General features: G+C 38.3%; 5 protein-coding genes and 1 long non-coding RNA gene across 37 annotated transcripts; 2 read left to right on the top strand and 4 right to left on the bottom strand.

Moving 5' to 3' along the window:
* Positions 1-4791: 4791 nt before the first annotated feature.
* On the top strand, positions 4792-9143 carry LOC112289752 (uncharacterized). Of its 2 annotated transcripts, XM_024535263.3 has the most exons (5): positions 4792-7034; positions 7198-7295; positions 7458-7872; positions 8075-8204; positions 8480-9143. In XM_024535263.3, the coding sequence occupies exons 1-4, from the start codon at positions 5544-5546 to the stop codon at positions 8198-8200; spliced, it is 2130 nt and encodes a 709-aa protein (XP_024391031.1). In that variant the 5' UTR covers positions 4792-5543; the 3' UTR covers positions 8201-8204; positions 8480-9143. The 2 variants fall into 2 exon arrangements, with proteins under 2 accessions (XP_024391031.1, XP_024391030.1); XM_024535262.3 differs by lacking the exon at positions 8075-8204 and having other exon boundaries at positions 4972-7034.
* Positions 9144-11864: 2721 nt separating this feature from the next.
* On the bottom strand, positions 11865-17651 carry LOC112289165 (protein REVEILLE 3). 28 transcript variants are annotated; one of them, XM_090254889.1, is made up of 10 exons: positions 17396-17651; positions 16030-16400; positions 15302-15359; positions 14835-14958; positions 14341-14511; positions 13737-13874; positions 13407-13516; positions 13055-13114; positions 12731-12832; positions 11865-12603 (listed from the first exon to the last, which is right to left on the bottom strand). In XM_090254889.1, exons 2-10 carry the CDS (start codon positions 16209-16211, stop codon positions 12193-12195), a joined length of 1356 nt encoding a protein of 451 aa, XP_090111015.1. In that variant the 5' UTR covers positions 16212-16400; positions 17396-17651; the 3' UTR covers positions 11865-12192. The 28 variants fall into 28 exon arrangements, with proteins under 28 accessions (XP_090111015.1, XP_090111018.1, XP_024389907.1 ...); XM_090254892.1 differs by having other exon boundaries at positions 11865-12600; positions 17396-17615; XM_024534139.3 differs by having other exon boundaries at positions 11865-12600; positions 16030-16352; positions 17396-17615.
* Positions 17652-22243: 4592 nt separating this feature from the next.
* Positions 22244-26192, bottom strand: LOC112289164 (protein RTF1 homolog). The gene is made up of 7 exons (XM_024534133.2): positions 25625-26192; positions 24754-25203; positions 24205-24611; positions 23666-24020; positions 23364-23533; positions 22747-22976; positions 22244-22443 (listed from the first exon to the last, which is right to left on the bottom strand). The coding sequence occupies exons 1-7, from the start codon at positions 25861-25863 to the stop codon at positions 22366-22368; spliced, it is 1929 nt and encodes a 642-aa protein (XP_024389901.1). The 5' UTR covers positions 25864-26192; the 3' UTR covers positions 22244-22365.
* A 7251-nt stretch (positions 26193-33443) lies between these two features.
* Positions 33444-33843, bottom strand: LOC149988035 (uncharacterized). Its single transcript, XR_016505808.1, has 2 exons — positions 33716-33843; positions 33444-33611 (listed from the first exon to the last, which is right to left on the bottom strand). It is a non-coding gene; the product is annotated as an uncharacterized LOC149988035 (long non-coding RNA).
* Positions 33844-33929: 86 nt separating this feature from the next.
* LOC112289784 (F-box/LRR-repeat protein 15) lies at positions 33930-43587 on the bottom strand. 4 transcript variants are annotated; one of them, XM_090254887.1, is made up of 20 exons: positions 43333-43587; positions 42568-42753; positions 42051-42204; positions 41494-41774; positions 41100-41299; positions 40528-40792; positions 40228-40360; positions 39928-40030; positions 39399-39599; positions 38986-39256; positions 38639-38737; positions 38172-38260; positions 37548-37647; positions 37188-37358; positions 36603-36814; positions 36267-36465; positions 35511-36049; positions 35229-35292; positions 34850-34936; positions 33930-34499 (listed from the first exon to the last, which is right to left on the bottom strand). In XM_090254887.1, the coding sequence occupies exons 3-20, from the start codon at positions 42124-42126 to the stop codon at positions 34419-34421; spliced, it is 3171 nt and encodes a 1056-aa protein (XP_090111013.1). In that variant the 5' UTR covers positions 42127-42204; positions 42568-42753; positions 43333-43587; the 3' UTR covers positions 33930-34418. The 4 variants fall into 4 exon arrangements, with proteins under 4 accessions (XP_090111013.1, XP_090111012.1, XP_024391131.1 ...); XM_090254886.1 differs by having other exon boundaries at positions 36603-36916; positions 43333-43551; XM_024535363.3 differs by lacking the exon at positions 43333-43587 and having other exon boundaries at positions 36603-36916; positions 42568-43249.
* A 4401-nt stretch (positions 43588-47988) lies between these two features.
* On the top strand, positions 47989-51069 carry LOC112290064 (uncharacterized). Its single transcript, XM_024536018.3, has 6 exons — positions 47989-48996; positions 49185-49312; positions 49476-49611; positions 49780-49840; positions 50002-50080; positions 50259-51069. Exons 1-6 carry the CDS (start codon positions 48682-48684, stop codon positions 50491-50493), a joined length of 954 nt encoding a protein of 317 aa, XP_024391786.1. The 5' UTR covers positions 47989-48681; the 3' UTR covers positions 50494-51069.
* Positions 51070-52699: the final 1630 nt, after the last annotated feature.

Here is a 52699-nt window from a genome sequence, read left to right as displayed (position 1 = left end):
TTGCAAAAGATAAATGGTCTTTTATTAAAATTATATTCAAAATTAATGACTATTTTTTAAGACAAATCCACAAAAAGCATTTAAGTAGAAAATACAAGAAGATGTAAGAATATTGGTTACATTAGATAGATTATATATAAACCTATATCCATCTACTTAAGAAAATTATAATATTTAGAGAATAAAATTTAATATGATATCTTTTAACATCTACTAATAAAATTTATAAATTTTATACATCACACTTTCATATATATTGAAATGATTCTATTTTATATAAAGAACTGAAAATATATATTGAAAGAGTCAAAAGTATTTAAAATAAGAAATTTAGAAGAAAAAACTTTTTTTAGATTAATAATTTTTATTTAATTATATAAAATGATAATACAAAGATTAAATAAGCTATAAAAATGGTAGAAATATAAGATCTTTAAAAGTTAGTTAGGCTCACTATTAATTTAAAAGATAAGAATAAATAACTAAATAAATAACAAATATTAAAAACTTTTTGAGCATATCTACTACAAATAGATAGTGAGGAGCAAGAAAGATAAAGACTTAAATTAAAGCTTAGATAGAAGATGGATGGAATAAGAATTTATAGTAAAAATAGAAAAATAAAGACATCTATATTCATAATTTTTGATATTAATTCATAAATAAAAGAATTTTATTAAAAGTACAGTACTTAAAAATAATATTGATTAATTATTTATTTTGAATTAATTTTCAAAGTTACAGAGTATTTATTAGAGAATATGATAAGAATATATATTAGAAACAATGAATAAAATCCTGTTATTCTTATTGAGCCAATAAATGATTGTTTTTGGTTGTACATAAAAGAATCAATTGGATAAAAAAGATTCAAATAAATCTTTTTATTTTTAAATGTATATATTTCTCTTAAGCATATGATATTTTCTTGGAACTTTACTATTTGAATTAAAGATGAATTAATTTTATGAAAAATAAATAAATAAATATTTTTAATATATTAAAAGAGTAAAAAGTCCATCAATTTTTAAATTAACATATAGGTTTGTGAATTCATACCATCTAAAGTGACGAAGATTCAATTAACAATATTATTAACATCGTGCATAAAATTAATTAATCATCAAGTCTAAATATTAATTGGGCCAATGAGACTAAGTTTAATAAAAATTTAGATATTTTGTTTGGCATGTTTTTAGAAACAAATAAATTATTTAAAATATTAAATTATATTATAGACAAATAGATTTATTATTATTATTATTATTATTATTATTTCTTCATGTATGAATGGTAGTATAAAAGAAAAAGATGATATCAACATGATAAACTAATAAAATCTCTTTGAGATCATTACATCAATAATGGAAAGCATTATTGAAATATTTGAAGTACTTGAAATACTTGAAACATTGAAATAAATTTTTTAAAATATGAGAAAAATTAAACTTTTATTATAAGGATTTTTCGGTTGAAAGTTGGAATTCTACAAATAGAAAACATGTTAATTTCATTTATTAGGTGTACTGCAGTAGCAATGAATGAATGGAGGACAAAATTTAATAATAGCTTACAAAAACATTGCCTGTTTCATTTTTATAATGCAATTGAAATAATGGTGCAAAATTTTATAAATATCCTAAAGCCAATAGAATCTATAGTTTGGGCTAGTAAAATTCTAAACAAACTAGTAACCTCTAAAAAGTATGGGAGGATGCAGAGTGTACTTTTGTGCAAATAAGTTTTAATTTCAAAAAAGTTTTTTTTTTACATTTTAAAAGATTTTCAATTATATAATCACTACCAAGGGACATTTGTATATAGACCATTTAAATCTCACAACATACCAAAGTTTTTAAAGATAAAATTTAGATAAATACTCACACGAAAACTAATATGGTCAAATCTTAATGAAAATAGAAGAATATTACAGGAAGACAAAAAAAAAAAACACCAAAGAACTGGAAATTAATTCATCAATAGTATATGGGATAAGTTGTGAATAACTAGAAACATTGTAAAATAAAACATGATGGATATGCGACAGATAGAAAAATAGAGTTCACAAAATAGTTTAATTATACACACAGTCGACAGGAACCAACCAGATAATTAAGATATACAATAGTTGTTAAATAGGTCCTCTCACGGTTGCTTTGCAATAAGAATATTAGGACATAAAATGACTTCTTATCTCTCAATGCTTAAATCAATGCAATAAATATACCCTATTTTTTTATCATAATAATAATGTTATTAATGTTAATAATAGCCACTATGTCATTAGTTGAAGTGTAAAGTTCCACATTTACCTCCACACATAAGATTGTGAAGCACAATTTTTATCCAAATTTTTTTCTTTTAGTTTATGCAAAATGAATTATTCTCTTACCATTGCATCAAAATCTACATTTTATTTTTTACAAGCATAACCATTCAATGTTTTTTATTTGTATTTTAAAATATTATTATTTTATGTACATATATATATATATATATATATATATACATATAATACGATTTATTATTCTAGGAAGATTTTCCATGGTGGGCTCGTCCAAACTAGAGTTCCAGGTGTCTCCAATATCTCCATTCCGGAGCTTATTTTAGCACATTCACATTGAACTCTAAACCGGGGGCAGAAAAGTTTCAAACCGGGCAGGCGAATCCCATGTTGGGCAGCAGCAGGGGGGAGTGCAACATCTGCCCAAGACCTTCAAGGAAGCATCTAGAATCCAACGAAAGGTCAGGCAAGTTAAAGATAGAGAGAGGATAAAGGATAGAGAATCGGGATCTCTTTTGGGACCTGGGACTAGTCCCGTTCCATGTGCCGTGGCCCACGGTACAGCTGGCGTCATCAATTGGGCCCTTTCCTTTCACGGTAATAGGTAACTGTGCTCCTTTACCGCGGAAATGGGTGCTGTAGAAGGCTCTCCTTTCGCGTGCACACTCAAGACCACAAAATTCTTGACACAATTGGAATTCTTCTCGTTTTAAAATTCCATGGAGGTCTCAAATACGTAAAGATGATCTACCACACTTATCACCACGGTGTGCTTTTTTCTAGCTTTTTGCGGTGATTTGTTTGATTATCATTAGTGTAACCCAATCAATGAAGAATTAATGGGGATGAGTCTAAGTTCACCACAGTTGTCCACAATCCGTAGAAATACATTATCTGGACAGTGGTACCGCTTTATTCTGTCTGTGATGCACTGCAATGAGCTGGTGTCATGGGGTGTCAGCGGCAGCGGCGGCATTTGAGTTGTGCGTCAGGCATCCAATGCTGCGTTACAGACAGTTAGGCAGGAGGAGCTCCATAATCTGGTGTGTGTGCCTTGAGGGAGTAAGCTGCCACAATTGTGCACATTAAACTATCGTTTAGTTTTTTTTATGTCATGAAAACGAAGGGCTCATTCTGATGGTGTGAGCCTTTTTCCTCCAGGACCATGGACGATGTCTAATTGTCTAAAGTATGGTCACGTAACACAACACCAGGAAGCTGGCCGTTGCTGCTGAAGAATGGTACCATTGTTTCAGGGTAGAAGCTCATTGAAGGAGGGAGAAGGGCATGATGTGCGCTCACCCACCCAGAGATCCGATCTGCTTCGGGTCTGATCCAATGCTGCAAGTGTCGGATTGTATTGAAAAGCATGCCATGCTCGTGGATCGCCGCTCATCTGCGATCGGGTACGTCGGCTTCCCCAGAGAAGAAGGGCTTTTGCTTCCCCCATTCAAATCCCTTATGTGGAAGAATCTGGAACAGAGGGAACCTGATCTCCAGTGGGTGCTGGCCTCCCCGTACTTCCGTAAATCCTTTGTCCCTGAGTACAGGTCGACGTATTAGCAGTTCCCTTCGGTTAACTTCGGACAGTGCAAGAAAGGTAACAGGGAAGTAACTTGCCGCTTCTGGAAAATGACGCTAGTCCAACTGACGATGACGACGACGACGACCGCCGTAATGGAATCTATAATGGGGCGGAACCCTCATAAACCATGCTTCGAAAGAGACAGGCCTCATTGTTATAGGAGAAAGAAAAGCTGCACACGCAAATGGGCGTTAATTTCTGTATTGTGATTTCCCCCCTCGTTTGTGTCCAAAAAAGAGGAAAAGCTGATCACGCTTCCGGTGTTTGCGTACCCCCATCTCTCTCATAATGGGCCATGATAATAAAGTTGGTGAGCGGCTCAGCCCCTCCGCACTCCCCTTCATACCGCCCACACCAACCAGAGCTTTCATTCATTGACAGGAATAAACCGCCACGTTGGGCTTCCTTTTACTCTCAATCGTCGTCGTCTTCTACTTCTTCTTGTTCGTCATCATCTTTTTCCTCCTTCCTTGATTTAATTTACTTTTGCCGCCGTTCCCTAGTGAAAATACTGGATCTACAGCGCAGTGACTCGAAAGTTCGTTCGGCGTAGGTGGCGGTAACCTATATTAGGACTATGACAGCGTAATTGGAACACCAGAAGCTACTCTCTCTCCCCTCATGTCTCCCACACCATCCACAGAGCAGATGGAGCTGAGTCATTGTCCAAAATTTCTACGAATAACTTTTTCCGGCATTCGCCAGCCTTGTTTATCATTTCACCACGTCCAAACGTTTACGATATGGCATTCCGTGTTGGAACGAAAGGAGCGGTTAAATTGCAGAGATAGTACATGCTGAGAATAGAATTCATCCTGGACTTAACCTTTAGACCAGCAAGGCTATGCTTTGACCCTCTCCCCCCCACCCACAGGCTCTAAATTCGATAAATCTAGATTCCGCGCGATCGTGGTCGTTGGGAATGCAAATGTGTGCTAGAAAGAGAGATCACTCCTTGACCTGTTACCGCTACCCTCCAGTAAATCGATCCGCCCATCCCGAGTCTAGATTGGGCTGGGTAGGGGCAGCGATTCCGGGTGGGGGCTTGCCGCATGCCTTGTCTATTCGCCCGCCAGACATGATTCTTTCCTAGTCGTGGTGTCCCGCTGCATGTGTTTGCAGGAGCGAAGGCGTTGGTTCAGTTCAGTCGAGTCGAGTCGAGCAGCAGGCAGGACTGGTTGTTGATTGATCTAGCAGCTTGGGAGTAGTTTGTAGCGAGCGAACCTTTGCACGGAGTTCTTAAATGGGAGCTGTGAATGACTGTGATGATCGATAATCCGCCTCGTACGGTGTCCGAGTTCTCAATCATCTGAGAATCTCTTGATCAGAGATTGAGCTTATGAGCATGTTGGATAGTATCGATTCGTAGATTCTTATTAGTGCAATCAATTCTGGCGACTTCGTCAATTAGGCTCCAGAGCGCGCTAACTCAGTGCAGGGAAAAGAAAAAAAACAATGGCTGTTGTGGCTTGCACTTGAGGGTGAGTTGTGGGGAAGAAAGGGAAGGGGGAGGGAGTAGCCGTCGTTTTGATGCACTACTTGTGGGGGTTATGGGCTAAGCCAGTCCATCCTCACTGGAAACGAACAGGGAAGAAGATTTATACGAGATTTAAGCTTCTGGTGCTTGGAGTGCTGGAATAGGGGATCCCAATGATGCTCTGAGTATTGCATGCAATGGGGAGAATCAGGGTTGAGAGTGGACGTCGCGAAGTGGTTGTGACAGAGATGCTGCGGAGCTCAGTGTGCGGATGGAAGGACTTGATATTGATGCCAGTGAAGAAATTTGTGACTACAGAAGCATTGCGCACATGGGTTTGGACGTTGTTGTTTGCGGCCTCGATGGCTATGGCACATGTGAACGGAGAGGCGACATTGAACAGCCGTGATACTGGCATGGACTCCAACTACTCACCGGTGTGGCCGCAACCGCACAAGCTGGAAGCGGAGGGTTTTCTTGCGAGTCAGTGGCGTGGTATGGGGGCGGAGGTCGTGGGGAGTTTGTTCTCTTTGCTTTGCATCTTCATCGTGGGTGTTACGACAGGCTTGTGTTGGAAGGCAAACCAGAGAGGGGTGCCGGATGGTAGCATGGGGAGGGAGATTGTGGTTGTGGACCCTCCGAAGCCACTTACCCCCGCGCTCATGTCATGTACCAGCAACAGCCCGCGGTTGCTTCGAACTTCGACCGTAGGCGTCGTGAGGAAGTATACCGTGACTGACATCGAGGTCATGACAAATAATTTTCGGCAGGAGCTTGGGAAAGGTGGCCAAGGGGTAGTCTACTTTGCGAGGTCGCTCCCGGACGAGCCAATCGAGCGGCCGCTGGCAGTGAAGCGGCTGCAAAAGGGCACCAATGTGTTGCTTCAGAACTTGGACAATCCCACCCAGGAGGAAATAGAGAAGGAGTTCTGGGCGGAGCTGAACGTGATCTCCCGCCTGCACCATCGCAACCTTGTGGCGCTCCTTGGTTTCTGTATCGAGGGAGATGATTTGTTTCTGGTATATGAGTATATGGCGAATGGCTCCCTCGATCAGCACCTGCACAAAAGCCCTGACCGTGAAGATGGGTCAACTGCGTTTAATTGGAGAGCTCGCATGCGCTGCGCGGCTGAGGTAGCGCAAGGACTAGACTACCTTCACAGCCATGCGAACCCGTCGCTGGTGCACAGAGACATCAAGTCAGGGAACATTTTGTTCGATGACGAGATGCAAGCGAAGATTGCAGATTTCGGGCTGAGTAAGCCGCTCCTGCCTGACCATCCAGTGACGGTGTCAACGCGTGTGCGGGGCACTCATGGCTATGTCGACCCTGTGTATTTGATCAATGGTACGCCGTGCGACAAGAATGACGTTTACAGCTTCGGGGTCGTGCTTTTGGAGCTCATTACTGGCCGGCGTGCCATCCAACAACGAGTCAGCGTGGTCACTTGGTGCAAGGACTTTCTTAACATTGAGGAGACCGTGATGAGGCATTTGCTCCCCCGCATGGTTGACAGCCGAATTAGCCCTCTCGACGTCTCCTATGACCAGCTCTACGAAGTGGTGAAAGTTGCTCAAATGTGCGTCGACGAGCGGCAAGAGAATCGCCCTAGCATGAAAGACGTGGTCGTGTGGTTGCATAACGCCCATTGCAAGGAGTACTCCAGCTCTGAATGCAGCAGCCTCGATGTAATAAATCCTTGCACTTCACTTCTGGTGCATCGAGTTCGTTTCGATGTATTCGCTCCTCTGTTTCCTCCCAATCCTCGCACAGTCGCTCTGACGGAACGTTAAGTCCCAATTTAATTGCTGATTTGGATTCTTGGTTTTTGTTTTTGTTTTTGTTTTGTAGACTTCGTTGGATTCTACTTTCAGCAATGGCTCCACTTTCAGCTCCTTCAACGATCGTCCAAGACTCCATCAATCTATTTTCGCCCGGAATAGCAGCGGGTAGGCTTCTTTTCCTGTCCTCTCGACATACCCTTTCCATTTCTCCTCGTCGCGTGCCTTGCAAATGTGTACTGTGATAATAGGAAGGCATTCCTCGTGAAGGAACCTTAACTAGTGACAGTTTGAATCTCCGCCTGAACCTCTTTGGTGGCTTTTGTGTAGGTTGCCTTCGTATGAGATCCGAGATAATACGATCATTGTAAAGTGCACTGTGGGAAATAACCAGAGGATCTCGTTACGGTGTAAAATCTGGCCGACACAGAAAAACTTCGGGTTGAATAAGATCGAGGCAACCCTAAACGGCGCTTTCCTGTGGAAGAAGGGCCTATGGTTTTACAATGCGAAGAGCAGCCGCGAATTCACAATAGATGATGAGATAAAACTGATCGCTGAGTGGCACGTTACGCTGAGAACTCCTCCCATACTCAGTAAACACCCTCTTCCTTCGCACGATCCTCGGAGAAGCCAAGGTCCATTTTGTGTAGAATATCTTGCACTCAAGGATGAGAACGGGAGAGTTCTTATAGAGTATGAGGGTGACAAGTCGCCCCTTCCAGAAGATTCGAACTCCAATTCGGTATGCATTTGTGGCTCCCATCTCGCTGCCTCTCATGTCTGCTGATTCCTGACCTCTCGGTCGATTTGTGGTTGCTTGAAAAATGTGTGACAGCTACGCATACTGCTAGATCATGTAGGCAGTGAGAATCAACAATTCGACATCCTCCGCCACGAGAGATCTCTAGAATAATAATTCACTGAATGCATGGACATTTGCGTAGGCTTCGAGAAGGAAGAGCTCTTTCAGGGGTGGACACAGGAGAGAGACGTGGGAACCCAATGCAGATGGTCTTACTGCATCAAACCAGACCGGTGCAATAGTGTGTTGTGCCGCGCCTTGGGCTTAGCAATGTAAGTCGCTAGGAGACCCTTTTCCACCCTTCGCAAGATAAACTATTTGTCATGTCCCCGCTTTCATTGCATCGCACTGAAAGTCACGTTCGAACGAGCCATGTACTGAGGCGACAAGTGAGATCACGCTAGAGCGTTTCCCAAGGCTGATTGCATACTCTTGCATTTTCCACTTAGCACGTCTCAATGGGGTATTGCGGGAATTATCTGACGAAGCAAAGATTCAGTATCTATCTACTGCATGATGCTTAAGGTAATCTCCGTGTTTGTTTCAGAGGACGAGCTCTGTGCCTAGGCACACCAGAACGAGGTCGGGATCGGGGTCGGGTTCAGCAGGACGCCGAAGCATGAGCAACCGCAAGCAAATGGTCGCAAGGCGGAATTCAACCGGCATGCCCCAGTTCTTCTGAGACATTTTCAACTAGTTTCTTCCAAGATTTTAACCGTAAACTAGTCGGAAATATGATGAAAGTTGCCACCACCTGAGCACGCCCCTGCAAACGGCCTGTCTGCTATGTCGTCATGCCTGCTACCGGAGAACCATGAAGAACCAAATCTCCGAACCAGTGTTTTTTTTCTTAACACTCTCGATCGGAATTTTCCCAGAACAGGCCAACACATCCCATTCGGTGCGAACAATAAACAAGCACAAGCACTAGCTTGATCACGCATTGACATAGCAAGGTTTGCATGGGCATGAAAACTGCTACTGATGCTGGTGCATATTCTCAGGAAATGGATGTAGAGTTCATCGCAGCCACCTCACGCTTCATTGATAGTTTCTCAGAGATAGTAAGTGTACAGTCGGTTCGTGTCCTAGTATCATCGAAGTTGTACATATGAGAAGGCCTCAGCAAGTAGAGGCGATCTCGAGGCATCCATTTTTACACACCCGCAGATTACTCGAAAGTAAATGTACTGCGTTGAACTGTTCTCGAATTTTGCTCCATTGCTCAACATCCCCTGCTTTCGAGTTGCTCCTATAATAACGCATTCAGAATTCAAGGTCGTTGTATTCATAAATCCACATATCCAGCCATCACTAACATTTTCAGTGTATCCCACCCTAGTTTTGAACGCGTTCAACTAACAGTAAAGCGTAATTACTTCAATCTATACATCTTAGACCGCTTCAAGGAAATTACGAAGGAGACGCAGTCATATAGCGTTATTATTAGAGATGACATTCTTCGACGACTCTATCCTCGCAACAGTGAAAATTTCTCCTGTCCATTCCTTACGTGCACACAGGGATCCCTGGAATCATGTGCAGTTGAAGCGATGACGCAGAGAGCTAGATCTGATGGGGATTGATGCAAGCGGTGTCTTGGTCACGGAAGACGCAGCACACCAAACACAGAATCGAAGCTGTGAAATGCCGATTCCATCGCTGAGCTGCGATTGTACCCAGTAGTTGTCTCACCCAGCATCTGTGGGGGCGGGAAGACGTGCGCAACTTCATCGATACAAGCATCAATCTGAGACCTCGGCGATGACGACGATGAGGAGGAAAGAGAAGAAATGTGATTGTCTTCGATCCTCTTTCGTACTTCGGTGGGTGGCAATGGACCTGTAATATTTCCCACCATTTTTTCTTTATTTTGGTTCAATATATATATAATGGAATGTTAATTAGCCCCATGCTTTTACTAAATAGACCCACACTTGATGAAGAATAGGATAATCATGATGAATGTTGTTGGTTTTTATTGGTTGCAGATCCAATAGTGGAGAAATAAATCTATAGGTTATTTTTTCAAGATGGGTGAGTCGATTTAGTAAAAACTTTTGTCTATTTAACATTCCCTTTTATTTATTTATATATATACATGAATGTACATGAATGCACATGTACATGAAAAGGTCTTTCGATAACCCCACTTTTTGGTCCAGAATAAACTTGAATCACCAATTACCAAAGAATGACAGATTGCATTAAAAAGTATCTCTCCAAGTTTAGTGGATTGTATACCAACGGTGAAATTCCAATTCCAATCCTTCCGGATCAATTCTAGCATCTTGTTTTGCCAAAATTAAAAGAACTCAGAAATGATACTCTTTTTCTAAGTAAGCAAGAGAATACTTTTCTTCAATTCTAATTTGACTTTTTCTTTTTTTAATTTAATTAATGGAATTTAATTTTATGATATTTATTTATTAAGGAATTTTTGTCTAATTTATCTTTTACTTGAAATTTTATATCCAAACTTAATTGTCTACAAAGAAATAACTAATACATATCATAATTCATCACGTAAATAAATATCACATATATGAACTACTAGTATTTTTTTAAATAATTATATTCTTAACAAGAACAATATAAACCAAGAAATTATAAGTGGTTCAATTGAAAGAAGTAAAATGTGATTTTTATGAGGTTAGTGGAATTGATAAATATTATAATTTGTTGCAAGAGAATAATTATAATATTTAGAATGATAAAATAAAAAAATTGCACATACACACAAAATATTTCTTATGTCTAAAATATTTTATTTTATTTTTCTAAAATTATAAATTATAAATTTACCTCTAAGTGTTTTTGCTTTCTTATAAATGCATTATTTTTCATATTAGAGTACATAAATCTTAATTCAAATTAGAAATGATCATTAGATCTTTTTTTTATATTTTGTGAATGTCAATTGGAAGACATTGTAATCTATTTCTAAACAAAAAGAATCATGACAATCATAATAGAAATAAAATAAACATTAGAAACATTAGAAACAATCTATGAAACTATTAGAATAAAAAAAACAAGAAAGGTAGCTCTAAATTTTTTTTTGTGGTAGTTGGGTGAGTAGTCCAAATTGTACCAAGTTGCAATTCTTGTAGAAAGAGTAGAGATTGTTAAATTGTATTGTTAGAAACTTGCACATTAGAAGTTAAGTTTAGATTCAGATTTGTGACAGTCTTATGCATCTTGTGTGAGGAGGATTGATTGGGCGATAAGACAAATATGAAACAATATATATATATATATATACACACAATAGGACATGATCAAGATTAAATCAATTTTACTTTATGATATGTTGGCCACTCTGTTCTTCGTTTACGAAGTTTTAAGAACAAAATTTAGAAGTAGAATAAACTACCAAAATAGAAAAATAATATATCACATGCAATGGCCAGAATGCTTTTATACTCTACAATACACTTTAGGTTTTAACCGCTTTATATTTTCATCCTTATTGATTCCTTTAACTTTCTCCAAAAAGTAGACAAATGACCCATTTAGATTCATAGAAGTTCATTCACCAATCCGTTCTTTTCCTTTGATGCCCACATAATCCATACTTTCCCTTCGATCTCCAATAAAGATAACTCGGAAAAAATAAGTGAAGGTGACGATTTAGCACGTAAAGGTGCTTCTTGTTCAGTGTCAAATCTCAGAGACATTCTCCACTTAATGTTGCGAAGAATATATTCACAAGCATCTGAATTTGTCGATTAATCAGGATACTAGTCTCAAACGTCCACAGAAGAGTATCAGCTATGCTCTGTGACCAACTGCAGAACTGGTTGGGTTTTGTACAAATTTACTTATAAACCCAACTCTGATTCAAGCTCTTGTATCAACAGGTGGGAAAAATTCCAATCTCATGACTATTAATATTTCTCTAGAATTGATAGACGAAGCAACCATGAATCTCCGAACAATCAAAACATCGTGTATTTATTCACTATTGAGAGATTGCTAGAAAATGTACACGCAAGATTCTCAGAAACTCAGAGGTCCAACCTCCAGCTAGAAAATAAAAGGGGGAAAAATACCGCAGGCTATTACACACTCTTCATACCGGTCAGACAAAATCTGATCAACCTATCAAACACTCTACAAACTCAAACTCTCCGCGAGGCCAATAAGCTGGTCTACGTTTGACACAAACTAGATCCTATTCACAGTTGACCCAAAAACTGAACCTCGCGGTAACACTGCTATTGATACAAATTTTCGATCGTAAAGCGACTATTCTTTTCAAGTCCACCAAGTATCTACACTCCCATCAACTAAGCCTGCAGGCAAACTGGGTAAACTAGTCAAACTGGGCAAACTAGGTGCAGAGTACACCCTCTCCGGTTTCATTGTCAGGACAGGGATCTGGGGCTGCAATGCTGCAGAGGGTGGCCCTAATGACACCGGCTCAAGGTCCCCAGGAGAAGGAGAAACGCCAGAGCTAGTATAAGAAGCTGAAATAGCTCCGCCTCCATCATATGAATGCCTTCGAGGCGTCCCTGCATCTGCGGTGTTGTCTGAATATGCTAGCAATAGTGATGCTCTTTGTTGGGTATGATCTGCATCCCCACTTCTTGGACTAACCAATAAGGCGTTGGATTGAGGAGTTCCAGCTTGACCAGAAACCGAGGAGGTATCTTCGCCAGTATCCTGCTACAAAACAGGAAATTCATGATTAAGCTTACTTCGAGGAAGGTACACAATCGGGATAGTTGTATAAAAAAGACTAAACCTCTTGAAAAATCAATCGGCTCAAAATAACCAAGAATCATTAACATACCGAACTAGATTGAGCAGCAGCGCTTGGAGCACTTGTCAAATCCTGTGTCCCAGTGGACTTTCCTTTTATTTCTTTATTAACATAAACTGAGAGATATAGTTTCTGTTCAACAAAAAAAGAGGGGAACAATAACTTCTGAGATGAATCATGCAACAATATTTTCCACCTTCCATCATAAGGTTCTGACATATAAATATGTTCCAAGAACAATAAGTTAGGCAATTTGCCAAAAGGATTTCAAAAAGCTGCAACCTTTCAGAATGATTCAACATGTGAAGTTACCGGGAATATTTCTATTAAAGCTACGTTAAGACTGGTACTTACATGTTCTTCAAAGTCAGGGCTGGCCAGGTTGATGGAGAGGTTACGCATCAAAAGTAGAACCTGCGGAACACAAAGGGCACAATATTAGGGGAAAATAGTTGCCAGTCATTTAGCATTCCATCTAGTCACCGACTTTATCCTAACCAGCTATTCCCACGCACTTCATCAATTCATGTGCAATTCTACAAACATTAATGAACTTAGAGGCATGTACTACAGAAAAAGAAAACTTTCCTGTCCTTAATTGGGTGATCACTTGTTACAAAACTCTCTAATATTAGAACACCAGTCCTCGGTGACGTAAATTTCCTGTTCCTTCAGCAGTTAAAAATTAAAATCACAGAACACTAACCGTTTCGCGATCAATAGGAGACATCTCCTTGAGCTTCCGAAGGTGGCCGGAAACACCTGGGTCGAAGACACTGCCGATAAACTTGTAAACTTCCGTAAAATCAGGAGCAGCTGGTGGATAGGGAGGAAACGATTTCATGTGTCAATTTAGCCAATGAAAGGGACCAATAGCGTTACTATACACCTAGAATTCAACTTTGCGAAAAGTGAACATAAGAATAAGAATAAGCATACAAAGAATTGATTGATTCTCATACATTTAAACGATTTACAATATTCGACAGATTCAACTAACGAACAACAAAAAAACAATAGGAACTAATCAACTTACCTCGTATACAAGACTCAGGTGCAATTTGACTTGCGGGAAGAACATGTTGTGGCCACCCTCCAGGAGAACTTCCACTAATGCTGTTACTAGATGCGCGAACTGCAGTCAAACTCACGCCCTCAACTTCTGATTTGATACCTGTATGAGATGAAAGGTCAGTAGAAAAAAAAAGTATCGGTGAAGAAAATTACCGTAACAAATAAGTTGCACCCAGTGAATTTTCTTCTGGCAATGTTTCTGACAGTATTTCAGGGGAAAAAAATTTCAGAAAACTATAAATCCTTAAAACCAAAGGAAACTTTCGAACGTAGTAATGGTATGGAGTGTACACCAAAATGCAATCGTCATTTTAGTGTGCTTGACAAACGAACTTTGTCAAAATAACCAAACAACCAGAACTGTATCCGTTCCTAATCACAAAAAAGAGTCGGCTGAGAGGGGAAAAAAGTTGAGGATAATTCTCCGTCCCGCGACCAGATTCAAATTGTTATATGATTAGTCTTCTAGAATCCACTAGTAAAGGAAGAATGGGATCGATTTAAGCAGGGCAATATCAGTTTGAGAAACAGCTCGGAGTCGACGCAGTCGATGACCAAGGACTCACCAGGAGCATCATATGAAATACTCGGATTAGGAGACACTGAATGTTGAACCCAGGCTGATACAGACGGACTAGCAGAGGACATGGGAGGTACATGAGAACCTGTACCATAGCTAGACTCTGCCTGCACAGCTTGAGCATTTAAACCATCTGAAACTTGTACTTGTGCTGGTACTTCACACCCCAACAAAGTATATGCTCATGTTAGTGTTAAATCAAGAATTCACAAGTTAATAAGTGTTAGTTATGTTCTAAAACGGGATCACGCATATTCGTGAATTGTACAGAAGTGACCCTGCCGCAGAACGAGAAACTGATACAGTAATAACCTGACCGGCGGCGAAACTGTCAAGTATACAAGATCTTCCAGTGATTACGACACACTGACTTACCGAAGACTTCCTTGCGACAGTGTAGCTTACAATCCACAACTAATCATCTGTACATGGTGGCACATAATCACATTTCAACGTAGGAATAGATGAAAAAGACTGTACCACATTTTGGTGCCTTCTGTGGATATGGTTGAGCTGACTTGCGTTTCGGTCGTGGCGGAGGAACATGTTCCCCAGTTCCATTCTTCTGTACTTTTAAAAAATATTTTTGAGCGTGACTTCGGATCTGCATAAAAATGGATTTTAAAGATAAATAACACCGACAATAAGAAAATGAATTCACTTCTATAGGCCAAGTTTGTTTTGGTCGCATAAACTGACCTTGGACTTTTAGCAATCGTAAACGATAAAAACTAGACAGACTGCAAACAACCAAACTAAATATCAGTTCAAACTAGCAGGGCAAATGCATACTGGAATGAAAGCAATTCACAAAAGGCAGCTTGTCCAAGGAAAATATCAATGCTCATCTTCCCATGGCTACTAATATTCTGCAGTGATTAGATTATAAGAGGATACAGTGAGAATGAAAACGATGATTGAAAAAACCAATGAAGACAATGCTGTACCTGTATTACTGTCTTAGACCCCACGAAAGCTTCGATTTTTTTCCAGTCGCGATCGAATCTGTAAAGGCGAGACACACATTAGTGTCATTGATCCTGCGTATTAAAATTCCCACGAGAGGACGCTCGTAACATTGAAGAGGTGAAAAGAGATGAAAAAGGTGACAACATTCCGTATGCATTGAAGACAAACACACTCCTATCTTGTGGTAGATACATAGATTACCGAAAAGAAGTTTGTGTGAAATGTAACATAACTAAAAGCTGGTCTACCCATTCAAGTATTATCGCTCATCTTTTCAGAAAAGTTTTACAGTGAACGAGACAGAACAACGCCTGACGACCGCTTCAATTTACGCAAGTAATCCACTTTGGACATCAACCTTCGACAGATCATTTTATTACCTAGGCTTGGAAAATCTAATGGCAAAGTTACTCCCCAACCAATAACAAGGAGAAGGGTGCTAGAAACTGTCAATATTCCAAATGCACACTGTAACTAAACTACTGAATGCCATCTTCATGGTAGTTGAACAAATTTTTAACTTTGAAGACACTGAGGGGAATGCAAGGCTTCTACATGTCCAATCATGCACCCAAACATTAAACGAGTGGAAGGCAAAAATTCTATACTTCGAAGATCTAGAAGGTAGGAAGTTAAGATGTTATAGACTCGGCTAGTCCGTTGGTAACAGACTGAAATAACTGGTATCGAGGTAAGAAACGCTCACAGTTGTAAGGCCTCAAGAAATTTATCGTGCTCCTGCTCAGTCCAGCTTTCCCTCGACTTGGTGATGGTGTAAGGCTTTCTAATCTTTTTAGAGCCCTCTTCTGACACAGACACTGAAGGGATGCCAGGTACTGTGGAGCCTGCTACCATAACACCTAGCATCTCAACACTCGCAGCATTCATGTGCGGCTTGTTCAAGGTCCTCGTGCTCAACTCCAATTTTTATTTATTTATTTATTTTCTGTTTACTTATTCCAGCTGTGTGGTATAAACTTGTGCGCAATCCTAAGCGCACATCTTCGACAGCTCTGTAGCACGATGATTCTGAATTCAAACACAGTATTTATTTGCAATAGTCAAGTCCTGTGAAACCTGGAACATGATGGGGGAAGTTAGCAACATCGAACACTGGCAATTTCCAGCAGCACAGCCAATCACACATTTCCCAACAAACTACCTAGAATACCAGATCTAAGATATATCCACAGGGTCCTGACACAGGTAGAGCACCATGAAACGGAGTGATTTAAAGGACTATCCAATAACCACACCACTCTAGCTAATACATAAGTACGCGGAATTCGAGAAGACCTAAACTTATTCAAACCAGATAACATACGACAAGGTGCAAACTCAAAGCTCAACCAGCAAAATGGAAGAAACTAGTATAAACTTAACAGCAGCAAAACTAAGCATCTCTATCTATGGGATACCACCAAAAAAAAAAAAAAAAAAAAAAAAAAAAGAGAAAAGACTGGAAGTGATCGTTTCCTCTGCAAAGCATTGCTACGAATCAGAAAAGCTGCAGAGCTACCCGCACATCGTTTGTCTCGAACCTAAGGAAAAAGCCCAAAACAAGAAGCTAGCAAACGGGCACAGACGGTGAGTGGGCAGAGAAATGCACAGACCTCTGCTCATCTGTCAGAAAACCCTCAAAAAACTAAGAAACGAGCTCCAAGCGCAAAAACCGCTACAAAACGGACAGAGGATCTTATGCCGCTCCAAATTTCACGGCCGGACGACAACTCCGTAACCACCAGATTCAACCACAATCCACAGAAATAAGACCTAATCTCCAAAGTATTCCCGCAAACCAGTCACCACAACGGCAACCAAACCTCAAAGCGAAACTCAAATCACTCCGAAAATCTAAAGCCACCAACACTACTACTACTACCACCATCCGTTCACCACTACTTGCATTCCTCTCCCAAAACTCCACAAGCCAAATATTAGCCATCTACCCATGGCACTGCCTCGATTTCCAGCCAAAAAAAATGATGTACAACATTTTCAAGGAAAGACCACGCACCCTCGGATAGCCAAGCATAGTGCAAAGGGAGAAAAATATATATATGTCCACTCACTACTACGCGCAAGGGAGCGACGCCGAATGATCCGATTGTAAAACAGATTTTGCTGGTAGGAGCGATTGTGACAAAGAATAGAAGGGAAAGGAGTGAAGAAGGATTGATCAGGGCGGGGCGGCAAAGAAGGAGGGGTGCAAGATGAGGCGCAACAGGGTTGGGCAGGAAGGAAGGGGGAGACCGAGCGATACTGAAGATCGGCCTTGCCCATAGCCTGGCTTTGGCCATAGCCATAGCTCCCTCGCTCTCACCTCCCTCTTCCTCACTGTCTGGGTGGGCAGCGCCTGGTCCCACCGCCTCCAACGAGAGAGACGCGGTAACTTCTAAGTTCCCATGTCCCCCTTTCTCCACTGGACTGTGAAAATTTCCTGTTTACCTGGATAGCTTTGTGGCCACATGTTTATCCAGCGGCCACGGTCGTCATGACTTGGCACATCCACCTTGGATGGATGAATGACCAGATGAATGAATGAGTTGATGAGTGGATGGAGAGCTCTGAACCCGTTCACACCGAGCGGCGAGATCCGGTCAGTGGATGGGGGAACTGGCAGGGGCAGACTGAGCCAATAGTGGCTGTTCTGGTGTGAAGGATGTTCTTGCGGTGTCCATCTCGGTTTGTTTTGCTTGGTTAACTCCAATGGGTCGTTAGTGTTTTATTTTTTTATTTTTTTTACCCCAATTTTTAGGAATTCCACAATGTGCTTTTCTTGATTGATTGAGATTCAAGCAATCCCAAAGTATTAAGAGAATAACATGTAAGCATGTATGTATGTAAGTCAAAGTTGTTTTCCCTTCTAAGAAAGAAGAATGATAATATATTTTGATTATTATTGCAGGAAAAAAGAAAAAAGAAAAAAGAAACAAAGGAAACAAACCCATGTAAGAAAACTACCCATGTGGGCCTGGGAACATCGGTGTGCACAATAGTGATTGTGCATATTCAGATCTTAAAGAGTAAGGTCAACCCCTTGAAGATTTTGAGTCATCATACATGTATATGTCCACATGTACTGTTTCCTTTACAAAAAATGATAACTAATACTGGTTATACTTATTTGCACAAATTTAACATGATCAAAATATTAAACTTGTGTAATGCTCACAGTCAATAGTTTGTGTAGGCATTCAAGTAAAAAATGAACAAGATTCAGTCATTGGAGACTTGAGCATTTCTTGAACAAGGCTACACAACAAGGTTTCAACACATAAAAAATCAAAATCAAAATCATAACAAAAAATGTAAAAACACATTATTAAAATAATACATATGTATGTAAGTCAAAACCCACATTGAATGTTGATGGTCTTATGAATCTGACTCTAAGAAAAGAAAAATGAACTAACAAAACCATGATGGTCTCCCACCATTCATGAAGGTGGGTGCATGAAAATGAGTTCCTGTCCAAGCCTGTGCATAACAGAAGTGAAACACATGGCAAAATAGACACTTAGTACCCACAATCAAGACAGATTGTTGATGTAGTGAAGGTCCATTATCTACACAGAACTGGACAAAATTAAAAAGAAGATGAAAACCTCCAATCAAACAAATCAACGAGAAGCAAAAAAGAGGAAGAAAGACGAAGAAGAAAAAGAAAAAGAGAAACAATGAACGAACGAAAACTAAACGAAAGCACGTGCCGACGGACGAAGAGTAAGAATAAGTGGCAGAAAAGGACGAAAACTGTGTCCATCTCTGTCGTTAAGAAGGAACCCATCTCTGCCCCGATCCAACGACCCTCAATCACCCCCAAAATCCGGGAGCCAACTCGTATTATGAAATCAGCCGCTTAGAGAATTGCATCAATGCTTCACTGCGTGAGACTCTGAAAAAGGTAAGGCATGCGTATGCATGACGTCACAAGAGAGAGGGCCAATGGCCTAATGTCTCTTTCCTTACTCCTCGAAGTGGAAACCAGCGGACCATGGTGTTCCCGATTATAGCGCCCTTGCCATCCCCAGGTTGACAAATGGCAGGGATCGATTGGCTCTGGTAGTGCTGTTGTTCCCTCATCAGTTTCCCATGTTCACATAACGTTCCCATTTGGCTTTTTCACTGTCAATTAATTTTTATTTATGATTCCATCATGTTCACATCATTTGGATATATTCTTTTTACAGTTATATATCTTTAGCACACGTTTTTGCAATGCGGTGTTTTATTCCGAATCTTTGATGGTTTAGTTAGTGTTCTACTTTTCTTTTTCAGTTTCTACACATTTTTTTAATTACACACACAAATTTTTGATTCCGAACTATGGATTTTAGATGTGAGATAAGACTGTGAAAAGGAACATGTGTTTTATGTAATTCCATCTGCTTTGATTCCGCATTGACTATTACAATATTCACAATCTAAAAATTTATGTCGCACACGTAGTAACGGAATTTACCCAGAAGCAGCAATCCCTTAGGATATCAGGGTTTCACCATGAAATGTAATCTTTATCCATTTCTTTGGAGAAAGGAAAACACACACACCATATACATATAAATCTCCTTCTCCTTCCTTCCTTCTTTTCTTTACTTTCTCTGTTTCCTTTCCTTTCCTTTACTTTTAATGCAAGACTCGACGTGGCCACATGGCATGACTGAACATAACGGAGCAATGGAACTGTGCTGAATATCATCTATCGAAGAACTGCTCGCTTTGCCGCGTGTTGTTCATCGACCCCCCGTTCTGTGATCCACGACTGTCCTGGCATTGGATAATTCCCCTGCGGTCATAGGAGGTGGAAGGATGTGACAGGTGACCGCACTGCTTGGTACATAACCGTGTGGCAGCCAGTACCAGTACAGGTGAGGAAGGGACCAGAGGAGAGATCGAGAGAGATCGAGAGAGATCAAGAGAGAGCCCGTGAGGAGGGCGCATGGAATTCCGTTGTCAGATCGGCGTTGGCTATGTCATCCCTGTCAAATGAATTCTGACAAAGTGATACTTCGCGTGACCTATTTGTCATGAGCGCAGAGCTTCCTTCTGCTGTTGCTGTGGGGCTGGCTGCGCCTTGTGTTGCCTGTAACAAATTCGCAGGTGAAAGGAGGCTTTTGCAATGCGCAGCCAGCTGTTGCAAACCTGGCATTCGGATATCCCGTTTCCGTCCAAGGTTTGCAATGGCTCGAATGTCTCTGGTTGTGACAAGTATAGAACCTGGCCTTGGAAGGAGTTTGGTTTCGCAGATGCTTCCACCTTGCGTGCTTGTGCAATATTTAGAAGGTGAGTGGAGTGGGAACGACCTAATCACTACACATTTACATTGTTTCAACATGTCAACTCAACAATTAGATGGGAGCAAGTTTCCGGGCGAGGAAGGACGAAGAGATACAAATTACATTCATGATTTGTCACAAGCTTCTAGCAACGTGCTTGAACTGTAATTGTCCTGATATCCAAGTTCAGCAACTAAATAGTTTTTGTGCTGAGCTCCCACCTATGCCCTTAATGCGGCTAATATGGTGGAGCAGGAATACTATCAGTATATTACGCGTGTTGTAACTATTTGCTCAATGATTTTATGCTGTAATTACTTTGTCTTTAATTTTTAATGGAAATTGGCAATGTTCCTTGTAGAATTTGCTTGTCAGTGTTAAATTTACAGAATCCTGCTTGCGGAAGTTCTGGAATCAAGAAGGGCAACCTCACAGAAACTGACTTTTCCTTTGTTTTTATCAGGACAAGTACGAATTCGCTTCTTCTTGCTCATAGTGTCATGTATCTGACCAGGATTACCTTCTGTCCTTGTTTGTAAGTATTTTTATTTGCTAGACCTGGCTGCTCGGACTCTGTCAGTATCCTGGAGTTTCATTTTGCTTGCAATGCCCTGAGAGCGCTCCCTGTGCTGGTGGCTCGCCACTATCATTCTTCCTTTACAGAGACTTTCACTGCATGAGGTTCTTCGCTTGTACCATGTCTCTTAAATAAAAACTGCTTGATGAATACAGCCAATAGACAGTGTAAGGCAAGCAATACAGAAATAGGAGATTGATGACATAGTGTCAACGTGAAATCCACTACAAGATACAACTTGCTCAGAAGGAAGTTGAAGATTAGAACATAGTTTTGGAGAATATTGGTGAATACACATGGAACTTCAAAAGCATTCTATCTCTAGTCTTTCATTCTATCTCTTAATTATAGAATTAGTAATTAGAAAATCACTTTTTTCAATGAAATCAGATCTATTTCCACCAAAAACATCAATCACTCACTCTCACTAAATGTTTTTTGTTTTCATTTTTATTTTCTTATTGACCTACATTGATTTTTCTAGATCTTTTCTGAATGACATCTAGCTTGTATGAAGCAAACAAACGTTTCTCTTCAGTTTTGGAGCTGTTCGGAACATGTTTCCAACTAGATTATTGACCCAACAAGCTCAAGCTGCTTGCACCACCGCCGTTTTCCAACCAAAGACCACCAGCCGAAGATTTGGTGGGAACATCAACACTGCCACCTTGCTGTGTGGACTCACGTGTCAGACTAATCACATTTTCCAACTAATGGAGAGATACGTAATACTATGCAGCAGGTTTCTAACGATGGCGTTTCCGCCTGGTTTCTCTGGAAGTAAGCTGTTTTCTCCCACATAAGGACAACAGACAAGTCCGAATTCAGAACCCAGCGATCAAGGAGGCTGGCAGAATCAAGGGACCATGATCGCAAACAAGCATGTCAGGTACTCTAAAAGAAATGTGCAGAATGACATCTAGATAAAAAGAACCCATATTTAGCTCAAATCTAGAAGAAACAGAGAGAGAGAGAGAGAGAGAGAGAGAGAGAGAGAGAAGGTAGAGAAAATCAAACAAGAAAGACAACCCAAATAAACAGCAAGCATGTCATCCGAGTAAAAGTTGAGGCGAATCAATGCAAGAACATATGATAACACAAAAAATGTCATGTCAAACTTTGATCGAAATAAATTGAAATCTATTTAACAACAAGCTACTGGTAAATTTTGTACAAAGCTTTTGAACTACAGTAGTCCTCGCCGACGTTTGTAATCATTCACAGTTAAAGTCAAGCTATGCCGCCGCCCATCGTTTTGCTCAACCTGCTCACACGAAAACACACTTATGCTCAGAGCGATGAATGGACACTATGCCTCATTTTAAAGTTGAGGGCACGGAATGCTAGGTAACTCCACACTTGCGTTCAAATTGAAACTGAACAAATGAACCGAAGTTCAAGGATCCGCAAGAGTTATTCCATCTCAATGCAGATACTAAGAGGGTTGAACATATTAAACGAGGGTCAAATACAATAAAGTAGCACTATTATGAGGTACGAAGCTGCTACACAACCTGAGAATCATCTGGAATCAATAACAAGAATACAGAAGACCTAGGCCACTAACCTGGACTCCACAACTGGCTTCAAGGTGAGCCTTTCGAGCCATGTAGGCCTGCACAAAGGCTTGGTGAACACCACCTGGACCCTTGGTATTCCCAAGCTTGCTTAATGAGATGGGTAACACAAAGTTGTGCAAAGCATAGAGTTTTCTCCTGTCAGCAGCAGCCTGTGATTCGACATGCTTCGCAATTTCGCTTTGTTCACTTGCCTTAATACCTGCCTTTTCTGCCCCATCTGTAATAGAATCATAGAGACGATTAGGAATACTAGGACTAGTCATACCTAAAAGTCAACAAAACTTGCCCTACAGCAGAAGAGAGTGATCAAGAGAATAGAGGGAACTTTGAAGAGAAAATTTGACACCGCGAAGAAAAACTGGTCATAGCCAGAAAAAACTTACTCCGACTTTTGGGACATATTTGTACATATATACCACCACTCTAGACTCGTTATATGGACAAACTTACAAAAGCTGCGTGAAGGTGAGATTTAGTCACAGAGCCGTTTCTCTCCTTTCTGAAATTGAAGGTGGAGGCGGGTTTCTAATACGAATCAACAAAAACTCTCCCTTATACTAAGAAAAGGGGGACAAATGCAGCTCAATTGTAAATTCACACTTACCCTCTGCATTGCTGCCTTCAACCGTCTCTTTCTCCTCCGTCTTCGGCTGTGACTGATAATAATTTTGACTGCGAGTCCAGCGGCGAGAGAAAGGATCATATCCTGCATCACCTTCTTTGGCAAAAGTGTTGACCGGCTTCAACATTGACGCATTCTTGAAATTCTCCATCCTGCATCCTCAAACAAGCTGTTCCATTAGTTCCTTACCACAACCAAACTACTCCTGGTGACAACCGAATTGAGAATCAGAAACCAAGTATCATTTTAAATGCTCAAAATAGTATTCAGAGATGAGCCAGTACTTGTTCCGCCGATTCATTTCTGCCAATGCCATAGCCTTGGCATCTTTGCTCTTTACTTGATTGGCAAACAATTCCAGCTCCTTTAGTCGTGACTGCAACTTCTCCACCTCAGCATGTTCCCCCTTCGATTCCGCTATGCCCAACTCTTTAATCAAGCGGTCTTTCTCTAAAGCAACATTTGCTGGACGAGAAGCGGCCATTTTCTTCTCTTGCAACATTTGCTTGACAGTAGATGCTGAATAAACGAACTGGTTAACCTTTGATATGGCCGCCTTCTTCTCCAATACATCTACCTTCAGAGGTCTGCGACCCTTAGCATTATCAACAGCTCGAAGGTAATCACTGATCTCTTTCTCTGAAATTACAATCGATCCAAAGTTAGTCCTTGGTCTTTACAAAATGCTCATGACGGCATAGCCAACTCTTCAATTATCTGGGAAGGAATCAAAATTCTAAAGTATTCCTTCTGAGAATAACTGCTGCAGCTAGGATACGAAGCACTATATTACGTGACCTAGACCTTGTCATGAAGAACTTACGTGAAGCTGGCTGATCAGAAGCTCGAACCATCTGCCACCTTGCTGCAGTAGATTCGTCTCCCCAGAAACAATTGAGATACTTGTATGTCATAAAATTTTCAAACTTATACTGCTTGTCCGGGTCCTTTGCGTCGACGTTCTTCACTTGGCACACACGATATATGCTTTGGCCAGAACTTGAAACCCCGATACCAATCCTAACGAAACAGCCAACAATAATTTCCTCGAAGAAAGGCTCCATAAACCACTTAGCAAGCTTTGAACGTCTAATTACGATGTCTTTTATTTCATCCTCTGTTGCCTCGGGCTCTCCCTTATCCTCAAGTTCATCGCCTGAGCCGCCCACATCGCTACGATCGTCATCTCTCTCGCTATCTCCATCGTCTTCACTCGGAGGATCTGATTCACTGGAATGTCCAAGTTATATTAGATTTCTTGTAAGTGAAAAAAATTTAAAAATTAGTTTCACATTGGTAGAACACAACAAATTAATCACACCAACTAACATTAAGGATGCATGAGATGTATTCTCATCTCAAAATGGATTACCTGAAACTCATACTCTGGCTGGGTTTTTTTCTTCCGGGAGAATGGGCCTCCCGGCTAGGAGTCATGCCCGAATCACGCCCCCTCTTTCGTAATGAGCTAGGATCTTGGGCCTTCTGCCTCCTGGCTACAAGCTCATTGAGAGCATTCTCCTTCTTGCTCCGAGTTCCTTCCCTTACTGAGGAACGCATTCGAGACGATGGGGGACCAAGATCTCTTTCTCGCCTATGATTTGGTGTCGAAAATTCAGCTTGTCTATTCCCTCGACTTTTCCTCAAAGCAAGCCAAGTGTCTCGCTTCTCACTACGATCAGCCAACTCCATCTCTCGTTCAAGCTCTGTCATTTGCGCCAGATTATGCCTGTCTTCTTCATCTCTATACAAATCACTTCCGTAGGAAAATTCACTATTATATCCATCATCTCTTGCACCGTCATCTCCATCTTTCTCGAATCTGCAAACGCGAGGGACCATCAAACTCAACTCAATAGGATCATACAGAAGGTACGCATTTCACGAACTTGTTATGACGTTCATAGATGAAGACATAGCATTTTACGAGGCCAAGCTCCACATTCGAAATATCACAAATTCGAATTAGCCCCACAAATCATCACAAGATGGCTGCTGATAATCTAACACACTGTGATATGACGTAAACGGGAAAACCTAGCACGTTCACGCAAATTTGAGTGCCCTAGTGCACATCCAGACGTTATAAAGGAATGACGTTCTTGCTCAAGTCAATTATGGCTGCTATGCCCCAATTCCAAAATCAACATGTTCAAGCCTAAGGGGACTAATAACTGCATTGTATTATCTGCCTTCACTGGTTTAAAACACAACTTAAGTCAAAGTGCAGCAGGAATTTGTACCGCTTTTTCAAAGGCATTTTGGATCCTTTCGCCTGCTTGCCAGAGCGACCCCCTCTGTCGTCGAATTCCTCGTCATCTTCATCATCGTTATCAGGACTCGAGTCACTACCGTCGTCTGAGCTCATCGACGAAGCTCGTCGACGCTTAGTCGGTGGACCGTGAGACCGGCCCCCACCGTCGCCCCCCTTCGGCCGCCCTGCAGCCTCCAGCAGCATGTCATCTAACGAAAAGTCTGCCATCGTTGCTTCGTTTCCGAAGCACTAAGAAAGAACAACCCCGCCTCTCCTCCAATTCTTAAAACAACAAACGCACAGCCAATCCTGTGAAACGAGATGCGTCCGACACAAACAAACCCTAATCCTCTACCCCAAACTTCAAACTCGACCGTTCGGAAAACTGCGAGACAAAGCACACTTCAACGAGCTCCAGACGCAACTATAGCGATGATATCCTCGCAATCAATCTTCACACAACGGCGAGAACAACAGCAACCATCCATCCGGATTTGGGCGAGACAATGGCTGCCTTACTCCGGGAAACGCTTTCAACAAGAACATCGAACTCTAATGCCAAAGCCACGAACTGCACCGATGTGAAGAACCCTGTTCTCACCGACACTGTGCCCTTCGCTTCAGTCCACGTCGGACTGCCACGTCAGAACTGTCACTGGGAGTTGTCCAATGTGGGGAGTTATTGGGAAAGGAAGGAGGACGCGTTCACACTGGAAAAATCTTATGTTCATGGAGGTGCTCACTAATAAGTGAGAGGATTTGAAAAGTGAACTAAACTAATTGAGAAGTACTATATTATTTGTTTCTAAACGTGATGTACTCTTTCACTTATAATATGCTCATAAACCAAAGAATGTCATGGATACACTATACAGGAGACTAAACAAGAAGTTGAACAAAAGAGTTTCAATAAGAAAGCTAACAAAAACTTTATTAAACCTAATGAGTACAAGATCAATACCAAGAGAGATGAATTATAGCTCCAAGAGATGTGTTGTTGAGATTGAGGATCTCCTCAGTCTTGATTCCAATATATACTAGGTATTAAGAAGCTTCTCAAGAAGTTTTCATATCGCTTGAAGATAAAGTAATCCTAATAAGCTTCTTGAATAACTTCTTTAATCCTTCTTGAATTTTTTAGAACTTATTGAAATATTTTAAGAACCTTCTAGAAATATTTTAAGAATCTTTTAGAACCTTTTAAAATCTAACAAAATATTCTAAAACATTCATAAAATCTTCTTGTTGGATGTCCATAACTTCACCTTCTCTTTTAATTCCAAGTTCTACGAAGAGTATCGATTTTATATCTACTTTCTTTGTTATATACAACATCCTAAGAATAGCTTTATAGAAAAGTAATCCTAAAATAGATTTAGATTTTTGAAAATAGTATTGATGAAATTCTTGTATCTTTTATGATATATTAATTAGATTTTTTTGCTTGTTCCCACATATGCTCATTGATATTGTAACCATGCCAATGAATAAAATATTCCAACTGGCCTTTTTTTTGTCAAGAATGAAGGATCTTTTCCACTTCATATTCTACATGATTATCTATTTCAATGGAAGGCAATGATGGTTCTATTCTTCTTGAAATAGTTAATTCTAAATAAACCTCTAAGAGAGAAACATGAAAGACTAGATATACCTTCATAGATGTAGGTAGTTCCAACCAATGAGTCATTGAATTGATTTACTTTTGAATACAAAATGGCCCCAATCTTTGGTAGTCCAACTTATTACAAGGCCAATTGGTCTTAATATTTTGTCAAAGAAGCCATATTTTATCTCCAACTTGAAGAGTACAAAATTCTTTTTTAAATTTGATATAAGATGCTTTGTAAGAATCTTAAGTTGCTTCTAAATGGAGCTTCAAAGTTGTTTGGAGTTGTGATAATTATTTTGCAAGAACTTTAACTACTAGATTTTCATCCTTTAATGTATTTTACAAATCAAGCTTTGGATGATAATCATAATTGGAGTAAAATGGTGTTTACTAAGTCAAAGCATAAAAAATACTATTATAAGAAAACTTTGCTAAAGACAAATATAAGGTCCAATCATCTTACTAATAATTGATGGTACATCACAAATACTACTCCAAAACTTCATTGATTCATTCTATTTGACCATATGTTTGATAGTAGGAGGCAAAAGAGAATTTGATATCTACTTTTAATATATCAAAAAAAAAATTTAAAACTTTGATATAAATTGTGGTCCATGATTAGAAATGATGTCATTATATAAGCTATGATGTTTATATATATTATTAAAAAAAAGCCTTGCCATTTTTTAATTTTTTAATTTTTTAATTTTTTAATTTTTTTTCTTCCAATTATTACTTTTTTGCATGAGACAAAATATGCCATCTTTGTAATTTAATCTACTATAATATAGATAGTATCAAATGACAGCAGATTAGCAATGAAATCCATTGATATTGGAAATAATGGTCACTTTGGAATTAATAGTGGTTGTAGAAGTCTATAAGAATGATGTCAATAGTTTTTGGATCTTAAATACATATTACACAAGAAGACAAAGTTCTTCACAATCTTATACATTTGAAGCCATAAGAAATCTTGAGATATAAGATCTAATACTTTATTAAACCCAAAATATCTTGCAACTCAAAAATCATAACGAGATTGAAGCACATAAAGTCACATTGGTTTTTTTGGAATATTTAAAAGATCTTCTACAAACTTAAATGTTGTCAAGGCATTGTTTGATATTACAAAATAATGAGGCTTTAACTAATACTATACCTATTTGTTTAAGTAAACTTGAACCAATAGGTGTAACCATAGAAGTAGTACAAAAGAAGATTGGAGTTGTAGTAAAAATTGCCTTCAAATCTTAAAAAACCCTTTGTGCTTGAGATTCTTATTCCAATTTGTCCTTGGATGTCAATTAAGTGAAAAGACTAATAACTTGGCAATAATTCTTGATAGATATTCAACAAAAATTAGCAAATCCATGGAAACATTGTACATTTCATATTGTCTTTAGAATTATCCATTTTGTTACAACTTGAACTTTCTTTAAGCCTATCAATAAGTCTTTATTAGATATAATATTTATATTTTTATATTTTTAGCTAATAAAAAAATATATTTTTAATTTTACATATAATCTTATATCTTGTAACTTTTACAAGACTATTCTCATATATTCTTTATATTCTTTAAGAATCTTGAAATAGATTAAGATATCATCAAGATAATAGATAACAAATTTATCTAAGGATTCTCTAAAAATATCATTCATCAAATATTGGAATATAGCTAGAATATTTGTCAATTTAAAAGACATGAAATTACATTCAAAATATATATATATATATATATATATATATATATATATATCTTATCTCAAATGTTTTCTTTCATTCAATTCTTTTTTTAATATGCACCAAATTGTATGCTCTATATAGATCTATTTTGGTATAGATCTTAGATTGATTGAGCTACTTCAATAGTCCTAATATTAATAATAATGGATAATAATTTTTCAGCGGTATTTTTTTTGAGGTTGCACTAATCAATACACATTTATAAAGATCTATCTTTTTTCTTCATAAAAAATATTGGTGCACCTACTGAAAATTTGGAATGCTGAATAAAATTCTTTCTAAGATTTTTGTTGATATAATCCTTCAATGCCAAAAGCTCATTTTGTGATAGGTTTTAGATTGGGCCAAATGGTGTTTGAGCCTCTTTTTGAAGTTCAATGGCATTATCATATGGTCAATTTTTTTAATAATATATCACCATTCTTATATTTGAAGACATCTTAAAATTTCTTATAGTACTTTAAGATACCTACTAATAAGTTTGCTTCTTCATAAGTTGGAGTTGTATAAAATACAAATGACATTTCTTTCTTAGCCATCTTCATAAAAGCCTTTGCTCCAAGAAATAAGAACTTTTTTATTGATAATTTCTTAATAGGTTTTATCCAAAGGAATTTTATAGGAAATCCAATCTTATAAAACCTTCAATTTATAGATGGATTATATCTTTCTAACCATGAAAGTCCTAAAATGATAGGATTGCATAGGATTCTAATAAAATTTAAATATTATTTTACTATAATGGCCTTCAAATAATATTTCTAGTAATATGGTTTTATGAATAATATTGCCTAAAGATAAAAGTTGATCATCTATTACTTCTACATATATAGATTTTGACTTTTGTACTAAAATAATTTTATGAAGTTTGAAAAACTTCTCATCTAAAAAGCAAGAATATGCTCCTAAATCTAATAAGATATTTATTTGAATTTTTTATTAGCCAAGAAATAAAAGTATAATAAAACAATAAATAGATTGAGCAAAAAAAGAGGGACCTTGATAAATTTAAGATGTTGAAATATCCAACTACACAATCCCTATTATAGATAGGCATCTTTATTTTCATGTATGATTACACTCCTAGTCTTAGTTGTATGTTGTTTTTTCAAAAAAAATTCCAAATTTGTGACCTTCTTCATTATAATATAAGCATAGGTCTTATTAAAATCTATGTTTTTTTTCTTCTATTATAAGAGATTTAAATTGTATTGCATCAATTTGCATATTCTTAACTCCAAAGTGTGGAAGTAATGTATTTATTGAAGAAATAGAATATAAATTTTGAATGCATTGTTTTATTAAAGTCTATAAGCATTAATCTTCATGGCATTGAAATAATTGATTATTACACTTAATAGCTTGATTGATAGCTTTAATGAGTATTTGAGGATCAAGTAGTAATAATAATAATAATAGGTCTTTTATATCATGCCTTAGTCTCCAATAGAATTAGCTCATAAAAGCTTCTTTATCTCAATTAATGTTGTAAGCCAATTGCTTAGAATCAGATATATAAACTGATACAAAGTGTAATCTTTAATATAATGAACAAATCTTTGTTGTTGCCCATTGAGCCTTGTCATGTTCTTCAAATGCCTCCACAAATGCTTTTAAGAAAGCTTCAAAGTTATTGAAGATTAGACATCTTTTCTCAAATAAAGAAGAAAATTAAAATAAGGCTTGTCTTATGACCAAGGTTCCAACTCAAACAACTCGCAACTCTTTGTTGGATAGTGCTCATGTTGTAGAAAAGTCACCAATCAAATTTGGTTACCAGATCTTCAAAACTTTGAGCGTATGCCATCAAATTTTTCTGGAAGATTAATTCAAGGTTCCTTACATTATTGAATAGGTAAATTTTCTTATTGAAGTATATGTGCCATCACCTCCTTGAATGTAGAAGCTAAAGAAAGTGGCTGCATCCTATGTTGACCTGCTCCAAATCTTGCATTATTATGAAATCTTACAATAAATCCTTTAATTTCAATACTTCAATGGATTAAAGCATCCAAAGTGTTTATAAAAACATCTAACTTAGATTTGAAAGATTCAACCATACCAACATCTTTACCTCCAAAAATCTTGAAAAAAAAAAAAAAAAACTAAAAAAAAACTAAAATAATATCACTTTAGAAGAGAGTACTCCACAACCTTTAAAGCACTTAAATGCCTTGAAGAAGAAGAGTAATCCACACTCTATTAAGAAGAATTAAGCTCTAGTATTGATAAGAGGGTAGTCTTGACAAACTATCATAGATATATTATTTAAGAGACCAAAAAAAAATTTTGAACAAAAGAATTTCAATAAAAAAGCTAATAAAAACTTAATTAAACCTAATAAGTAGAAGATCAATACCAAGAGAGATGAGATAGAGCTCCAACAGATTTGTTATTGAGATTGAAAATCTCATCAACCTTAATTCTAATATATATTAGATATTAGGAAGCTTTTGAAGAAGTTTTCATATTGCTTGAAGTTGAAACAATCTTAAGAAGCTTCTTGAAAAGTTCTCATGTTGCTTGAAGATGAAGCAATCCTAAGAAGTTTCTCAAATAACTTCTTTAATCCTCCTAGAACTTTTTAGAACCTACTAAAATGTTCTAAGAACCTTCTAAGAATATTTTAGAAATCTTTTGGAACCTTCTATAACTTAACATAATATTCTAAGAATATTTTAAAATCTTCTTCTTGAATGTTTGTAACAAAGAAAGGCCATCTAAAAATAATTTATAGACTAAGCAAGATTTTGAAGAAGATGAAATATAATATTAATATTTATTCACTTGGAGATCTTAGGCAAGTTCTTTTTATTTATTTTTATTTTTATTTTTATTTACTTACTTTGTTTTTTTTTGTTTAATTTAGAGATCACAAGTTTAAAAAATATGACAATTCTTCAAAAAAAAATAGCTAGATGAAGGTTGCATTTCAAAACATCTCAAAACATTTCAATATTGTTCATTATACCAAAGTAAACTAGATTATGAAAACTTGGTTGTAGAATTGAGAGAGATCAAATCTAAGACCAAATCTTACTAGATATTCATCTTTTTCAATAAACTAAGTTTTTCTAACTATTGTGCATCTTTATTGTTGTTAAATTATTTATCAAAAAGAAGATTTTGTCTCCCATTTGTGGATTAAGTAGTAAAAAAGTAAAACACTTAGTATAGATTGAAACTTCCATGGATAAAAATTTATTATGTTTTGCTTATTTGCATGTCCATTTTGGAAGTGGTTTTATAAAACTTCTAAAAAACAATATGATAGTTTACAAGATTGGATCTAATTAAGATGTTAGTTGATACTTTGATCTAAGTCAAAACCTATTCAATAGATAATGTTGGTATTTTGTCTACAAATAACATTCTTAATAATGAGAAGTATTTCAAAAAAAGACATTTATTTTTTTATTTAATTATTTAATTATTTAATTATTAGTTTGAATGATCATTATTATAAAATCAAAACAAATATAGTGCATAAAAATAAAATTATATGATAAGCAATTTAAGGTTAGACTTGATTTAATTACATAGGTTAGAGTTGATTAAATTACATGACATAACAAAGTAACACACCTTTTTTTAAAATAGAAAGAAATCTGAGCTATAATAAAGAAAAATTTGATACCAAAATAAAATATTATTCAATTGAAAAACTAGTTATAGTTAACTTTGAAGTATATTATAATAACATGTTTTGAGTAATTGTAGCCTTTTAAGACTAATATTGTTATAATTCCTATCCACCTTGCAATATGTTGAAAAAAGAACCCTGAATAAAATCCAATTTTGGTGGATGTTCTTAACATAATTTAAATACTTGCCACAATTTCTTAATTTTTTTATGAAAGTCTCAATTAATTACATGTTCATCAAAAACATTAACCATTGACATTTTATTGTAATGTTTACCATTCTTTTCATAGAAATGTCTTTAAAATGATTGAAATGGTCCATGATTTTTTGTTACATATACATAATTTATTCAAATCATATCAATTGACTTTTAAGAAATAAGAACTATATATCTCTTGTATAAAACAACTCAAGGGAGATATATCAATGGGATAAACCAAAGGAGACAAAAACTATCTGTGATTGGCTGCATATTTCATTGTTTCTATCAAAAGTGAAGCAATAACTCAACTTTTAATCAATTAGAGATCAAAATCTACATGTTGTTGTAGATTGCTGAGAGTAGCACCATCAGATCACAAGGTATGGAGCTTGGAAGCACCACAACATGGAATAGCATGGAACACAGTTGAACAACATGCAACAATTTCATGTCATATGAAGCTTCAAACAAAAGATTAATTTACAATACATAGTTTATAATGTTTTTTGTGGCAAGGGCACTGGTTTTCACTAGTGTGTATATATATATATATATATATATAGATGTTATTTGCAATATAATATACAAGTATATCTCTGGTCTTCAATATGTTTGACCTTACTATTGTAAACATGTATATTGCATCCATTAAGATCATTGTCTTCGACAATACATTTTTGCCTAAGAAGACTTTCTTATGCCTTGGTTATTTAAAGTGCTGTATGCTTATTCTTGGGTATCTTTCCAAATGCCAGCTGTCATTCTCTGCATTGAATATTCCTATACATTAAGTTCTTTATATTAGAAATCAAATTGCATTTTAATCTGTAAAAAATTTTTGCAACTAGATAAACATTTGAATTGGTTACCAAAGTTTTTTGCGTCAGTACTATTGTCTCATAGTTGCACAGCGTCAACTCGTGATAGACAGAAACACTGGAATTTGAATTGAAAATGTTTTTTATACTGCATGAGCTTCATCACATTGAGTATTATTTGCATTTTTCAAATCACTTATAATCAATACTTAAACAGTTTAGCCATTCACGATACAATGCTGCAAGCACAATCCAGATGTTCAGGTTTCACCTTTGAAGCCAGCATTGATTATAATCTTACTCAAAGGAGTACCTATGTGAATTAAATGGTTGTCACATTTTCTCGACTCAAACACCCTTTCAGCAGCGTGCCACTCGGAACGCTGTACATACCAAACGCAGGGTGTACATGGCGAAAAAAAAATATGATGAAGAGAATACCTAAACTGTTTTCGTAAGTATATGCTAATGTGGTTCTCGACTTAGTAAGCCTATCTGTCACAAGCCCCATGGTGGGTAGTATAATAGGAAAAAGGTGTGTTATCTTATCCTTGGAAAAGAAACCTAGGCGTTGCAAGAACTGCTGCAGATGAAAACTAACTCCGAATTTCACAACTACAGTCCGTAGATAGATTAACAAAATTACTTATACAAAGGCCGCTGCACAACACCTCAATTGATGTATAATAAAGTTCGTAACCAAGAAATTCTGACCAAGCCTTGCATTGGTCACAGGTTAGCATGTTGGCAGCCACTATTCTGAAAGGGCAGTGCTGTAGAGACGTTTGATATTGGGGCAGAGACCACGAAATGTAGCCAAACTAGCGAAGGTAATCTGCGATCAAACTTTTACTTCAGCTATGTGTCTAGAACATCGTTTCAACAAACACAAAATACTACACAACCAGAGGGTAATTATACGAAAGCAGGAAAAAATAAAATTACGCACCAAAAAGCAGAATACAGGAGCAGTATTTAGCTCAAATCCCTAGTCGTGCAAAGGTTGCATGGACTGGCAAGTTCCTCAAAGATCCATCATTAAAGCATAATGCTAAACTAAGGAACCTGACAATGAAGTGGGACCCTCACGTGAAACAGAGATCCTTCAGAGATCATAGGACATTCCTTTGACACCGGAAAGATAATCCACGAAGCAGAAGAGAAACTTAAGCATTTGCATCATACCTTAGTACAGTTGCGAAGATCTAGAGTCTCTAGCATTGTACAGCCCTGAATGCCAACCTCGAGCACATGAGACTCAATTCGACAGCCCTGCAAACACACAACAGGTATATAAGTTGCAAACACATAATTCTACAGCATATGTTGACTTGGATGTCAATGCGGTTCAAAATTGCTAGATTGAAAGCAGTACAAGGATTTAGGTCAGAACTAACCCCCCTCCCCCCCCCCAAAAGAAAAGATGAAAAAAAAGATAATAACCTTTTCTGCACACCAGTGAGCATGCCAGGAGCAAATTTGATGGGCAACAATAGAACCGAATAATACAGCAACTTAAGCATTATAATAAGGTTCGAAATTGGAAAGAGAGTAAGCAACTTACGTGAAGAGAGAGAGCTATGAGGCGGGGACAATCCAAATCGAGCAGAGAGAGTGCAGCACAGTTGCTTAAGAGCCCACAGACAACATCCAGACATCAGAAAAAATCCGGCTCCTCAAACTATCAATAATATTGATACATATAAGATGGCAAACGCATATCACTTATAAGCTGCTATCGCACAAGTGCTGGAGTAAATCACTTAAGTCAATCCTAAACAAAAGATCAAATGATGGAAGTAAAGAAGAAATCCCTGTACAGCTGAGCGAATATGAGATATCGTACCTCAAATTAAGTGACACGAGGTTGGCACATGCAAGATAAATCTCCCGGATATTATTGGAGAGCGACAAGTTGATGATTGAGAGATAAGGGCACGTCTGTGCCGTTATCGTGACAGATCGAACATTATGGCAGCCAACACAACTTAAGCTCTGCAATGCACGTTCAGGGGTAAAAGCCTCAATGCTATTCCTGTTTCCAACAACCACCTCCAGTGCAGAATTTGCATCCCATGCACCGTCCTGATCCACGTCCGAGTCAGCTGTAACTGCATCCGTAGAAAGAGTGTCCGTTCCATCAATAGGCTCCAGAAGGCCACGCTGGGAGCAAAGATGGGCCCAGAAATGGTCGGTCACATTTGCACAGCCATTAAGGCTTACGTGAACCAGATGTGGACAGTGAGCAAGAACATCCTCGATTGCCCTTCGACCCAAGCTGCCATATGAAAGATCCAATTCTTGAAGTTCGGGAAGCTTATTGCCGCCGTGCAAAGCATCCAGAGTTGTTTCCTCAAGATACTTACAAGCAGATAATCTCAAGACCTGGACACATACGCGACAAGTTATTGCATCAAATCTTTAAAATAAGAGAAATTATCTAGGTAAAATAAGAGAAAGTAAATGATCTACGTTTGCCTTCAACTTTTTAAGACAATATAACAAAAATTATATAAAAACTAAAAGTTATATGTATGCAACACTTGAGACCAGGAGAAAACAAGAAAGCGAGAGTCCAGAGAGAAGGGTATAATTTTCAGACCTTTAGACGGGGACAAGCTTCAAAAATTGGTGACATATCAGTAAGAAAAGTGTAGGAGAGATCAAGGACGGTCAAGTCAACTAGCTTCTTCAAAGCAAAGAGCCCCGCAGGACCAACAAAGGAGCATGCAGCCAAGACAAGTTGTTGTATTGCTGGGCAAGCAGAGGTTGTGGTCGCCAAGCACAGATCACCCAATTCACTGTCAAAAGCATCAGATAGAATCGATCAGCTGAGTATCGTAATAAATCCCAAAAATATCACCGATGTCACAAGGACAATTAGACATGCAAGTGGATTAAAAGTAGGGAGTGATCCTTGCTGCAAGCCACCACGTACCTGCAATACGAGGCGTCTAATGACGAAAGATTTGGACAATCAATGGACGCTTGAGACAGAATTCCACAGCCCCGCAAATCCAAGACTGACATTTGATCAGCCTTAATTACTAGACTTGTCAGATGCGGGCAGATGCCGAGATTCAGAGACAGTAATCCAACTGGAGCGAAAGAGGCAACTACCAGCTGGTTACATCCATCCAGGTGAAGGTGCTGAAGTCCAGGACAGGACAGATCAAGTGTTAAAACTTTTTTGCAACCTACCAATGAGAGCTTCTCCAAAGAAGCAGTACGGAGCTTCACGCTCACCAACCCCTACACAAGCGTAATTCTAATAAGAAATCAGAGAATATTCGAATATTTGTACAAGTTAAGCGTCACCAAGTGCTTGGAATGAGTGAACGGAAAATAATTACTAAAATATATCGGTTTAACGTGAGGTTCTAAACTAGGATATGAGAATCTCAATTATAAGGAATGAGGAATTCGGTGAAAGGGAATTGATTTTGCACAGAAGAAACTCAGTCAAATTCAATACAATTAAGGAAAAAGGATTTACGGGACCAAGGGATATGGGAGGCTATACATCGCAGTTGTCAAGAATCAACGTGTTTAACTTTGGACAGCCACCCCCTTCGCTGAAAACGTTGCAGACTAGATCCGTCAGGGATTCACATTCAGAAAGGTCTACAACTTGTAGCCAAGGGCAATGCAAAACAAAGCTTGCCAAGCTAGACTGATTCTTCAGGTCTAGAATCTGTCAAATTCAATGACAACACGAAAATTTAGTAAAATTGACTTCAATTAAAACGGCAATTTGGTACACAAATGAAAATGTTCACCTCAAGCAGACAGAGTGATAGTCACGTATCAACTTCATGCTAAACATGTTATCTTACAATTATATATAGCTTAGGACAGACAGAGAAGAGGTTACAAGCCTTACCGGCAAACTGCTGGAGGAGAGGTTGATGCGGCTAAGAGCGGGACAATTGGTGAGGTCAAGGGAAACAAGAAAAGGGCTGCGCAATGTAAGCTCCACCAACCTATAGTTTTAGAAAACAATGGTTAGAGAGTGCAATACGATTTATTTAAGAACCTGCTTCAAATACGAAGTGCCAGCATAAACCACACATTTAGTCAGCTAAGAGAATCAATCCTAATTAGTTAGATGGAAACATCCATCGGTAAAACATTTTATCACACACCCTCGACTAGGAGTACCAATCCAACCTCGCGAAGTCAACGAGTAACCTCCAGAACTTTATACTGTTAGTAATGTGCATACATGAATACAGACATGGAGTTGAATTGCAAACATCATTCTTTGAAATCGATGTATTTAGAAAATTCTAGAACACGACATATTAGACAGATTAACATTAACAGCAGGCTTGCGAAAATCCTAAATCCCTCAGGACCACGAAACTCGAAGTCCCAGAGCCAAACATGCAAGCTAAATAAGGTACATCATATCTTAGAGGAAATACCAAGAAGCACTGTACATGAAACAGATCTTCAACTTATTTTCTATTGACACTCAACAAGTGGTAGAAATACGAGAGTGTACTTTTTATTGTTAGCCAAGCTGATGGATCGCAAATGTGGCAGATCGAGATTCACCGATGTGAGCAGCCAACAACAGTCCATAGCCAGCACCTGATAAAACTTCCAGTGAATCAGACAATTTCTATGTCTTCTGTAAAAATAAATAAATAGTTGGCTCTTTTTAACGTAATTCAAATGCTCTTCAATACTTTGACAGACTGCAGTTCCGTAATTCAACTCTTGGAAACAATTCTAATTATCGAACTTTCTCAATCAACAGATTCTTCGAAACATCAAGGACATGGGAATCATAGAACTCGGGATTTTAGTTATCTCCAATCGATCAAATGACAGACCATTGAAAGAAGCAGTAATATGAACGCAGGGATCCAGAAGTTCAGAGAGCCAACCATACTGAAACGTGAAAATATCAAACCATCACGTCGATTATGAAGAACATAAACTAGGCTACTTGAAAAAAGATCATACCTCCAGCATTATACAATGTGAAAGAGCAGCCATAGAGGAGGCGTTGATGCCCTCACAATTCTGCAGCCTCAACTCTGTCAACATAGGCATACGCACTCCCTGCCACATGGAATTATCAAAAGCAAGTAACGTCATTTCCTCAGATGAAAAATCGAAACAAACTTCTCTTTCAAGGAAGTGGAAGAATCGGAAGAAGAGGATTATACTGTGACTAAAAGCGAGGACCATCAGGTAAGTAAGTTTGCCGTTTAGTGTTCAAATAGGAATTGAAATACGAATCATATAGGGTACAAATAGTGTCCAAAGTTTACCAGACCAAGATAATTCCGACATATAAAATGATTTACCTCGAGGGAAATATTGGGGCAGTGAGAGGCATCCAGAATCTGTAGATATGTGCATACAAGGGAAATCTCGCGAAGAGTGTCATCCGTGACATACGCACAGTTTGACACGTTCAAACATGTCAGAAGTGGACAAGTTATTGCAGCAGCACGAACTCCGGCATCTGAAAGCTTGTGACAAGATGTGACATCTAAACTCGTCAGAAGAGGACAATGCAGCAGAGCAGAGGCGGCCCCAGATTGCTTCAAAGAGAGTTTCTCAAGTTGTGGGCACCTGTTATACAAAAACTACGCATGAGCAACAAGAAAAGCCCGAACGGAGAGAATCAATACACAAGTCTACAGTGAAGATAACAATTGAAGGTGAGGCAGGCATACAACCCGTAGCAAGTGTGATCAAATGTAGAAAATATAACCTGACGGAAATTCGAAGGACCCGGCACTTAATAATTTGCAGTGAAAGTAGACCTTCATGGCGTAGATGCACTTCTTGAGCACCTCCACTTCCCAAGCTGGCATCCGATATGCTCAGGGTGCGCAAGGATGTAGAATTGGAAAGTGCTTGGAAAAACGGCTCATTTAGGAGATTTCCACCCAATGTGAGCACCTCCAAGTTTCTGCGACATACGAAGAAGACATTTCAAGAATATAAGCTGTCACTTTGTGCCAACTCGCTGCAAGTAAACAATGGAAAGTTAACGTAGACAATACAAACCAAAAAAAAGCGCTGTTTACCGTGAATAACTTCCAGCCTTTTGGCTATGTTAGAAGTTCAAATAGACCTAGCAGTACATTCGGTCACTAACTTGTAGAGCCTCAACAAGCTAAGAGGGAAAAAATCTCAACTTTTTCAGGTGAAGAATACATTCAGCACATCCATTAAAAATAAGCGAATGATAGCGTATTTATCTGTAGATGTTTACTTAACAATTAAACCGGACATACCTGAGAGAACTCATAGCATCACGAACTCGCTCTTCTTCAACATTGGCTGTATTCTTCAAATGCAACTCTGTTGCCCTTGGATAACGAGCACAAAGCTCCGCAACTGTATATATGCGCAAATAGTGGTTATACTTGAATCACTTCTTTACTTTCATATAAAATCACACGAGGTTGAAGAGAACGAACACCACTAATTAAAATTGGTACTACAGTATACGAAAGCAACTCAAAAGAGCAAAGAGTCCAGAGAATGACTGAAATATATGGAAAAAGTCACAACTCATGTGGAGAAGATGATACCTTGCGCATGTGTTACTTGGCGATACTCAAAATTTAATGATTTCCAAAAATCCTCGTGAGCACTTGCTGCACGCCATTGTCGACATACCATGGCAGCGTGACAGAGGGTGACATGGTCCAGAAAAGAGAACACCTAGAGGAGCAGGCACAATGTAGAACTTCGCTTAAAGACACAAGAATCTAAAGTAAATATCTGAATTAAACATACCAACTTTTTTAAGATAAATAAAAAGGACAATCAGACCCAGATGTGACCTTGCTTCTTCTCATCAAATCATATTTCAGATCAAGAAAGTGCACCTTGAGAAGCAAGTCATCGGTTAGACCAAAGCGGAGTTCATTATCATTCGCCTCTTCGACATTTTCATCCTTATCCTCATCTCCGGCATTGTCAGTTTCCATACTATCCTCACGTCTACCCTGCAACTGAGATGGATGATTAAAAGAGGGATCTAAAGATAAGCCCTCTCTGGGAAAGCTTTCAAATTGTAATGACTGACGGCTAGATGAACTGGAGTAGTCTATTGACGATCCGCCTGCCATGGCACTTGGAGGATGTTGTCGCCTGCACACGGAAATTGGGGCATTGCTGCATAAGTGCTGCATTTTGACGATCTTCTAAGATCCTGGTTCAGTAATCACCAGACCAGTGGCCCTCACAAACTACAATTTGTGAAACAAAAGTGCTAAATTAAGTCAGGTAATGATCTTTGAAGTCGATACCATGTTGGCGTTAGAACCAACGACCACTACAAATCATAAAAACATGCTTCAGCTAAAAATCTCCCGAGGTAACATCAACACATCATGTGACCAAATCCGCCCTGATATCACGGAGTCAATAACAGGAATTGTACATTGCAAGTACTTACGAGAGGAGAGGAATAAATTTAGCACGTTTGCGATGGAGATGAATCTTCTGTGGTGTCGTGGGGTCCGGCATGAGTGATCGTGCATTCAACCCAAGACGGAAGTTTCGATTCTCTTGACTATTTGATGCGTCCAATCTTTGAAAAGGGGTTTCTTCCACAGATGCAGACTCATGTACTTCATTCTCATCGTAAAACATTCCCTGCAGACGTTAGAATACAGCAATCAACATTACATTCTCTGTATGTAGCCCATCTCTATCTTGAGGCTTTTCACTAGTATCATCAAAGATAATTGCTTAAATACATAAGAAAATAAGGCAAACACATGCAAGACATAAAAGCTTGTGTGTGTAACCATGGGAACTGTGTCCCTGGCTTCTGCAGCCTCACTTACCAGAGATTCAGCCTGTAGGACCTGATTGTCTGTGTCACGTCTCCAAAAACGAGGGCTGTGGGTCGGCGAGACTGATAATAGGTCAGAAGACCATTGGCCTTTAAAAGTCTGACGGATACTACTAATACTTGATTCGTTAGGCACTGAGTGATCAAGATCAGTTAGAATTTCTTCATCTTGCAGCACGATTCTGCCTGATTCTGTAGGCTGGTCCACGTCCCGGGATTCTTTCCTGCTGTTGACATGCCAATCAATGTCTGACAAAGCCTTCGGTTTACCACCTGCGACAATTTTTAAGCATGAAGTATCATCATAAACATATTTCAGGTACAGTGCAGACAAAAAAATTACAACATTCTTAATGCTGTAAGTGTATAAACGATACACTGGACAGCAAGAGCTGTTCCAAACAATAGAGTCTTTCAACGAAAACATATTGCTACTAAACTGTGAAAAAGACTCATAATAACTGACATGCAGACGTGACGCGGCGAGCTAAACTGAATGATTCCACACGAATCACTGTAGTAAATAGCAGAATTCGGTCGTGTGCTCACCATTTAAGGTCTCGGGTCGAATTAGTAGCCCATCAGCCAGCCACATTATGCTGCCTAGAGTATTGTCGGCGGCCATTCGAAATTATGTCGCCAAATGCAGTAACGATGCTCAACTCCAAGTCGACACGAATATACAAGCCGCGCCGTCTTAGAACTACAGATACCACATCGAAATTTCTAGAAGTGTTACACGACAATGAAAGTACCAAACATTGACGTAACAGAAAGTCTGAATTGTAGGTGGAGGTAGTCAATGAACCTAAGATGCCGCATGTAATATAATAAAATGTTGCACTAACCCCAAAAAATTAAATCCTTCTCTCAACTGCAGAAGCTGAACTGACCGTTAAAAAAAAATGGTCCTCTACACAATCAAGGTATGAGTAAAAATTCCCCTTAACGCAAACCAAGAAAATGGCTACCTATCGTAGAGAAATCACGAGGAAAAAATAATCTTTCCAATGAAATGCACCTCATCCACACAACTGAAACGCATAATACGAAGAGGGAAACTTACGACATCCAGCTTCTTCCAGCTCCTGAAAAAACCCAGAGCAGAAACCAAAAAGAGAGCCCTTCAGTTGATAAGAGAACGCGGTATATCATCACCCGTCACAACATCGGCGGATCTTCACAACCTCAGTTCGGATCAAAAAAGGAAGCAAAATCCTTTCCAAGGCAGGGCAAGCACACTGCTCTACACCTGCATGATAACGGTAGGCGTCATCGAGAGTCCCTCACAGGGGGGGGGGACGCTTCTGTGGACACACACAGCCCTGAAAGACCCTTACAAACACACTCTTCGCCCCATGCGAGATCTTTCACTCGTAGCAATTCCAATACAAACAAGCGGTGCCGAGAAAACATGCAACGCAGGGCGAGCGATTGCGCGCTGCTTGGAAATGCAAAACCTAATCCAACGCTGAAACGCCGTGTCGGCACTCTTAACTCTTGTACGATTTTGCATCACTACTTGACATTTGCTCACTACCACAATCAAAAAAAAACTTCGACGAGTGGCAGTCTCTTAAAACCCCAAAAGCAACCCACAGAGTCTCGACTCCTGGGGACAAAAGCTGCCGCGTCTCCAAACGCCAAAAAGTGGAATTCCCCGCCTGGCATGAGGGCAGGCAGCGGCAACACGCGCAGGTGTGGGGAAATTCTCACCACCCACACTCCCACATTCGCAACTAATCTCAAATTACAAATTGTACCCACGAAAGGATTGCTTCCAGCAAATCATCGGACTCGTCACACGATGTCACATGATCGAAAAACTTACCCGCTCAACTAATTGCTTCATCAGATTTAAGCCCTACGACGTGGCTACACGTAGAGTTTGAACGTTAGACCTCCAAAGCCCTCTAGGAAAGGCTTCATTTCATCTTCGCCTACAACAAAATTCTCTCCCTCGCGTACGCGCGCTCCGATCAACTGCGGCACAACCAGTCATCTCCCTGTTCCGAAACTCTTCTGCAGCTGGCGGTGATCATTCATTATCCCTGGGGGCAAATCACGATGGGCTTAGATCGGCGTAATTAAATAAACAAACCTCGGGGCTGGAAAAAAAAAAAGCTGCCAACGAGAGACCAAAGTTCAAATGCTGGACTATGGCTCTTCCAATCAACGCTGTAACCACCCACCTCTGCCATGTCACCTGCCATGTCACCTGCCAAGTCACCTGCCATATCATTGGTCACGTGTCACTCGGATCCACGTCAGATCTCCCACCACGAGTGAGCTATTACTTTGCGCACAACTTATCAATACAGGAAGTTATTACAAATATTTAAACACCGTCATCTACACATATTATTTTCACCTTTTAATAAAAAATAGAAAGTAGTGTGCAATATTACAATTATTTTCTCCTTATGGACTATTAACTTTTAATAGCCATATGTTTATTATAAGGTATACTTCTCTAATAAATAGTCATAAGTAGGAAAATATCAATGCAATGTTAAACTTATAGTAAGGATCATTTTATTGTAACAAATATTACACATTACTTGCTAAAAGTATCTTTCTCAGGCAAAGCATTTTCTATCAAAAATATAATCAATAGGAACAATATCATGTAGCACTATATCATCAATTTTTAAAATCATATTATTAGTTATTGGAAATATAGCTTTATATCATCATATATAATTTTATTTTTGCAACTTTAAGTAATTTTTTTACAGTCGATTCTTCAGTAACATATATATATATATATATATATACATATATATTCTCACACAAAAATTTAAAAAGTATAACTTTCTCCTTTTATTCTTAGAACAATAAATGTATATATATATATATATCAATATTACAATATAATAACTTGTTTACTAGATTATATATAAGATTTATTATGCCTTGGTAAATAATAAAACTAAAAGCACATAAATACATGATTCTTATAGATTTTTTTTGTATTATTAATTTAAATTTTAGATGATTCACTTTAAAAAGAACTTTAGTTTTATTTGAGATGGTTGGTATATACAAGTACTAAACTTTGTCGTAGATAAATAATTTAATGATTAGATATATATGTTTTTTTGGGTATAGATATGCATATATGTATTTACATTTTATAATTAAAGTATCTACTTCTACATTGAAGCTGTCTATATCATTGTAAATATTTTACAACAAACATTGATTTAGCTTTAAAAATATACATAAAGAAACTCTCTATACATGTAGAGTCCATCTAAAGCTTTTTTTATTCCAAGTTCAACTCCATAAAAGCTTTATCTTAAAATATATATAATCTATTATCTAATATTTTTTGGAGTCTTATAATCATAAAAAATATATGCCATTGGGCATAATAAATATTTTAATACAAAACAAAGCAACATCTGTGAAAGGGCAACATACATTTTTATATTGTGAAAGAACAATATGGTTAAATATATTTTACAAAGTAAGGCAACATATGATGAGAAAGGACAACATACAATAAAAAAGGACAACATACTTTTTTACATTGTAAATGGGCATATAGTTTTAGTAATTTTGGCATGGTTTTTGGTTCTTTTATTTGATGTCAGTTCTTCTCTCTCTCTCTCTCCATATATATATATATATATATATACACACATATCTATATACTTAATATTAAGTATATATAATTTAAATATCAAAATTAGCTAATGAACATTATTAAAATATACAATTATCATAAAATTATATTTTAGATTTATAATATATTATTTTAGTTTGTTTAAAAAAATTAATAGTTAGTTATTTTAAAATTATTTATTAGTTATGTAAATAGGTTTTTTAAATTTTGGGTTTATTTTTATTTTAATTATACTTCTTAATGTATTTGTCTAAATTTAAATTAACCACTTATTATTATTATATCATAAATATTAATTATTAAAAATAAAATATTAATTTTTTATTAACTTTTTAGTTTTAATTTCAAAATACCAAGAACTAGCAAAACATTGTGCCGTAGAACATTTAAATATATATATATATATATATATATATATGTTTTTTTAAATCACAATTATTTTCTTCTCTTTCTGGAAGAAAAAATATATTAATTAAGTTTATTTTTAATTACATTTGATTACTTTGTGCACATTCTGCACTGGCAGCTCTTAATGCGAATGTTGCGGTGAATATTCTAATGAATGCAACATTGATTTTGTGGCGGAATGTGCTCGCGTGATTGTTGTCGCTGCATCATCGTTGAGATTTATGCACCAAAGCTTTGTTGAAGTCTGGGATAGTTGTGGACGTCGGTTTCCAGTGTAGAAAAATATTTCCTCGTTGAAAATTTTGCTTTCCGCCAATGACGACCAGTCGGAACACAGTCGTTGCGGATGTGCTCCGCAGTTCGATCAATGCATGTGCACTGCTGATGACATGACCAAAGTGCAAAGCTCCATTCCACCGGAGTTTGAAGTTTGAGGCCTTACATCGCGGCGCAGTTGAAGATGCTCCAAGCATGTGAACTGCAACAAAAGGAACGGAACAAGTTTCTGTGGACAGTTGTGGCGACTCACAATGTGCTTCTGACATACCACCGTGTGTTCACATTGGATCACAATGAGCTCGCGATCTGCTTTCGTTGGAACTCCCGCTGTTTGATTTGATAACATCTGCCGCTTAGGAGAATTCAGGTGAGTTTCATATTCGGTGAACTTCAATGGACTTCAGTGAATTCCAGAAACTTCTCTTGTTTCGATTCTTGACAAGACGAAGGTAGTAATAATTTGTAACAATGCGCGATCTCCTACAGAACTACGTCGTGGTAGAAACCAGGATAGCAGTGTGTGATTAAAACAAAGTATTCATAGATTGTAGCAGTTAAATGTTTTTATTGAAAACTGTCATGCTCATGCTTCTGCAAGGAAAATTCTATTTCTCTTGCTCCTGCACAGAAAATCACAGCTATTGTAGTATACAATCTGCAAAGAATGTATATAAACAATTATATGTATGCATGTATTCCATTTGACTGCTTTCTTTTGCTTCAGCCTCGCTCTCTTTGTCCGTCTGTCTTGCTTTCTGTTTTGTTTGTTTTGTGATTTTCTTTTAAAGCTGCAAAATCCATTTTGAAGCTAAAATTCCACGTCAAGTGGTGCAGATTTCAACTTTTAAAAATGTTCGTTTACAATATGAGACATGAAAGATGCTGGAAGCAATAAATTTTTGTGAATGTCAAAAATAATATGAAAGTATGAAAGTAAAAGGTAATAACTTACATGAAACAAAAATATTAGACTTAATTAATCTTTATAACTCTGATTGTCTTTATCCATCTTTAACCTTGATTTGATTTAAATACATTTTATTCAAATTAGTAACACAATTTTGGCTAGTAAATATATCTCTTAATATTGTTTGAATATTGCTTCTTTGTTTTTTCACTCATAATTTTAAATTTTTTGTATAAATAATATTGATATATGTTTATTTTATATTTTATATTTTATTTTCACAAATGTATAGATTATATATATATATATATATATATATCCATTTTCTTTTTTTTAAAATATAGTATATGAACTTTCTAATATATAGAATTTGTGTACATGGTTCCAATGGACGTTTACTTTTATGCCACTTTTTACTAGTATACATTATATTATATTGATAGATTATTTAATTAATAATTAATAATTAGTATTTGTTGTATATTCAGGGAACATTGGTTTCAAATAATGTTATTGTTGTTGTTACTTTCTGATTATTATTGTTATTATTAGTATTTGTCACACTGTTTGCATTATTATTCAATATTGTACTGAATGTTATCATATACCAATAATTTTCATCTACATATTACCTCCAAAGCAAACCAAAAACCTTCAATGCCAGTAGTAACAAAAGTTCAGAGTACTTGAAGAGAATTGTCCAGGAAAACACTTCACCCAAGTGAAGTTCACTGGCTATGGAACAAAACTTGAACTGTTGTACTATTCAAAACGGAAATGCATATTCCTTCCATTTTAAGGCAAAAGATGGATGAATAATCATAAAGATAGACAAATCCCGAACAGAACGAGTGAAAGTTGGGGAACGAATGAACACCCCGACTACGACAACGTGCGCTACACACCTGAAAATCTTGGCACCCACGATGCCTCCAAATGCTTAAATAAGTAGAAATGTATTGCGACATGGGAAAAGAAAAAGAAAAAGCCACCAGTCGGGAAGGAAGGAAGCAAAAAGACAAGCCGAATACAACGTAAAAGAAAGAGGGAGAAACGGAAAAGATGAGTAGGAAAAGGAAAAGAAGGGAGGAGCGTTGAAGAAAAGCGCGGTCTGTGGGGGGGGGGGGGGTGTGACGATGGCGCCTGTGCGTTGTGCACAGCGAGTCGGGTAGCGCCTCCTACGAGTGAGTGACCGAGCGAGCGGGCGAGTATATAGTGCGTAGGGGCCGCTGCTTTTGGGAGGCATGACAAGCGCGATTGGCAGATTCGCCGTTGAAGTCTGTGGCGAGTACGACGCTGCGGGATTGGAAGGTGCGAAGACGAGGAGGGGGGAAGTCTTTGAAGGAGGAGGAGAAGTAGAAGCGGGTTAAAGGTGAGGAGGGGGAGGAAGGTTCTTCTGCCGGTGGTGATTGGCGAGTTAGACTCTGCGTTGTGTCGTCTTGTGGACTCCAGCGCGTGTTTTTTTTTACTCAGGGTGACGGATCTGGGAAGCCCGGAAGGTAACTACAAGGTTGGAAGTCTACGACAAGGCGGCTGGTATCCTCTGCCAGGGGATCCGCCAATTGAGATCAAGCCAAATGCTCGTCGTGTAGCCCTGGAGGAGGATCCATTGCTTTGTCTGTTGGCGGGATTTGAGTCGAGAATTGAGGCCAATGCTGTTGGCTTGTGTGGTGGCATCCGCAGAGCATCTTGATTCTTTGCGTGAAGTTTTTTCTTGGAGACATTGCGTCGTAGACGTGAGGATTCCATAGCTAAGCACGACGGGGGTTGGCCTGGTTGCGTGAGTGCGCTTTTAGAATTTTGGGAGGTTTGCAGTGGGAGAGAAAGTGTTGGATTCAGGTTAAGAAGGATTGTGTTGTGTCCTTGTATTGACTTTGTATTGGGTTGGTTAGTTGTTGGAATTTAGCAGATAAGGTAGAAGGTCGGGTGTGAGAACTGTGATTTCGTTTCGCACCATGGGTATGAAGGCGGTGACATCCGTGCCGGAGCCGCCACGGCCCGTAGTCATATGTGGGCCATCTGGAGTGGGAAAGGGCACTCTGATTGGAAAGTTGATGAAAGATTTCCTGGACAAGTTCGGGTTCTCCGTGAGCCATACCACTCGCGCGCCCCGAATCCGAGAGATCGACGGGGTGCACTATCACTTCGCCTCCCGCCCTGTGATGGAGCAAGAAATTAAGGAAGGGAAATTTCTAGAATCCGCTGAGGTCCATGGCAACTTGTACGGGACGAGCTGGGCTGCCGTTGAGGCTGTCGCCGACGCTGGCAAGGTACGATCAAGCGCTGCTGCAGTGCACCCTTTGAACCGTGTCCTTAGGTTAGTTTAGGATCAATATCACATTCGGTTTTTGTTTTTTGTACATCATTGATGACGAATGGGTTTCTTTTGATCGCGAGTGCGACGAGTGCCGTTTGCGCTCTTCTGCTGATGCTTGCGTTTGTAAAAGCAATCTGGCAGATCTGCATACTGGATATCGATGTCCAAGGTGCTCAGGCAGTGAAGAAGAGTGCTCTGAAAGCCACATATATTTTCATCAAGCCTCCAGCCCCTGAGGTAAAAGAGCTCGAAAGGCGTCTTCGTGGAAGGTGAGTACCTTCTTCAGGATCGTGTTTGTCTCTTATCACATGTGGTTCGAGATGTGGAGCTGCTGATTAGATGTTCTTTGTGAGCTTCTGTCCGCATTCGACATGAAACCTATTCGGCAATGTGCCGATGGGTATGATATATCTATATCTGTGGCTTTTTCAGAGACACAGAGACAGAAGAACAAATACAGAAGCGGCTCAGAAATGCCAAGCAAGAGCTCGAGCGTGCCAAGGATACTACTCTATTCGATCACATTCTTGTGAATGCCAACTTGGATCAGGCTTACGAAGAGCTGAAGGTGGGCAGTCGGACCGTTTTCGTTACAGTTCCTTTTCAAATGCGCGTAGTTCTTTGGTCAATGTTCTCAAGGTTTTAAAGATCACTTGTTAGAGTTTAGTTTCCTATGTTGCTTTGCCGCATTTTTCAATTTCAAAGTAGATCAGTTTTTTTTTGTTATATGTTGCAGGTCTTGCTAGGTCTCGGCAGTTCGGCTGCATCTACCCATTGCAATGGCACTGCCAAACATCGTATGATGCTTTCCCCAACATCTCATTTTTTTGAGATTGCTGGATCTGCTTGGAGTAGCAGATTACTTCCAAAGTCGGTCCTCTACTTCCTGATATTCCTTTTTCTCTGGTATTATATGACTAGCGAAGCTGAAAGTGATGAGTTTTTTCTGATTGTGCAGAACTAAATGGGGTGCAAGCGACTTTGTCAAATGGATGTATACTCCTGTCAGAGAGCGGGACACCTACAAACAGTCACGAGTAAGACACAACTTCTCCCTTAAGCTTGTATGCAGTCAGCAGTCAGATAAGGTGTACTTTTCATCATTTTTGATTTGCTATCCAGATTCTGGTCGCGGATTGCAAAAGTACAAGCCTTTTTTTTTTTTTTTTTTTTTTTTTTTTTCGTGTGTGGTTGTAATATGGTGCTGTACTGCAGATTGGAGGCAGATCACGTCATGTATGGGAATGGATCTTCTGTAATTACGAGGTCGAATGGGCTATTCCTTAATGGTTCACCGCATCATTCAAAGGCCAATGGTGTGCCGAAGCTTTCGAATTCTTTATCTACCAATTATAGCCGTTCATTACCAATGCTGAACTCACCAGACCTTTTGGTTAACATGCACTCAGCAACTGGGTCTCCTAGAGCCAAAGGAATTTCAGCTTCGTAACCCTCTTAGTACCCCCCTGGGTAATTTTAGTACAAAAAGGTACAGGTTCTTCTGTACCTCATTCATCGACGTTCTCTTTTTTAGAGGAGACAATTCTTGTCGGAGGCTGGTTCATGTGCAGCCTTCAATTCTTTTCGTGCACAGGTAGTTCCAGAGATGCAAGGATCTGATATCTAGTACGTTTCACCAATTTCAAGTTAGGTTTAGGTAGCTCCAATCTTCCATCCTCGCATCTCCATCAAATTCAGGATTCAGTATATGAACCGGTCTGAAGGAAGTATATCAGTACGACATGTCCAGTTCCACTTTTTCTTTTGTAGGTAAGGCTTGCATTTATAAATACCAAACCACCAATGAACTTTCTCGCTTCCAGTAGTCACTTAGTTCCTCAGCGTAGGGTTGTGTGCTCTATATGAAGGTATATGAGCATTCGTATAACAGCAGTAACCAGGATCAAGTGTCAATTTTTTCGTTTTTTATAATCGAGAGAACAGTTAATGATGCTCTGGTCTCTCGGCCATTTTTTCAATTGAATCTCAGCCACATATACCTACAGGCTGTTTCAACTGGTTCCAATCTGGTGCTTAAACATTTCCAAATGCTAAATCTATGTTCAATGGTATTGCCTAACGTGTGTCCAGTGTTTAACTTGTGGTTCAATGACATCGAATTTGTTCATCATGACTACTTGACTACAGGCGTTGGGAACAATTGTGGCATAGATCCATGTACCTAATGTCTCATTGTAAGGTCATGGTTGTGTCACCAATTATGAATAATGTATTGGGGCCCTCGTACCTACTATGATGAGCTGCTCTATCACACCAGGTGTTCCGTGGACAAAGGTTTGGCATCACATTGGATATGCTGTTGCCTGTTGGATCATGAGTGTTTCTGCAGTCCAGCACTGAGCATCAAAAGAGTCGTGGATATTGTTCTCGATGCTGTAGCCTCTGATTCGTTCCAGAGCTCTGACAAGAAGGTAAAAGAACAGTCTTCACAAAGACATACAGACGGACATACATACAGGCAAAAGTGCGCAGAAGACCATCTCAGATGTCTTCAGCCTAGAAAAAGCATGTGATGAACAGGTGAGTGTCCTCCCCTTTACGCTATTCTACTGCTTTGGTAGTAGCATTTTGTTAGCACTTTGATGGGTACTCCTGAAGAACAATTTGCCTAGGAACAAAATAATTAAAGATAAACACAATAGTAGTATAAATAAAGTTAGTAATTCATGACTTTGATATGTAATGCTGTTATACTTAAAACTTTGGATTGATTACATTAATAGTGGCATTCTTTGCATTACTTAGGTATATAAAATCTAAAAGGCATCAGGAAAGAGCAACAAATACATGACTATCTGTAAATATTGGGGTTCTACGGTCTATACCTACATTCTTCAATGACTAGCCCTGAAGCTTATTAATTGTCATCGCAAAGGCAGCTTTAATTGGAACTTTAATTGGAACCTGTGTTGAAACTTGAAAGGAATCTATGATGTTAATGGACTTAACAAAATCTGTGATAGGAATGCTAGCTCTCCTTTGTGGTCCCTAGTCAAGATCTGTGCCTCAATGACATGATCCATTAGTTGTGTGATAACTAGTACCCAACCAAATCACTTCATTTCACTTGCATTCCATACGGAAAAAAAATTACAATCTTTTGATCCAACTTTCAAAGATTCCAATGTGTATTGACCTAGAGCAGTTGAGTTGCAATCACAAAGCGCTAAAATGTCAATATCAAAGCACATAAAACACACATCTTCATTTTTTTCTTTTCATTGTTACTGCCTGCCCAAGCTTAGAATACTAAGAATTGGAATAACAATAAAAAGAAATCAATAGTACTCTGATTATTTGTTTTTTTGAAAATAAATAGTGTACAGTCAGTTCAAAGGAATATGCCTTTCAATCATTATTGAATCCAATGAAATTACTTTTGATAATAAGACACTTGAAATACATTTTAATGTACTTACAATTGTATCTTGTGTAATGTATACCTATCAACTAATATTCCTTGCTTAGTTGTTAATGTTTGTTAGAATGGTGGTTGTTCCTAGGTGATAAACTTATAACTTTGTTTCTTACATAATCAATAAAAAAATGTAAAAATTTATAAATTAAGTAAAAAATTAAGTAAAAGGTTTTATATCTTAAGTGTAGATTATTCTTGTCGATTAAAGATTGTTTTG

Source organism: Physcomitrium patens, chromosome 12 (assembly GCF_059467195.1).
Source record: "Physcomitrium patens ecotype Gransden chromosome 12, ASM5946719v1, whole genome shotgun sequence".
Taxonomy (NCBI): Eukaryota; Viridiplantae; Streptophyta; class Bryopsida; order Funariales; family Funariaceae; genus Physcomitrium; species Physcomitrium patens.
Note: the sequence above shows the minus strand (reverse complement) of the source record. Positions and strands in the feature narration are given on the sequence as shown.

Coding starts and splice junctions, on each gene's coding strand:
- LOC112289752 (XM_024535262.3), top strand. CDS start 5,544: ATGGGGAGAATCAGGGTTGAGAGTGGACGTCGCGAAGTGGTTGTGACA. Junction 7,296..7,457: donor TTCGCCCGGAATAGCAGCGG/GTAGGCTTCTTT, acceptor GCTTTTGTGTAG/GTTGCCTTCGTATGAGATCC. Junction 7,873..8,479: donor AAGATTCGAACTCCAATTCG/GTATGCATTTGT, acceptor TGTTTGTTTCAG/AGGACGAGCTCTGTGCCTAG.
- LOC112289165 (XM_090254889.1), bottom strand. CDS start 16,211: ATGAATGCTGCGAGTGTTGAGATGCTAGGTGTTATGGTAGCAGGCTCC. Junction 13,115..13,406: donor CTCCTATTGATCGCGAAACG/GTTAGTGTTCTG, acceptor TGTGTTCCGCAG/GTTCTACTTTTGATGCGTAA. Junction 12,833..13,054: donor GCCCTGACTTTGAAGAACAT/GTAAGTACCAGT, acceptor TTTGTTGAACAG/AAACTATATCTCTCAGTTTA.
- LOC112289164 (XM_024534133.2), bottom strand. CDS start 25,863: ATGGCAGACTTTTCGTTAGATGACATGCTGCTGGAGGCTGCAGGGCGG. Junction 25,204..25,624: donor AAAATGCCTTTGAAAAAGCG/GTACAAATTCCT, acceptor TCGCGTTTGCAG/ATTCGAGAAAGATGGAGATG. Junction 24,612..24,753: donor AGCCAGAGTATGAGTTTCAG/GTAATCCATTTT, acceptor TGGACATTCCAG/TGAATCAGATCCTCCGAGTG.
- LOC112289784 (XM_090254886.1), bottom strand. CDS start 42,126: ATGGCCGCCGACAATACTCTAGGCAGCATAATGTGGCTGGCTGATGGG. Junction 41,775..42,050: donor TCGACCCGAGACCTTAAATG/GTGAGCACACGA, acceptor AAATTGTCGCAG/GTGGTAAACCGAAGGCTTTG. Junction 35,293..35,510: donor CTCGTGTCACTTAATTTGAG/GTACGATATCTC, acceptor TGGGCTCTTAAG/CAACTGTGCTGCACTCTCTC.
- LOC112290064 (XM_024536018.3), top strand. CDS start 48,682: ATGGGTATGAAGGCGGTGACATCCGTGCCGGAGCCGCCACGGCCCGTA. Junction 49,841..50,001: donor CAATGGCACTGCCAAACATC/GTATGATGCTTT, acceptor CTGATTGTGCAG/AACTAAATGGGGTGCAAGCG. Junction 50,081..50,258: donor ACACCTACAAACAGTCACGA/GTAAGACACAAC, acceptor GCTGTACTGCAG/ATTGGAGGCAGATCACGTCA.